Below are 54,191 nucleotides of genomic sequence, written 5' to 3'. Positions count from 1 at the left end.
CCTTCTTCTTAAAGCATCAGTATACACCTCCCTCAGTGAAATTTATGTACGTACATTGAACTTGATAGGTTTCTTTGTATAATAGAGAAGCAGCGAGCCAAATGGATTTTGATTCTCACAGAACTTTCACCATAAAAATAATGACCCATTTAATTCTCCTTCACGGCAAAACATAGTACCAAAACATTCAATTAAAATCAGCTCTTGGACTGGTGAATCACTGTTCAGTCATAGAAAGGGACTAAAGATTTTTCTCCTTACACAGGCTATTTTTTGTCAAGTGAAGAGATTAATTAAAATACAGCTGAATTAAAGCTATACTTTCCTGATATCTATATAAGCCAACATTATGCTAGTGTGTTAAATTTAGCACACTACAACAAATGGAAGGGGAGAAAGGACAGTCTCTCTGTCAAGATTCAATCCATACAGTGACAGTACATGAGTTATTTGATTACAGCCATCTGCATTTTGTAGCAGATGAACAAGGAATATATGGTATATGACTGATGAGGTTGCTATGTCCTTTCATGACCTCACAGCAAATAATGAAGCCTGACTGCTCATGCTTAGCATGGTCACAGACTACACTTTCCTTCTTTATGTCTTGGTACCACTGTAATATTTTGTCTGGAATCTGCTGCTCTTCAGCTAGGTGAAGGATTGTGCTTGATTCTGCCAACTATACAACTAATTAAGGACATTATTACTGCTTTCTACAAATCTTGTCTCTTTATCAAGTATTCTAACCTGGAACTTCACTCAGAGCTTACTAACAGGAAGAATTAATGCTTCTGCAGAGAATGTGTTTATGGTAAAACAGTATTAACAAAGTATGTGTGGAGACTGGCTCATGCAGAAGCTTTTTTTGTGTAGCTGTCATGCCACTTCATGGCAAAAGTAGGTTTAAATTCTGCACCTGCCTTAGGGAAGAAAAGGCTTCCCTTATCACTCATCAAGGTGACTGAATGACTGTACACACATATTTGCTTTTACAATTTTTTCATCTTCAAGATTTAATAATTGAAAACAATTGCCTCCATCGCTAGATAGCCACACCTCTTAAATAAACAGCACTCTGAATTATTAGATATGCTTAGAAGGACAGCCACTGCAGAGACTGCTTTTTATTTAATTAATATTTTCTGAAAAGAATATCTGTCTACTTCATCAAGTGTAAAAGCACCATTGATCTTCATAATTGTCTGTAAACTACTGTGCATAGACTAAACTGACTGAACACAGAACTTCATTTATAAAGAAACCGCTCCCTGTTGATTTGAGATTTCTTTGTAACAAAAAATGATTTACAGACAGCTTTGTCAATAGTTTCTACAAAAACCTAAAATTAAGGATTTCCACACTAAAGATCCATTTCTACTGATGGTACTGATGATGAATAACTATTATTTTAGAAAGTTTCACTATTTAAATGAGATCATTGATAGAAATAGTACAAACCCTGCAAAACAGTGAGTCCAGTAATTGAAAATGAGTGAAATTTATAATTTTGATCTTGGTTCCTCTGTAAGTTCCTGTGAAACTTTGCCAAAACAGTTATAACAGCAGATATGGACCACTTTATACCTTTACTACTTAAGGGGGAAAAAAAGAGAAAAGGTTACATTACACTTAAATTCAGAATTACTTTCTTTGTATACATACCTAATTTCCATAAACAGAGGGAAATTACTATATGAAAAGCATTCCATGTGGCAAAAATCTGGTGTTTGGAAATACAAACCTTGCAAATGTGGAGTTCGAGTTTGTGGCCTCCTATATTGCAAACAGTAACCATGGACTTGTGCTGAAGAAAAATAACACATTAAGCATCAATAGGTAGCATTATAATGGCCCTGCAGCTATTACACAGACTACAAGAAAGTAAGAGTAGACTACACTTAAGCTAGGAATGAATTTAAAGTCAGGAGAAGGCAAATACTACACATGTGTTGGAGAAGGAAAGCTGGAAATAAAAAAGCTTCTTTTTCTCAATGTCTGATGTTTGCCATGAGCCATCCGGGAAAGGCTCCTCATCCCTCCCCGCCGGGCCGAGTGTCGCAGCTGTCCCCGGGTGCAGCAGCAGCTCTGTGCGCGAGGCGGCGCTGCACAGCAACACCATCATTCTCTGAAAAATTAAAAGAAATCAGTAGTGATTGAATCTCTTTGACATAAAAATAAATCTATAAATCATGCAAGTTAACTTTCAGGCAAATATAATAACAGGAAAAACGAATGGTTGATTGTATTTGGGTATAGCTAGATCACTTAAAAGCTTCTCAAGGAAAAAGAGATGGAATCTGGTCAACACTCTGAAAGACCTCCAAGGAAATAATATATGAATTATTCTCCTAGTCAGGAAACTAAAATGTCTGAACATAAACAAACAGCTGCGGCAACCCCCACCCCCCCTCCTCACTGGGGATCTAATTATTCTGATTATACAGAAGATCAAAGCTTTGTTCATTCTGTTTAAAAACATCCCTTTGCATTCTTATAATATCGACTGGTAACATCCCAGTCAAATTCAAGTAGCTGCAACTAAACTCTTGGGTTACAATTCAAAGTTGTTTGGCCCACCCTAAAACGTACACTCATTCTTTTCTGGGCAAAGCATGTTCAGTACATCCATTTGTCTGGAAGTTTCAGCTTCCAGCTTCCCACTCCATACTTGTTTCTATTCTGCAAGTCACCTCTTTGGAATAAACAGCTGCCACCTGCCACTATTCACCTCACCTGCAATTAGCTATCATCAAGTTCCTTAGCACTGAGCTTCAGTGCTAAGTGTATCAGGAGTGAAGGAATGAGAGTGAATGAAGCCTTATTTAAACGTGTAATTTTTCTTGTAATGGTCTCTAATTTTGAGAGACTTGCAAAAAATGCCTAGCAAACAAGACAAAGAATAAATGACAGTAGGGTATATACATAGTCCCACAAGACCTGCAGCAACACAGAGAATTAGTGAAACAAGTGTGTCAGCATTGTCATTAAAACTAATTTATAATTCATGCAAATCACATGTGTACTGGGAAAAACTGGATGCCACCTGTCCTGTTTCATTTTAAAATGGAAGAGGCAAGAATGGGTGTTGCTCAGCATCTCTTTCTTGGGAACAAGCCCTGAAGAGTTATACATCAGTAAAAGCTTCTTTCTCATTTCCATATTATTCTCCTCACATATGCTATATAAATAATAGGTGGTTTTCTTAGAAAAATACATGTTTTAACTTGGGAAGTCTTCTGCTATTCTTTCTTTGCAATTAGACTGGTCAAATACTTCACAGACTTCATAGATGAGTAACTGATTGAATTGGTTAAATTCTTGGTACACACTTTTTTTCCTTGAAAGCAGATGTGCTAGGGATGCAGATGTCTAGGATCAGAGAGGCCATGATCTTAGTGAAAACAACTTCATATGCATCATTACTTTCAGTGTAAAGTTAACATATGTGAGTTATGTGTTTTATGCAAAAAGACAAATTTATTAGTTGAGAAGACTGAGGATCAAATTAAAAGTCATAAGTTACAATTAATTGAAAGTGACAAATATATATTTTCAAGGTGGAAATTTAAATTTCATAACCAAAATCAGAGTGCAAGTCTGATAGCTGCTGAGCTTGGTACTGGTACAGAAAAGAAACTGTGATGTAGTCAGTGCCATGATAGGCTAAATTCACACCCAAAGACTTCTGACTACAGAATCACAGAATGGCTGGAGTTGGAAGAGACTGCTGAAGGGCATCCGGTCCGACACCCCTGTTCAAGCAGGACTACCTTGAGTTTACTGCCCAGGACCATGCTGGGATGCTAAAGCCAACAGCAAGTGCATGTTTCCAGTTATATTTTTCATTGACAAACTGTGTTAAAAGTATATGACTGAATGTAAGATCACTCACTACCAGTAACATTTAATTAATTCTGTTCAGTTCAGTGAATTGCATGCTTCAGTTCAAAAATTTTGTAAATTACATACCACAAACTGGTTTGTGTGATAACTTCTCTCAACAGACTAAACAGATATTTAATGATACTATTAGTTCAAAAAGAACGGGCATATAAAAGAAAAGCCATTATTCTATGCCTAAGAAAATCTACATTTTAAATTACATGTGGTCATCACCAAAATCTAAACAGTAGTCTGCCTCTCCGATGTGCATTAAGGTTACTAGCACAGAAAAAAAATACATTACATTTTAAATTTGCTACTGGTCATGCCTACCAGATCCTCCTGAGAGTAAAGGCTGTTGACTCTGTCTCCTTTCAGGCCTTGGACTAGCAAGCAGTCTTGCCTGAACGGTTTTAATCACTGCAGAGCTGAAATTCACCTGTATTTCACTTTTGACCCTGTGAAGACCAGCAGCAGCAGTTTAAAAATGTTGACAACCAGAGCTGCCTGCTGCCAATCTCTCCTCCTGGGGAGTTTACACATTTCACTTCACCTTGGATACAATAAGATGTGTGCTCACAGCCAGCTGAAAGGAGGGGTCAGCAGCATCTGAAGCAGCCCTCACACATCTGCTTGCAATCATCTGCTCATACTGTTAATTGGTGTGAGGTACGTTATTCCCTCTGAAGGATTTACAGCAGGTTTTTATACTCCAGGCCAGATATAGAAAAGAACAAAATCTAAAGAAAATAACTACCATCCCTATTTTTTCAAGATGTAGTTTCTTTTAGAAGTGTCTATATTTATCCTTCTATAGACAGTGAGTAAAGATCACAGCATCAATCAGCTCCGAATGCTTAACATTTTCTCCTTCTTAAGGAACAGGGAGCCAAGTGTGGAGAAGCAGGTTACTGTACTATAAACAGCTGTGCAGCAATACACTCCTGACAGGACTGCAGTTCTACCCGCTGGCCAAACACAAACACACAGGAAAGCCTTACTCACAGGTGATGCCCTCCCAAGTTGCAAAAGAAACAGCTTCAAATACAGTAAAATAAAACCAGGAAATAATTGGTCATCTGTGGTAAATATCCTGGAACAAAGTGCAAAATGAGGAAGTTCAACAGGTGGAAGCAGAAACGGAAGGAATAAAACCAGTAGTGACACTACTGCCCTGCATAGCCAATATATGCTATGTACATATTAGTGTATACATACACATACATACAAAAATAGATATTTATAAAACATCATTAGTCAACAGGACTGCAAAAGTCACAACAGCTGTAAGTCTTCTACACTTCTCACAACATACACATTAGAACAACATAACATCTCTATATTACAATGAGCTCAATATGCTCAGCTCATAGAGTTAATAGTAATTGCAAGTAACATTTGCAAATATGTTAAAAGTATTTTATAAATGTCAGCAAGCTGAGTTCCAATGTGCCTGAGAACCAGACAGGCTCAGTGTGATGATGAAAATAAAATACCGTGGTGAAAACTACTGTTCCTAATTCACCTAAAAATGTCTCTGACATAGCCAGGGAAAGACTTTTGATCTCAGAATTTCAATTTCTGATATCAAAAACTGATGCAAAGCACAATGGTAGTCTGTTAAAAGGTTTTTATGTATTACAGAACCTGTTGGCCTACTCTCTCAAAAATAAGATCATGTTATCATTATGATGCCAGTGTATTATCAGTGTAGGAGAACAATGCTTGCCAAACATAGTGTTGCAAAAGCAATGATAAGCCAGTAAAACATGACAATTAAAATAAGCAGTGGAAAGTTGTACTTAGTAAGGAAAATTTCCACTTAAAACCACAGAAAAGAATATTTGAAGAAAATAAAATAAAAAACAAAGGAAACTTTTATAGTGAAGAGAATTCTAACTCAAATAAATCACTAGTTGTTATAAGAGTAATCTTCTAAGTTTACTTCTCACCAGAAAGTTAATCATGAAAAAACCCAGCAGCCAGTGGGAAGTATAAAGAAGGTCATAGCACAGTCCATATTGCCAAACCAATTTCTTAGTCTCAAGGAAGCTGAGAGAGCTTTCCAAATACTTACTGTAAATAGCACACTCCTTCCCTATCACAGAAATCTAAAGGTCAGTGGTCTCCCCAGGTCTAATCTCCATAAGTTTCCACAAAATAGTTCTGGCTGACTTCTTATTTTCTAAATTTCTTGCTATTACTGGGTGCTCTCTTTGCATTCCTAAGGCCTCAACTGCTTAGCAGGAGCAGAGGTGCAGCTTCAGAATAATACATGCTTCTTTTCCAAACCTAATCTAAAGGATTTGATGCTGAAAGAAAAAAAGGGTTTGTATAAGTTAATATTTGTGATAATGAACTCTTAATATTGCTGCAGGTTTTTAAGAAGCACAGAGTTGTTCACTGTGAAATGGATCATGGCCAGCAAGCATATTTCATAGAACCAAATACAAACCTGTAACTGGTAATTCTCACTGCTCTGTGGTTCTTTAGGACCAGTGGTCTAACAGTGAAAGGTTGATCACTCATGGTCAATCCATCAGCATCCAGCCCCCCACCCCATTTGCTAAACATAGATGACATCTGGAAAATTTAAGACATCTGTGTTTTAAGAAGGATTTGGCATTCTCTCTACATTTTCTACTTTTCCATCATACTTGACCCTGCAGTAAAACTAGCAGCAAAGCTCATTTTGCAAGCATGGAACACAGGATCACTGTAGGCTCAGCCAAATGAGAAAACAAAGGTTAAGGAGATACATTTCTCTTCAAATACACTTAGCTCCAGAATTAGCAGAGGCAACACAGGAAGTGCTTGGCTTAGTGCATCCATATAAAAAGGAATTTTTTAAAAAGCTCATTCTAGTGCTAATAAGAGTTTCTCAGCTAATGCTGGAATCATAAAATGGGGAGAGAAAACTTCCAAAATGTCATAGGTGAACTTCATTGGCCCAGCTATGTTCTACCCATTCTATAATTCTATGTTAAAATGGAAAGAATTTTTCTTTGCAGTGAAGTCTTTGAAGTTTATGAACCCTCAAACTGTTTGTTGGGAACATTAGGAAATGGCAGATTACTGTTACCTCTTATCTTAGATTCTAAGTTCTCTGGGAGAGGTATTGCCTCTTTATTGTGTGTCTTTAGCTGAAACTTGGCAGAACAGAGGCCTGCTCACTGCCTGGCCTTCATCTGTGACCATTGGATCAGTCAAAGGAAAATTTGGCACTGGCTTCAATGGGCAATAAATGAGACTCTTCAGTAATAGAGAATATGATCTTTAGGGAGTAATACCTGAAAAGAGGGTCTCAACAAGTCCCAAGTGTTTATTTGAAGGATAAAAATGATTGGAAGTGTCTCTCTTGTCAATTGGGATGCTAGAAAGATGGAGAAGTCAATCCAAAACCCATCTGTTTTGCACATGTGTATTTAAATTTTTGGAAGCAGAGGGCCATCAGTCTTCCCTTTCAAGTAGCATGGAAACTCATTTTTTTTCAGCAAGTGAAATGGCATAACTAAGCCATATTTTTAAAATGTACTTTTCTTGGACATATAAATTAAAATTAATACCATCCTGACTGTACATTTTGTGACCTTAAATGGAGAGAATTCCTCTTCAAGGAAGATCAGGAATTCATTCTGCCAAGTAGTATTAGAAATGGGATGGAAGGCAAGACACAGTCTTAAAAGCCTTCCTGGACAATGGGGTAAATTTGAACTAGCCTAATGTAGTCTCTCTGTGTATCTTCCTTAGGTAAGAGTAGGTGGACTGATGAAGAGAAGTATTTCCCAATCGATGTCTGTTCCAAGGTAGGTCAGAACAGTGATTAAACCTGTATGTTTCTAGCTCATCAGACAAATGCATCAGATGGCTCCTTACCAAAGACCCTGTGGACATCATAAATCCAGTTCTGTGAATTACAAATCAAAAGAGACTCCTTGTTTTTACCCTCTGCAACGAGGGGAGCAGCAGGTTCTCTCACTTGACTGAAAGCAGCCACGTGTGCTGAAATTGCCAAACCAATTTGAGAAGGCCTAATTGCCTTTGAATCATCTATAAGAGTATATAGGGCTACGTTACCTATAGGGCTATACTTACCTATAGGAATTGCTTTTGTTAGTCGATGACTCCCTAATAGCCGCTGTTTGTGCTTTCAGCTGTGTCAGTCCCTAGAGTGGTGTCGGTACCAGGCAACGCCATTCCCCACGTAAGACTGGAGCTGACAAGCACTTGCTGGGCCCACAGAGCCCAGAGCTGCCCAGCACCACCGCGGGGGGAGCCCTGGGGGAGCCCTGGGGTTCGGGAGCCTTTGGGGAGCCTTTGGGGAGCCCTGGGGTTCGGCAGCCCTGGGGGAGCCCTGGGGTTCGGGAGCCCTTGGGGAGCCCTTGGGGAGCCCTGGGGTTCGGCAGCCCTGGGGGAGCCCTGGGGGAGCCCTGGGGTTCGGCAGCCCTGCTGGGGCAGTGTTTTGTGGGCCAGCCCTGCTCCTGCCGCCTCAGACCAGCACCAGCCGCTTCCGATGCCGCTCTGGCCCCGCGCTCAGTTTAACAGAAAATAATGGTGTTAGAATAAATCAAACTCATCACTCTTGGTGTTTATTTCCCCCCTAAAAGAAAAGAACAGAACAGCCAAGGAGCTTGGGAACAACCTGTGAGCTGGCCCCGGAGTGTGTCGATGTACGAGCCCGGATGGAGCCGGAGCTGAGAAAGCAGATGGGCGGGTTTGCCCTTCTAACTAACCACAACAGGGCGGGGGAACTAAACCTGCCCTCAAACCTCCCGATTTACCCGAGGCCTGACACAGTTTTTCCGACAGTTCTCCACAGCAGCCACTGCGTGGCAGGAGAGATCAAGCGGAGGGTTTATTTTCTGCGGCGGGGGCGCGGGCGGAGCGCAGAGCGGGGCCGCCGGCCTGGGACGGGCGCCATCTTGTCCCCCTGTGGGGACCGGGGGCCGGGCACCGGCAGCCAGAGAACCACGGCCCGGGCCCGGCTGTGCCGCTGGCTGCTGTGGTTAGCGTTAGCGGGGCCAAAGGAGCCGGGGCAGGCAGCTCGGAGAGGCAGAGGCACAGGCCGGCACTGCCCAGGGCGCTGGCCCCGGCCCCGCTGCCCGCCTTCCCGGAGCGGGGTGGCGGGGGAGCCGTGCCCGGGCAGCTCCGCAGTGGCGGCGGCGGGCCCGGCCGAGCTGGCTGTGAGCAGGAGCTGCTGAGTATAAAATTAATGCCCTCAACAGAAGATAATAAATAAAACTCCAGGGAGTTTCTCTTTGGCACAGGGAGAAAAATTAAATGGGGTTCCCCTTTTTAAAATCCAGCATACTAGGGAGCTCTATTCGTAGCAAATAATAGATTTCCTGAGAAATGTTTCCTGAGAAACATGCTCGTAGAACATAGTAATTATTAACAAAGTCATATGCCACTTAATAAGAAATGTTTTCTGGATACCCAAAAACAATACAGAAAAGGACTATGCATGTTGTTGCTGCAAAATTGGGACGAAACTGTAGTTGTGAGTTTACATTTCCGTTTAAAAGTTGATTTTCCAGGTGATGCATAAAAAGAAATAAAAATAAACTCTTTTGTTTTGGGTTGACTAAAATGTTTTCCATTCTACCCAAACCAGAATTATTTTCCATTTGTTTAGTTTGGCCACTGAAGTGAGAAGCTTGTACGTCATTATCCACACACAACAGCAGGAAAGACATCTGAAGGACAGACAGGGTTTTAATTAACTGTAGTTCAGCATTTAAGATTGACTGAAAGGAATTAGAGTCATAATATGTATGTCCTGGCTAGGTATTTAAGTAAAAAAAAATAAATTATTTTCATCTTAATTTTGAATAAGATGCTAAAAGCTTCAGGAGTGAGTCAGTGCCTGTTTGAATTAATCACACACATAGAGAGGAAAGATGGCACCAGCTCAGTGTGCTTGTAGACAACAGATGTAAACATAGAGTTGGGTAATACAAAATAAGAGAAATATGATTGCTTATAATGCAGGGTGTGTAATAAGCTACAGTCTCAGCTATTTGCTTAAGTATTGACATACTGAAAGACAAAACCATACCAAAACAACCCGAACCTACATCACTTAAAAGAAGTCATTGTGCCAAAACACACTTGAGGCAATACCAGACTGTGTTTAGACAACGGTGTTTAACATTACCATGGGAACAATTGATGTTGAAATCCAAGACTACAAAAAAGCAAAAGCACAAAAGCACTCATATGGATTTGCAAAAGTTTCAAGAAACATGATCCAAATTTTAAGGGATTTTTAAAAGTATAAACCCATGATAATTAAAAATATGAAGGAATGCAAATACAATTATTCACTCCTTATTTGCTTGTGTGGAAGCTGTTTAGGAATTCTGTAATGGATCTGTGCCTTATACCTTGTTTGGAGAGCACATAATGTCTTGCAAACCAGTGCAACAAATGGCCAAAATGTTTGTATCCCATTTCTCCTGGTCTTACCAGAACTATGATATTAGTTCTGAAAGGCAATATGCAGATAGCCTACCTTTTATAAAACAGGTAGAATGTATATCCATGAACGTGGGAATTAATCTCAGTAGGGTCGTTTGCTAAAAACTTGGATTGAGCTGGCCTGCATAAGGCCCTTAAGTCCCCCACTTCTACAAACAACACCTGTGCACTGCTTACAGGTTAAACAGGTTTGCAACTAATCAGGAAAGAACTGTGAGAAAGTTTAATGTTGATCAACTGAAGACACTGTTGCTGCAAGAAATTACTATGACAACACTTATCCTACTTCTTGGACACCTGATTCTCTGGCTATACTTGGAGAGCTTTGGGTGTACATGGAATGAGGAAGCAAAATCCATGTCAGAAATGGCCAAATGGAACAAAGAGATGATCCTAGAATAAGGAAAAAAAAAACCTTAAATGTGATTAAAATTTACTGAATTCACAATGAGCTATTCATTCATGTGATCTTTATACAGAGGCCTCTTAAATTGGTAGTCTTTTGAGACTGGTTTTCATTGTGCACTGCAAAGTGAAAAACAGAGAAGCACTTAAACAGGCATCAGTCTGTACTGAGTTTCTGCTCATCTGTTCAGTTACAGGCTGATTTTAAAGCTGTAGAATTTGACAGCGAATCTAGATTTTTCCAGGTACCCTGGCTTCCCAAGTCTACGTGGTAGTTTGTCAACCTAAAGCGTGATACCAGCTTGGAATGCTATTTTCTTGTCAAGAAGTTGAAGGAGGAACTGTTCATTCCATCGTATCTGGATGTCCAAATATCTTCACTATTAGCTGATACAGCTTTGACTTGGGGGCACAGAAGAAAAAGTCTTTCAGTGCTCTTATGATCCCATGCCAAAAAATGTGCAAGAATGACAATTCCATGGGGAATCGTCTCTTTCCCAAGAGGTTGGAACACCCCCAAATGTAATTTCTTTGGCATATACCTTCAGACTCAGCATTTGTATTGTGATCTCATTCATCTGAGGGTGTTACAAAAGGTATCTTAATTATCTTAATGTTATTACATTCATTATGTGTTTATTATATATTGTATCACCCTATGCTGTATTATCTTATATTTATTATAAATATTTAATATATTTATTATGATATGTTTATTATATTTAGTAAAGATATAGTATGTATTTAGTAAATATATTTATATTATCTTAGTGTTATTATATTTAATAAAGTGATAAGATTGATGAAAAGCTTGGTTAGGCTTTTGCTCTTTCATTTGCCAAATGGTCCAGGACTTGCTATCTTGAGGCATAGCTGTGCATCCAACACCAGAAGTGGGCTGATGATTTCTGCTAGTCTTAGAATCCCATACCACTTGGGGAAGGGGTGCCTGGTTTTCTATCTCATCATCTCCTGCCTTGCCTGTGTTTTATCTTCAGAGTCCGTCTTTGCCTGCTGCTCTGTGTGAGCAGAACCTGGAAATTTCTGGCTCTAGGCACTACTAGTGGCCTTTGTATGTTTTTCTGGTGAGTGCAAGTTTGCATTTTAAACAGGATGATTGACTTAGTCATAAACCTCCCACGTCAGTGTGTTGATAGAACCTTAATCCTTTTCCATGTTTACAGGTCATGGCAGTACATCACCAGGCAGACTGCACATTGTGCTCAGTCTTCATACCACTCTATATATGAGTTACCTGAGCACTCTGCTGGGAGCATTTATTTGCAGACTCATGTCTATAAGACATGTTTCATTTTTCTAGAAGAAAAAGCACTGAGCATAGACGCACGCTAGCCTTGTAATTCTGAAGATATGTGTGGTTTTTTTCTTTTGGGTGCTCTGTAGATACATCCACAGTTACCACAGAGAAATAATTTCACTGCAGTGACCTATTTCACTGCCTAGGCAAAAGGCACTGTATGTATTTTGGTGATGTCACAAAAAGAAGAAAAACTTTTAAAAAGTTACAAGGAACCTCAGAAATCTCAAGGATCTCTGTCACCTCTGCACCTCATCTGACTTCCAAGCAAAATGTTTAGTACAGGCAGGCCCAGGTTTTCATCTGGGCCAGTAGGTTTTCAGGAGCCTTGTAGCACCCAGTGTAGGACTTGGTGATTCCATTACATTTGCGCTGTGAAATGTAAATTCCACTATTCAGAACTTTTGATGCACCACATTACAAAAGCAGCAAACCCAGGGCCATTGAGGTAGAGTTAAGATTCCATTTATCTCTTAAGTGCAAAGGATTGAGGTTAGCATCTCTGTTAAGTATCCAAACAACAGCATGTACATGTAAAATAAATGAAAAACTGAAATTGTTGAAGAGATGGGGAAGAACTGTAATTTCTTTTCCTATATACAATACTCAGTGCCTAAATATATAGCAAAAGTTAATATTTTAGACAGCAATTAAGCATTGACTAGGCATGGGAAATCTTCCTCAAACAGATGTCGTGTTACAAATTACGGCATTTATCAGCCTACTGATGATACCGTTTATTGTAAGTCTGCTCTTTCAAAGTGAAACCATATGTTGAACGGGAAAGAGTGGAAGCCTAATGTAAGATAAGACTGTTTATTACACTCTGCTGATGGATATTTTGTGGATGAACTTTCTTTACAATATAGTTTAGGGTTATATAAATTCTAATTGGTGTATGCAAACAAATGTGCAGACACCAGGTATAACATGATTTGAGTTAGCTGTCAGATGACACTTCTGGAAGATAGTGGGACCAGTACTATTGGTGCCAAACTCCCACAATATCAAAACCCTGTAAAGGTCCCATGTTCCAGTGTACGAATAATTTCAGTTTCAAAGGAGTAAGGAGAAAGACAAGTTGATAGTATTTTTTATTCCATTGCTCTTGGAAATTTTATTTTGCAGGAAAAGGTGTAGAATCTTGGAATACAAGAGGAAGCCAAATTCCCAGCTATTCCCTAGGAGTTCCAAAAGCTAGAGTCTAGAAAATGTCACCCTGCTGGTTCCTTGGAGCTGTACCCAAGGTTTCAGGTTTGGCTTGTGATTATGTCTGTCAGTCTCCTGTCGTGCTGATTGCCTGCAGCACTTCGTTGGAGTTGCAGTGTCCTTACAGAGAGCAACTCCTAATAGAGGACAATGAGTCATTTGAGCTACAGCTCCCATAGGAAGATATGGGAGTATTTCCAAACTGAGGCTTTTCAGTTTTTGGCTAAGAGACTATTTCTGAGTATTTAATTAGTTAATTTAAAAGAAAACAAGATTTTCCCCAGAAATCTAAAATGTGCATTTAATAAAGATCTAATTTTCTGCCAAAGCTGTTTTAACCAATGCTGGGAATTAGTCCCTGACAAAACTACTTGAAAATGAATTTCATAATGTAGAGTAAAATCCAGACAAATTTTTCCAGATGACCTTAGAGTGATGTTGTTATTACTCCTAAACTAAAAATGATAAACCAAGGAAACTTGTAATTAAGGTTAATGAAAAAGTGGCACATAAAAGATATGAAAAATACATCATTTGAGCTTGAAAATTACATCAATTTCTGCTTTTTCATGCTTTAACCTGATAGTTTTGAAAAAAAGGTTTATTTGGTTTGATTTACTCCGGAGCATCTTAAAACAGCCAGAGCACACTGAATAATCAAATAGTCTTTGGAAATAGTTGGTATTGCCAGAGCAGCACAAGTGTCTAGCCAGCTCAGCTCTATTGCTCATGTGTCAGCTGCCTGCTACCTTTTGGGCTTCTCTGTTCTTCTGGGGGCCTTAATCTGCACACAGCTATCTTGTGGTCCTTCTGCCAGTTTCTTCTACAGTTCCTTCTTCATATTCCTCTGTAGATACACACAAACCAGATGCATGAAGTTACACAGAGAAGCTCACATAATTCTTTCTGCTACCCCACAGTCATTTGGGCATGGCTTATTTTTATGTCTTCTGCTTCTTTCTTATTCTGTCTTTGTGGAATATACCTGAGGTAATGAATAGTCTATCAAGAAAATGAATAAAATTCATGATGATTTCTTGTTAACAGACATATTCTCCTTAGGAAAAGAGCAACGTTAGATATTATTTTTTAAAAGTAACTCCATTGGTTTCTAAGGGCCTAAGACCTTACCTTGAGACCTAAATTTTTACAAAAAAAATCAGTGGAGCTAAATAATAATAACATTTTGTTTTGTCTGTTCCACAAGAAAACATCTTATGAAGCGAACACGACAATAAGTACTCAATTAACTTCTCTTAACTCTTAATTTGTTAGCGTCACGTAAAAATCTTGGAACCATTTATAGCCATTGTTTTTTTATTGAAATTAATTCTCATTCCAAGGAAGAAAGTCTAAGTAATTAGAAAATAAACTAGATGATTTGCATATTTATTTTCATCTGAAAAAAATATCTATTTATGATTTCTGTTGTGATTTTTTATTGCTGTAACACAACCTATGAATTTTAAAATCTTTCTATTCCTAGAGGAAAACTCACAAAATCGGCTGAGCAGAGGTTGTATCACAGGTGTTATAAGAGCACTTAGCAACGCTGCATAACAAATAAGGATGGGAAATTGATAACCACATGAAACAGCTTTGGAAATTAATTTGACACTTCCTAAGGCCAAGTATGGTTATCTTAGTTGGCCTTTGTCCAGAGGATACATTTATAGTAGTTAGGTATTTTGTACCAGCTAAAATTTGTTTATGAAAAAGAACAAAACTTTTACTTGAGCTAGGAACTAAAGACAGAAAGGACATTTGGGGTTTTATAGCAGAATTTTTGCTGAAATTCTATTCTGTTCTGCATCTCTGAGAGTATCCGGGGTTATTTGTGAAGCAGGTACTCCAATGATGTCACAGCTAATGCTTAGCATCATTTTCTCATAGACCAAATCCTTTCACACCCTTTTTAAACAAAAAGTTGGCATTAGAGCACACGATACTACAAAAGGAGTCAAGACTATATGCCATCCACACAGTGGCACGTTGCCAACAGGAAGCACTGTAGAAAAAAAAGAAATTGTTTCAATGTATAAATGAAGTGTAATAAAATATCATAATCAGAAAATCAACATGAGACATGGTAGGCCCCGTCCTGTTATACCTGAACTTGTTCAGGAAACAGCAAAGGTGCTTGTGCGTCAAACTCTTAACAAATATGACTGGACACAGAAGGGCTTTGAAATTCAGGATATGTTTAATCAATTTCATCTGGACTATGCTACAGACTATACTATAAATGTGGATAGGTTGGGACTGAAATGCAAATAAATTAGTTTTAAAAGTCTCTGGTGGTGCTGCTTGGGTTTCCAGCTATGCATAACAGATACGTAAGCAAAAGTTACCTTCTTAAACTTTTCCCCATGCATGTGCCCCATTAACACAGAATGTGGGAGTTTTTAAATTACCTTTTACTTGTTACCAAGTCAAAACATATTCAAGTTCAAAGCAGCCAACAGTTCACCAAGTTAAGGCAAATTCAGCTTAAAACCAAGAACAGACTGTATTTTCTTGCTGCTAGTGTTCTGTTCCACATTATTAGCGTAGCTGTTCTCTCTGATGAAATCCTTGCCATCCCCATAGACAGAGACATCAGATTACAGCTCCTAAGTGAAAAAAAAACTGATGGTACCGTGGAATGATGCTTAAAAAGAAAAAAAACTCTCAAATTTAAAGCATTTTGACTGATCTCAATATGGTGTCATTTGTTTCAGGAGAGGGAACTGGAACAAATTCCACCCTGGTTGAATACCACCATTATTTTATTGCAAGCATCTTCATTTTGTTTAATTTAAAGTCACTGTTAATAACTATACTGATGAAAGTGGGCTTGGGCAGTGAAAATCACTAAAAGAGCTTCCAAAATGAGTGAGATCTGAAAACAAGACTTACTAAACTTTTTCAATAATACTTTATAAAGTCATATTTCTGGCTGGTGGCCTGACAAGGAACCCCGTGCATACTTGACACACCCTTTTCAATGAAAGGTGCCCAAAGAAGGCGTGATGAGGCCCCTGACTGAGGAAGTCAATGAACCTTTGTTTTAGCTTTTTGTTCATACCTGATGTAATGGAAAGGTTTTACAGAGCAATGTTTGTGGGACAGAACAGACAATAGGGAATTAGTGGATTAAACAAAAGTGAAGGAGCTGTGTTTGCTAAAAGTTGTGCTTTATGGTAATACTAACATTATATTTACCATGTGGACCATTACTGTATCAGAAATAAATATCTGCCCAGTGGGTGAATTGCATAAGGCTATTTTCTCATCAGCAGTGAGGTGGGTGCATCACACTCTCTTAGCAAAATTAACTTTTGGTCAGTCTTATTTATGAATACTGCCAAACTTTTGTGATAGGATTAAAAAGCCAGTCAAAAATCAATATAATTTTTATATCACTAAATCGTCCCATATATAATTTTTAAACTTCTGATAAGAACTGTTTTTTAAAGACTCTTCTGCAGGACAGCATTCTAAAGAAGTAAAGTAAACAACTTTCTCATTCATCTTCAGTAATAATCAAGCTTTTAAGATACTCAGGTTGTACCTGAGAACATTCTTTTTGCTTCAGTATTTAATAGAGATGGTAAAATATTGCTGGGCCATTTAAAAAATCAAAGCAGATATTTTCTAGCTGAAACTTATCTGTGATGACGTGTATTCAGTTCATCCTTAGTGACATGAGAACAGTCAATCTTTGTCTTCCTTTTCCACAAATATTTGCATATTAGAATATTAGAATTTTATCTCAATGCTTTCTCTTTCCCATCTTCAACCACCAAGTACCTTACTCCTTGCTCACAGGTCAGATTTTCTTGTTTTTGATATCATAATTTCTTTTAAACTCTCTCTGTTTTGTCTTGAAAGATGATGACTGCTGCTCAACACTATTCTGCAGCTGGGGCTTTCCCAGTAGAAAGTGAAGCAATGCATAACTCTGTCATCCATGCAAAACTCAACAATGTGGGTTTTTTGTTTTGTGGGTTTGTTTGTTTGTTTGTTTTTAACATTAATACATTGCCAGTTCAAGAATCTTCATTCTGAAACACAGAATACCGGTTTCACCTGCTGAAAATGTGTGCTGGGCCCATTTGTGCTTTCAGTATCAACCCCCAGAAATTACTGTGCTCTAGTTTTGTCCTTACCATCTCCTTCCTGTAAATTACAAGAGCCAGCTAATTTATTACAACTGTCAGGAGATGTTTCAATATTGTAAGGGTGTATGTAATTTGAGGCCTGCAATCAGCTTGGATAAACATAAATTAAACAATTAACCTCAGCACACTGGAATATTATCCCTGACATGATTGCACACTCCAAATTGAATGGACTATAAAGAATCAGTGCAATCATATCATACCCTAATGGCTGTGTGGTACCAAAACGTGCCTTTCTTTCTTTTGGATAGTTGGCTGAATCTCCATACAAATGTGATACTGCACTATGCTCCCTTTGCACTTCAGACTGTTTTGTAGACCTTCTGTCTACACTTACCAAAAACGTCTGCTGTCAAATTGCTAAACAGCCTTTTCCTGTGGAAATGCTCAGCACAGGCTTGTGAGGACTGTATGTCTGGAAGTGAATGACTGCCAGGTTCATAGATGTAGAGAAAGATGTCAACTTCACTGGAGGAGATCATAGAAATTCTCTCTCCCTAAGCAAAATGTGCTCTTTGGTGGTATGGCATTTGAAGAAAGTTGGGATTTATTTTTTTTGGCTGGTTTACTTCTACTCACAGTAACAAACTCACTCAGCAGCAGGACCACCTTCCTATGAGACTGCTGCCTAAATCATTTGTCCCTCAGTCTCTGGGTGTGTGTGTCTCTGTGTGTGTATATGTGTGTGTGTGTGTGTGTGTGTGTGTGTGTGTGTGTGTGTGATGCCAAGCAAATGACAAGTCCCAAAACTCCAGAATATCAGGATTCTTATCTTTGCCATCTCTGGCTCTAACTGACACCAAGGCAGTTGGATGCCAGTTTCCAAAATAAACACAGTCCCATTAGTTCTTAGCTTTCACTCTGTGACCCTGTCTAATAGCAATCAGTAGCTTGTGTGCTTTACCTATCACAGCATGGTCCCCTGACCCTCTCACCATGAAGAATTCCTTTGGTGTAGCAGTGTCACTGCTCCATCTCTGCCCAGGGGAAAGGGGTGGGGGGTGGTGATGGCGGGGAAAAGAGTTCTGGCCTAGGGTTAGGGGTTAGGGTTAGGGTTTCTGTTAAAGTGGCTCCCTACTTGCAGCTCAGAAGACTGGTTCAGAGAAATAGTCAAGCAGCTTAGAGGAGTGTCAACAAGGATCACAGTAAATATTCTTCCCTTCCACCTTCCTCTATCCCTGCCATATCAAGAAATCCTGTTTAGTAAGACGGATACAAATGGACAAGGCTTCTTGATCATGAAGCTGTATTTCAGTCAGGAAGCACTAAAACTGAGAAAGTAAATCATGGATCTCTAGAGTAACTCTGCATCAGTCCAGACTATAGGTGAGGGTTCTTTCCCATTTTCATGTGAGCTGCTGAAAATGTATTTCCAGCCCTGAACACTTCTGAAACCTTGATACAGCTTACTGAAGCTTTCCATGAGATGAACAGCAATAGTCACAATTGTCTTACTTTTTCAGTGGAACATTGTAGTTTCTGTGACTTGCATTCCAGATGCCCAGATAAGATGAGCTGGCTTGGATCTACCAATGCACAATCCAGTTTACACTGCACCACCTGAGGGCCTACACCTGAATACTGGATTCGTGGCTTGTACTGCCAAAATTCGTGCTGAAGTGTTGATGCAGTTGGCATAGCTCATATGCTCACACTTTGATCTGTTCATACAGAGGGACATGATTCAAGAAAATGTCCCTGCTTTAAGAAATGCATCTTTAGAGAGACTGCTTGAGCTGCCTTGTGAACTGGTATTGCTGGAATCATGATCAGTGCTGATCTGAAAAGCTTCTCTGGCCTGTGGCAGAACAGAGGAAAGCACAGCTAAGGGCCAGGGTCCTGAAGCAGCAGAGCTTGCTTTCACTCATTTCTATTCCAAGGTCCACAATAATTTTTGAGCCCATTAGTTACTACAGCCAAATGTGACTGATGGCAGAGATATCACAGATAATTCTGTCTTCAGAGGATTTAAGAAAACCCAAGAACATTCAGGTAGAAAATGGAGAGCCAGTTCCCAGTTTCCCAGAAGAAAGAATAACTGCCATAGGCTCACCTCTTATTAGAAAGGAGAGAATCCATCAGAGCCAGAAACTCTGTAATTATCTGATGTGTAGCAAAAAGATGGCAGAAGTCTACCCTGATTTGCACATGAAAGTCAATCAGCCATGAGGGACAAATTCATAGGAAGTCAGGCATAATTAGGTCTAGAGCTCAAAGGTCAATGAAAACAGCAGAATGAAGGGTTGTATAGAGAGGATGAATCCAGTCTCATGCCAGGAAGTATTGGCAGAACTGAGCAAATACCTAAGTGCGTAAGCATCTATCTTTAGTTATGTCAAATAAAAGCTTTGTCAATAGTTACAGGCATGTTACATTGCTTTGAAAAGCAATGTGTTTCAAAACAAAGTACTGCTTTTATTTTACCTCCTTCACTACCTCCCTTTCAACAATTCCCAACCCAACTTGCCCTTACTGCAGAAAAAGACAGTTAAGCATATATAGTTCCACCTCCATGTTGAAAGGACTAATGATACCAATGCAGAGGAAAGCCAGCCCTGTTTTGGGGTGTACATGCCCTTTTCTTTTGCTGTGACACTCTTAAAACAAGTGAAAAAACTTGGCTATATTAAAGTTAAGAAGTACATTCCTATGACTGCTTTTTTCAAAGACTTCCAAGATCTTCTAGTTAGTTCTCTGCTTCACAGGAATATGTGACCTGTATCATTCCTCCTATGGAAAATGTTGTTATTTAGCCACTTCATAGCTCCAGAAAGTTTTGCAAAATAAGGATAAAAAATACAATATAAAATACAAATACAAAAATTTCTGACAAGGGATCCCAGTCCTCAGGCTAATGAGGGTTTCTCAGATCATACATGAAGGGGGTTCAGGCCTCCCTCCAGCGGGAGGAGCAGCTTTTTATGACTCTTCCTTGAGCCTTCCTCTGTCTCAAAGCACTGCAGTGGTAGTTGAACAACAGTCCTACTGTCCTCAAAGGTCAGAAGCACAAACAGTTTGCTCCTTCTCATCACACAAGATGATTTCCTAAGGTAATTTTTGAAGGAGGAAAAAGGCAAGTGAAGATTTGTATGCGATACCCAGGTACACATAAAAAATGACAACTAATTTGTCCCATTGTTGTACTCAATGGAGGTAGACAACACAGAAATTTGGGGAGCACAAAAAATACCATAACACTGAAGCTGTGAACAAAGGTAGCATACCCATGTAGAGCATCAGACAGAAGCCAAGCCCTAAGATGTAAGCCTTCTGCCTGTTGCTAGGTCTTTAAACAGCAAATTACACATGTATAATGCTGGTCCCAATACTAGGTAAAGAAGCGGGAAACATTTCTAGAAACACAGAAAGGTAATTGCAAAAAGCAGACTTGTTTACAGACTTGTTTATGCTGAGAGAGAAGAGCAGCCTACAGTCAAATCAAAGGAAGGAAAAAACTGCACACTCAAATATGAGGGAAGAATAAGCACAGAGGATTTGTTTTAAAGACAAATCTATGAGAAGAATTGTGTTACATTAAGATATGCAGATCCACTTTCATGAAATTCAGTTTCTACAGAAACATCAGTGTGAAGAGATGTTCATCTATTTTAAAAACAGAGTAAAAAAAAAAGTAAAAAAAAAAGTAGCTGTGTGTAACCTTTTGTTAGATAACCAGCTCTGAAGACTGGCTGCTTCTGCTGAATACAGTGGGAGTTCTGCCCTGTACTGAAAGACAAGGGCCTGTTCCTCAGTGCAAGCTAGAGAAAAGAATATACATGTGCAGGAGCAGTGTTTGTGAAGCATGGTGCTGATTTTAGTGACAGCTTTTTCCATGCACCAAGCATGAGATCATGTACAGGGCTCTATTTACACGGTGATGTAATTTTGCAGCAGAAGCTGGAAAAACAAGGAGGGTATATATTGTCCAGAGTGATATATGCCAGGCTTTCCACAACTATGCAGCCATGTCATATATATGTTGGCAGGATGAAAATAAGATGTGGGACAACTCTGCCCCAAACTTCTAGACAAGCTTATGTTTTGGCTGCAAAATCAACTCATAACTCTAAAGGGAACTTTCATCAGGCAAACAATTTTTGAGTCAAACAGCATATGTACTTAACTGAATGCTTACAAAATCACCTTTTGTTTTATACAGATGTTCTGCCAATAAAAGGAAAACCAGAGATGCCTAATGGATTTAACAACATGGCTCTATTTATGTTGTGATCACATAAGATCAGATGCTCAAATACAATTATTTTCCAAGTAACATTGTATGATAATGTGGTTTACAAACAGTTACACCCACTCATCTTCTGTGGTAGAATCCTACATTTTTTTCTTTAAAAAGAATACCATGGTGTGTCACTGAGACATAAAAAATTTGAAAAAAAATTTTTGACCTTATTTACATATAGAATGCTGTTAGTCATAAATAAGTAAAACAGGATTGTTTGATTAACCAGTGAAATTATACACACACTTTTTGGAAAATCTGATCAATTTTAGTCTATGGTTGGTTTCTAACTATGCAGGCACAGATCTCTGTATGAAAAACATTTAATATAAGATCATAATTGTTCTTCCAGTTCATCCATATCCATTTGGGAGCTGACAAGAATAAAAGTGGTGCAGCTCTGAATCTCTGTTGCCTTCATCAGAATTGTTTTAGGTTAGGAAATTGGGTGAGCCACTTACTAGAAGCAAGAGCAAATCCAACTATAAATCATATGTGCCTTTTATCTACAAATAAAGTGAACTGACAAAATAGTTTTTAACAGTATTTTCAATGACAGTAAACTTGGATGTAACAATCAAAATAGTGGTTGAGGATGCTTTACAGGGACAACATACAGCTATGACCATTAGAAGAGTGTCCCAGGACACCTGTTTTCCTTCTTGCATGTCAACAGTTAACTCACTGAATTCTTGCATGAATGCATGCCAAAGCCTGGAAATGAGCACAGGATGAAGCAGTGCCTCAGAGCAGTTCTTCAGAATGCTGCAGTACCTGTGTGCATCTTGCGTGGAGAAGCCTGAGGGATCTCCTCCATGTGTCAGCCATTAACTCCCCTACAGACAGCACTACATGAAACAGTGTTTGTTAGCTGGCATTTTCTCAGAGAAAAAAGTAGGAGTTGAAATTCACTTTGATATGCTGCTAAACATTAGAATAAACAATTGGGAAAAAAGAGGAATATTTGCTGTTCATAGCTTTTAATCTAAACATATAGATTAAATATTAACATAGCAAAAAAAAAAAAAAAAAAAAGATACTGGTTAGGCCATTAGAAGGGTAAGTGTCCTAAAACAGCCCCAGAAATCCATTTTATACAGCATCCATGGAGTTGGCAAACACTGTAGAACCACTGCTGTGGTAATTGAAGTCTACAAAACACTGGGATAGTCCCTGTCCTCTCTTTTAAACAGAACAGCATTCTGCATCAGGAAACAGTTAGTTTGCACTTTTTTTTTATTGCCACAATGAATAAAATGTTCAGCCACATTGAATAAAAAGGATCCATGTATTCAAGTAAAGATACTCCAGAAATATCAGTTCACCTCACTTCCTTTTTTCATTTTACCCAGCAGTCCAGGCTTCTCCTGACTGTTTTAACTGGCTGAAAATTATCAGTGTCAGTCAAGATCCTCTGAGCCTACTGGGAGCTTTGCAAAGAGTAAGAGGTAGAACCAATGTTTGTTCTCCAAGTAAGATGCAAAGCCTTTTTCCAGTTCTTTTATAATGACTGGTCAAAAAAGCAGAATATGTACGAGTCTGTGAAAATCCTTCTGTTTTCAAAATATTAAATTTCAACAACAATCTGGATGCTTGAAATTTTGTAAGTTTCATTTATCAACTGATGAAAAAAATAATTCTAAGTGATTCCATTTTCCCCTGACACTCAGAGACAAAAAAACTTGAAATAAAGAGGCACTGAGCTATATGCTTGAAGAGGATGTGCTTTCCTGTTACACTGTTTTCTCTGCTCCCCATGTTCCTTTGCCTTTCAGCAGCAAGTGCTCTCACTGCCACTCTAGTTCCTGTCAGACGGTGGAACTGGATCCAGGCTATGAACAAAGGTAGATTTATTCAGCATCTATACAAACATACATATTTGTACAGTTCAGACAGCCAACAGTAAATATGTAAGCAGTGGAATTAATGAAATATGTATGTAGTTTTTAATCAGGTAGTTGAAGTAGTGCAAATAGGTCTGTGCTTTTAGATTTATATATTATCAGTTATATACTTGGTATTTTCTCCCCTTAAAAATAACTGCGAATAAACACCTGAAAATATGGGAACCAACAGAAAATATAATATGTTGGAAAAATACAATTTGCAATAAAAAATATGGTAATTTCTTCTTACTAGAAACAAGTAATAAAAAATATACTCCCACACATAATTTTTCAGCATCCTAGACATGTAACAAATACTTCAGCAGTAGCAGCCCATCCTTTAAACAAAGTCTGAATCCCTTACAGTGCTGCATTTTAATTAATATCAAAAAGCATGTAAGTCAGTAAATCTTTGCTTACTCCTTTGTACATGTTAGCCTGTGTTTTGGCAATGTAAGCAAATGCTAGAGCATGTTGACTAGATCGGAAGTGGTTTACATGTAAGTATTCTATATAAGAAAGCAATCTAAAAATACTGGCTCTGATATCCTAGGCACGGTCATTGCCTCTTTGTACTATTCCACTGATTCCAGCCAGAATTTACCCAAACAGAGCAAGTCTAGAGGGCCCCTCTTGTAAGGATCACTAAATCAGACGAACTTTTATCTTTCCATCTCTCTGTTTTGAGTAAAGGATGGGGGCAACCCTTCTGAACAACCCTGCATCTAAAATGGAGATTGGAAAAGTCTGTGAGTACTGCCTTATTGTGTACTTCCCTTTATGCCCTCTCCTGCTGCCACAGCTTCCCCACTTGCTCAGGCACATGTTATTCTGATCAAATGGTGTCAACAACCTCAGAGGCTCACAGGTACCCAGAATCAAGCCACTGACACAACCCATACCCTGGACTTTGGAGTCTGTCAAAGACAACAATGCAGATGAGCATGATGTGAAACAGAGTTGATTCAAGCTGCTTTTCTCTGAAATTGAATTTCCGTGCTTTTATGAAGTCCAAAAGGGGCAAACATCTTTTTTCCAAGATGGATTTTGTGAAATCAAATGGGTGCTTTTCCCAGTTCCTACCTCTTCTTTTAAATAGTATTTAGCCAGCATTTCTCTTGGTGAAACTGAATTTTCCCTGTTTCCACAGAGGCATGATGCAGTGGAGAACTTCTGAAGAACTTGTATAGACAATATCTTTCTTTTTATTTATACTATTTTAGACAGCATATTAATTTCTGTAAGAAAGTCAGTTCTGAATTTCATCTCCAGTCTTCAAGATGGACCAATGCTGTACCATTTAACAACAACTTTTTCAGGGTTTGCAATGGTATCTTTCCACTGTTCTGCTGCTTCACTGTTGCTGCTATCAGAACTTAACCAGATCTGCATTAAGAGAAAAAAAAAAGTTTACATGATATAACAAACCCCAGCATTTACTAGTTCCAAGTAAATATAATGGAAGTGTAGAACAAGATAAAACATATAGACTGTGACCAAAGCGTAACAGCAACAAATACAGTTCTGCTAGTCCTAACATTTTGGCTTTCGGAAGGGAACACAGGGAGTCTGTGTTTAAATTTAGCCTCTAAAATAGTTTAGAGAACCCACTACATAATAATGTTTCTATAGTTAATAAGATGTTTCAAGTGAAGCATTCCTTGCTGTATTCAAATGCACATGCTGGGGTCAGGGGCGGCTCTGTGTGTTCAGACACAGTTGGCTCCAAGCCACACAGCATCCGGCACGAGCTGTCCAGCATTTTCATGAGCATTTAAAACTGCACACTCCCACAGCCAGGGCCAAACTTGCATTCCACAGAGGTTACTAACATGCCCATACCACACATAGTCACGTAGTAAGAGCCCGTTTCTTCTCAGTACTCAGTTAGTGGATAGTGGCCATTAAATGAGGAAATGAAGTACAAGTAGGAAATTTTCCCCCTTAACATTATCACCAGCCTCCATTGCCAAAAGAATTCTGCTTATGTAAGTAGGTAGTGTTATTTACAGGACTCTATTTCCTCAAGTCTTCCAAGAATGAGTCCTTTTAAGACTTCTCAGAAACCTTGACCATGAAGTACATTTAGCCTATACTGCTAGGGCATGAGTCCTCAAGAAGTGAGAATTATGTCTTCCAGAATACCACAGACAGCTGATGTTTCATCCACAGAGATTCAATGTACATCTTGCACATGATTAAAGACATGCCTGTAAAAGCAGCCTAATCTAAGTATTGTCTGCTTAGAACAACATCCAATTAAACACCATTCTCTGAAGAACAAAGTTAATAGATCCAGCTATATTCATTTTTTTCCAGCTACCCAGCCAATTGCTCAAAGTACATTTTTCTTGAGCCATATTTTATGTCTTCATGTGTTATGTGGCAATATCTGCCTTCATGAGCTCAAAAAACCTTTTCCAAATAACCTCTGAGGAGCACAAGTTTTCTTCCCCCTAAAAATAAGGACAATTAAATGTAACTCATCAGATTGAGATTACCTCACATATTGCTAGATGACTGCAAAATCATATTCAGTTATTTCCCCTCCCCCAAGGCAGTACAGCTAAGAACTATTTTTTACTTTTCCTATTTTTCTAATTCCACCAACAGGAAGATGGGACGAGCAACATGAGGCTACAAAAAATGGAAGAACCTCACATAACTCTTGCTGGCAGATCATTTCTATATCTTATAGCACATGAGCATCTCCTGTAGCCACATGTCTTCAGCAGGCACAAAAAACCTCACCAGAACAGGACAGTATAATTTTTTTGTACCTGAGGACAGCATCCATCTGACATGGGACGTTACATATGGGGCCTCAAAATCAAGTCTACATTATTAATTTATGCATCTATTAAAATTCTGTTACTGCATCTAACTGGGTCAGGAAAAGCAGAGAGCATTAAGAACAGCTATGGCTCACTATACCAAGAAGAAGAGAGAGAGAAAGGACAGGATGATGGTAAATTAGAACAAGCAGGGAAAGAGGATGGAGAGAATAATGAGACCAGACTACTGAGTTTTATGGTGGTTAAATAGGTATCTATCACACAAATGTTTTCAAAGAGATACTAAAGTCGTGTCTGTCAACTAAAAAAGAAGCTAAAAATATTTTGTGTTTGGACTTCTACTATTACTTGATCATACATAGACTATTGTACTGATTTCAGCATTGTTTTACCCAGGAAAGGAGTCTCATGGTAGCTGTTGATACTTCCTTTTACACACCCCTGTTGTGAGTGTATTGCTATGGTAAGCTAAACCCCCCCTTGCTGTACAGGACATCCTGTGGGCGCTATGTTTTTCTTTAGAAAGCTAAAGGCAACCAGCAGATCCTATATCTCTTGGAAGGAATCTGTCACAAAGTAATACACCACACAAAACTGACTTTAGGATTTCTTTTTAAAAGAAAAATCAAGTGTCACCTCCCATTTTCATGCTGGTGCACATTTAAGAGCCCAATACCATTTTTGTTTGGATTACACACAGAAGAGTTTAGTAGAATTTACTATTGTGTTATATAGAACCTCATTTAAAGTATTTTAAAATTCATACCAAGAAACCTGTGGAACTGGATTTTAAGTAAAGGGTATCAGGCTATTTAGCAGAAACCAACCTGTCCTAGGAAGTGTTTTCTTCTCACTGAGCTTTTGCTGTAGAGCTTGATGAGAAAGCTAATTCCTTGTTCTGCTTGGCTGACTGGGAAAGCCATCATTTCTCCCCACTTCACTTGGCCATTAGTGGACTTCAGAAGGCGGGTCTTCTTTTTATAGATGATCCCTTCTGTACAAAACATTCCAACTTTCACATAGAAATCTAGCACAAAAAGGAAGGAAAAAGACATAGCACACAAAGGGTTACTCATAACACACCCAAAAAGGAACCAACAAGATCCATATGTATGCTTCGAATTGCATCAGTTTCTCAAAAGTCTGGCCAAAAAACTCTACAATAGCTTTCCTGACTAGTCACACAAACAGAATATATTCAGTAATACTGGAATGATTAACACAGTATCCAAACAGCAAGTGCAAGCTAATGCTCTTGTATGTCGGGATTAATACTGGAATAAAAATCTTCCAAAATACATAAACACATATCTTTGAACCAAACAAAATATAATCAAGTAAGACATCTGGGGAAACAAGCCTTGGCAATGGAAATCTACCACAAAATATGTTAGTCTGAGGGTTGTAAAGAATGTTTTGAATTGACAACTCATTTGAGCAGCATTTTACCTGTTACAAATGCTTTCAGACAGGAGGCATGAAAGCTGATGTAACTTACTTGAAGACAGTGGTGTAGATGAAACAGGAAGGTTTTGTGCTTCAAGAATCTGTAACTGTATCCTCCTGTTTATTGCTTGAAAACAAGTTCCTATTTGAAGGTCTGCACGGCACACCTACAAGCAGAAGAATGTTGCCATAACATCTGGATTAAGTTGCTTATAAACTCAGGAACCACAGGAATTTTGTCATTTGTTGGGCTCCCACATTTCTATCTGGGATTTCCTGGACAGAAATATAAGCATGTGTTGTATACAGAACCTGCAGATGCACAGTAAGTGCATCTTGCACTTGTCATAGCTGCAGTACATGTGCTCCACTGATGAGCTGCTTATGTGAGGTGCACATATGGCCCTCGTGGGCTGCAGCCAGGGATACTGGCCCAATCACCTAGTCCTCAGTTTTTACCTGGTACAGATTCTGCAGTGGTAAGAGCAGACACATACAGAGGAAACCAGATGTGCCATTGCAACTTTACTAAATCAGGGTGTGAAAGCGAGAGAGCACATAAGCTCCATTCACACAAAAACCTTTGGAGTTCCTCTCCCACACTTTTGAATTTTGCAACATGGAGATATAAGCAATGTTTTCCATAGATCCAAGCCCCTGTCACTTAATGTCATGAATGCTTAGGGTGACTGCATACTGTGTAGTTTCCTGTGTTATTAAAGTACCCGTGTTTTACATGCCTACACACACATACACCACTGCCACACAGAGGGTATGTATCAAGATCTCCAGTCTGATTCTTGAGGGTTTTTTTTAGAATTTTTGCCAGTGGAAAAGTTGCACTGAGTCATCCTCTTTGCTCTCCTGTCACACTCTAATGTCCTCAGAACACCATAAGAGCAGCAGAAAAAGGCCAATGGAGATCCACCCTTCCTGACAGCCTTCGTTTAAATGGACTCTGCTAGTCTTTGTTGCCTTCAAGTGTCAATGCACTTCAATGAACCAGAATGCACTAAGCAGGAGATCAACAGGTTAGATAAAGAAAGGTCAGGCCGCAGTTCGTCAAAGAGACCCAAATTCTCTTTGTAGCTCAGCCACCAAATTTCTGTGTAACTTTGAGAAGAAGCTGCTTAGTCAACTCTGAGCTTTGCCTTTCTATTGGCAGAGAGGGTAGGACTTGCTGCCTCACAGGGTACTACAGGGATGAATCCCAGAGTGTCTGGAGGACTCTTGGATATAATGATGATGAAAGCCAACACAGACTGAGAAGCCATGAGATGATTCAGAAATTTACACTGAGATGAAATGCTTTCTAAATCAGATTTCTCTGTGACTTTATCTCACAGCTTTTGAAGCAATATGGTTATTCACATTACAGCTAAAAAATGTCAAGTGTAACTTATGTTAGAAATCAAGAGTATCATTCATATTACTCAGACAACTTAAATAAAATTTGCTTTTGAATTGCTAATTCAAGTATAATTTGTTGAAAACACAAATGTCTAGACACAATCTATAAAAGAAACAAACAAAGTGAGGGTAGGGGGAAAGGAAATCCCACTGCGAAAACCACCTGCTTCTTATTACACTAATGGAAATGAACTGTCTGAATTATTACTTCACAGCATGCAATCTGAACATTAAATATATGGCTGTCTCTGCAGTTTCAGGCCACTGAAGATCTTAGCACTTTTCTTCCATAACAAAAGCAGATTCCATTTGCTCTGAGCTCTTGCTGTGAGTCCTAGGGATGTTCTGATGATTTTTTGGTCAGAAAAGACAATTACCGGTTGTTCTTTTCTGAACATTTCCCCAGAATGTCCCTCCCTCAAGCTGTGAGCCATGGTGTGGAAGAGCTTGCTCTAGCCCTTTTCCTAGAAACATCTGCAGTTTATGACCAGAACAGCTATGTGCAGAGTTCAAAAGTCTGCATTTTTTCTCCATCAAAATGCCTTTCTCCAAGGAAGCAGGGTAAAGGAAAAAAATAATAATAATAAAAAATAACTTCTCTAGTTATTACTACTGAATTATTTTACTTTCACTTCCAGCAACCCTTTCCAGGTGAGATAAGAACATACTTTCACAGTATTGGCACTTACAGGTGCTTTGGAAGGAGGAGATATATCCAGCCAATGATTTGACTCCTGTGAGCTCAGCTCCCGCAGTGCCAAGGAACATTCTCCAATAGTTTTTTTCCTGGGAGTCTGTGTCTGGATTTTAAATACCAATCTGACAGCCTGCAGGCTTTGCAGTTTAATAGCAAAAACAAAAGTTTCCATAAATTCAATGTCCTAGAAAGAAAAACAGATGAGTAACATCATCATTTTAAGAGAAAGAAAACCTAGAAACCAAAGCATCCTGGTTCTATAGCCACTGCTCCTGACTACCACTTTAGGTTGCTGTGGAGAAGTGTGCTTTTATAGTGCAAAGTCTTACCCCTGAGTTGTCACACTCTGGCAGGGCCAAATTTCTGGATTATTTTTCACTACCATAACAAGTTGTGGCCATTTCTTCTGGAGCTTTACAACAGCACACACACATTGTCATAACAGGTTCTCTAACCTTTTGCTACAGTCTCTCTAGCTAATTTTATTTTCTTTCACCTTTGGCTCACATTATGGGAGATTTATGTTGCTTTACCTTCCATCCCCTTAATATTCCTTTACTATCACTATCAGGAATCTCATCCCATGTGACCAATTTTTACTATTTTCTGAGAGACAAAGCGTGAATATTGTCTCCTGCCAGATGAGAGACAGTACCTCAGCTACCTTCCCTGGGATGAGTGTGCACCCACAGGTATGCCCAGTCTTCCTCTGGTCCCCCACCATGGAGGTGCCAAGGCCAAAAGCTCATGGTTCAGTCCCCTGTGAGCATATCTGTCCTGCCAGCTTGTGAGAGAAGCAGGCCAAGAGAACAATGCAAGACAGGATAGAGGTGGACAAAGTGGAATAAGGCTTTTAATAGGAGTTTGAGAAGTTGGGGGAAGTAAAACACACCTGGGCAGTTAGCACAGCAAATACGGTACAGGAGTGGATGTTTGGTCCATTTTAAAAATCCATTTACATGTCACATTTATTTTTTGTGGGGAAAAATATTTCTCAGTATTTTTGCACGCCTCTACTTACATTGCAGCCCTCCTTGGCAGAAGATTTGAAATGCACTGGCTTGGGCAGTGTGAGAATTCCCTTGATACAGATACGAGGATTTTCCCCACAGCTAGAAGGCCAGGTCAGGTCTTTGCACTGCAACATTGAAAACAGTCAGTTTAGACAATGCAAGACTTACCATTTGATGAAGCTACAAGTTTTTTGTCTACTTAAAGTTCCATTGCCTGAAAATTACTCACAGTTTTTGGAAGCATATAAAACAACCAGCATAACAATATCATATTTGCTGATGAAAAAGCCTCAAGAAGCTAGGTGTCCTCAAAGTTCTACCAGGGTTCTGCCCTGAAGGAACTTAGATTTAAAGTCATAGAATCACAGAAATCACTTAAATGATGCCTCCACAGCTGCTCCCATTTACTGCCTTCAAATTTCCACAGGAAGATGTCCATAGCAGAACCAACCTAGGACCAGCTCTGCTGTCTAATCTGTGCTGAATAGTTCCTCACTTCACAACTGGAACATATGTTAACAAACGTATAATAACATAAGGAGATATATATTATTTCTTCTTACTGACTGCAGTAGAACAGAGATTGCAACAGAAAAAAAATTAAAGGAGAGGGAGATGCTTTGAAGCCTAGTATTACATTTGACTGAATTTTGTTTATATTAACACTTAGAAATAATTTTAGTTTTTCCAAAAAGTATTCATTGAAGTAACACAGAGACAAATTTTATGATAATTACCACTGAGTATAGCAGAATAGTCATTGGTTATTAAATAGTCATTCTTTGAATAAATAACCAGCTTATTTATATTTGCTTACATGTAAAACTGTGATCCAAATCTGTTCTACAGAAGAAACATAACACAACTTCACATTCAGTCTTCCAAAGTCTCGTTCATCACCTGACAATGTAATAGTATCTATGGGAGAAAACCAATTAATATTTTTAGAAGTAATGCAGTATTTTAAAAGTTCACTCCAGAAATAAAGGAACTTCTTAGTAGGTGGACTGCTTATCTTTGCAAACTTCTCTCAAAGTAAGTTTGAAATATTTTAACACCTACATTTCAAGGACAAAATATCCACCAAGTCCAGTAACCTGACCTTCTGCTGGCTAAAAACCTTCATATTTAATGGAATAGAATCATGTAATCATAGAATATCCTGAGTTAGAACAGACCTTTAAGGATCATAAGAAGTCCAATTTCTGGCCCTGCACAGGAGACCACACCAAGAATCACACTATGTGCCTGGGTTATCTCTACTGAATTTAATGTAACTTGTGTTATACTCAAACAACTTTTAGAAAGAAAAAAAAACATGTTCCTGAGACACCCAGAAGACATTTATATCCTATCACTTCCCTTAATCTCTTTCACTGTTAAGTTTATAGATTGGCCTCTTCTTTATATTTCTCAAATTTCAATTCCAGTCTAGTAAACATTTTACTATTATGCTGTCTCCAACTCAGAAGAGCCATTAATATCCAGCAGTCATGACTGGAACCAGGTCATTGCCTCAGTCTTCTTTTACAACAAGACTGGGTCAAACTTTGACTTATAGCAGGGTACTTTTGTGGGGACTTGATTAAATCTTGAGGGTTTATTTTGCCGTATTTCCACATCTTCAGCATTCTTTCATAAATAAGGATATTGGGTTTGCATGCAATATTCTTGTCTAATTACCAGTGTAATATGGATATTGGATTTCAGACACTTCACACAGAAAAATACTGATACATGAAAAAGGACTGGACCTGGAACCTAGCACTGCATTGTATCCTAACACTCTGTTCACTTGGGTAGTAAATCCAAGTATGAATTTCTGAAAAGCATGAGAACTTCTCAAAGTCTCATTTGCTCAGACAACAGGACAGTGCAAGTCCAAAACTCTTAATTTCAAATTGCCAAGTCATCTCTAGCTGACCTGCTCGTCAGATTCATCTCAAAAAAACCCCACACCAAACAAAAAAATCAATGGCGGAGTAGAAACAGCTTAATGTTTCATGTGCAGAGGGAAATATTTCATTACAAGGTAAACAAACAAAACATTACCCAGACTCCTGTTACTGCCTTGTGAATCCTTCCTGGAAGAGGTACTGCTAGGTACACTGGAGACTGAATCATATCTCTGTGGACAGGAAAAAAGTAATCACTTAATTCACAGCAACACATGCAAAACCCAGAGATTATACCATCAGACAAGATATGATGAAAACTAAATACTTAATTTCAAATAATTGCCTAATTCCTTAGTAGTTTCTTGATCCAGCAGCATGCAATTACTATTTTGATGCAATGAGCTAAAAGAGGATCCATTTTACCAGCAGAGATTTTTTTTTGCTCATGAATATATACACAACTTCATTGCTTTGTAAGACATGATTATAGAATAAATAAATAAACATGGTGTTTTGTGTCAGTGGAAACTTCCAGTGTTCCACTGTTCTGGAACTGATGGGAGAAACCACAAAATGATGAACCATGACATGCTGTCTGTCCTGTCCTGCCTAACCCTGCTTGGGTTTCTCAACAGCCCTGCTGGACCAGAACAGCAAATGTCAGACACCAGGAAAAAGCCTCTTAAAGCTGGTCAAGATGTTGAAATTTTCCCTCTAGTCCTCCCAGTGTACAGTGCAATGCCCTCCAGTGTTTACTTTGGAAACATAATGCAATGGGAACAGATACAGTGAGTAAGCTGAGTTTTCAGTATAACCTTGGTTACAGGGGGAACTCACCTTCATGAATCGGTGAGGTGGGCTCCTGAGATCAAACATCGAACGGCTTACGTCAAGGGATCCGGGCAGAGCACTGGGTCTCAAATCACTAACTAAAAAGACAAAGAGAACAATAAAAAACACATTAGCATAATTTCTAGGGAAAAAAACCCAACAACTTTCACAAACTGCTGAAAATTATCTGCTCAATCCCATAGATTACAGATTACCAAAATGGTTTAAAGGCAGCATGATCTGCTGTTTCTAGTAACATTTTCCAGGAACATGGGGATGGGGCAGGGGTGAAGAGATGGTGTCTTATTCAAAAAATTAATTTTTTAGTGAAAAAAAGTCAATTTTTATACAGAAAGCTTCTGTAAAATATAAAAGAAAATATTTTAATAATAAAAAGAAAGATTTTAATTAAAAAATATGTTTATTGTTACCAATAATAAGTAGAACTTCAGAAAAACATTAATGAATGTACTTTTCAGTTTGTTGGTGTGGAGAGTTTTTTTTAAGATGAAGAGAAGAGGCTTCACATTAAAATTCAAGAATTTAATTTTGTACCTTCCAAATAGACACATTCTGTAGTTCTAAATCCACACACATGAAAAATATCATAGCACTTGCTGTGACAAACTAGGCTTAGAGTTTTGCTTTAATAGTCTATAGATGCACATGAAGTTCTAAGTTCTGAAATAGCTGTCAAAAAACTCTGGAGGAAAAAAGACTTTTAGAACTGTACTCTAGACACACTAGAATAACCTTTCTTCTGTTTAAACTTACTAAGAAAAAAATAGGAAAGTGTTCACTTTGTTTGAAGAAAAATGGAAAAAGAGATGAAGAGCTGAAGGGAAGATGTTCAAGAGAGTTCAATAAAACCCATTTGGCTCCCACAACAGGTGCTTACAAAAGCCTGGTAAAACCATATATGTTAAAAGCTGCTAAAATTCTACGTGTGTTTTGTTCTCTTAAAAAAGTATGGAATAGTCTTTTCATGTTGTCTCTATGGTGATTCAGAATTATTTTAAAACAAGACACAGACTGACACATTTTCCCCCAGCTGAAAATAAGAATGCTATACCATTCTAAATAAAACATCTTTAAAAATGTGAGCTGTTGCCAGCTTCTGATTTCATGGAGAGTGTGTACCTTTCCTGGAGTGTTTGAGTTTTCTGAATGCACTTGCCTTAGCAATCACAACCAACAACTAGTCATTTACTTCAGTCTGAATAGCATTCATTATAGGATACATACACCAACAAACAGTACAGAAGACAATTTTTACCTCAGCAGCCAAACACTTTCTAAACTTTTAATATCTTGTACCCCTCCCTCATTCTTACACACACCAAGAAGTGGAGACATTGCTTTAGCTTTAAAAGCAAATTACAAAAAAAGTTGGCATGTAGCATTGTGCCCCATTTTGCACCTGTTCTTATCATCTGCTCCTGAATGTTTTTTGGTGCTCGTTCCTCTCCCCATATATGTACTCCTTAGGCACTCCTCCTACTCAACATACTGCCTGCTTCCTTTTTCCATCTCCCTCACTCCTCTTACTGGTAGCTGAAATCTCCAGTACCATCCTGGTCTGGATCAGAGGCAGCTACAATACGTCTCTTTGGCAATTTCTCTACCTTTGTGTAATGCATGCAAGCCTTGTTAACCCCCTAGAAGACAAAAAGTAACAGTGCAGCTGAAAATTAAGCAGAGCTGGCTCTGCAGGTTGATTCACTAACCAAGAAATGTCCGTATCATGCTGACTGCCTTGAGAACTGCTATAACCAAACAAGTCTTCTGTAGACTAATGGCTTTTATTCCTCTTACCTATGAATCCTGAAAAAGGGAGGAAGACAGAAAAGCAAGGGTGTGGCCCTTCTCACCTGATCCATATAATTTCCTACTATCTGGTTTTGCTTGGAAGCGCCTGCCGAGGTCTGGGGAGACGCGGTGCTCCAGATAGAAGGGGTTGTAGACGTCATAGCGGGGCCACTGGTACACGCCGTGCAGCTCTGCCTTCCGCTCGCCAAACGAGGCCCTGGCTGACTCTGTGGGGCACAAGTGAGCATCAAATGCAAGAGTTCCAGACATAACACATGCTGCCTGGCTTCATAAGGCAGGCAGAGTGCCTTCAGGGCAAAGGACAAAATATTTCAATATTATCTACTTTGGGTAAAGGGAAGAAAAAAAAAAAAAAGAAAAAGAAAACACATATTCACATTATGTCAGGTTTCCACAGTGTGTGAGCAAACACTGGAATTAAATTGGCCATAAAAAACTATGCATACCCTCTCTTGGGGTTTTACAGTAAATGCCTAAGCAGTTAAATAGAGAAGGTTCCAAAGACAGATAGCAAGACAGAAATTAACAGGAAAAGTAGGACTCTGTGTACAGAAAACCTCCAAATTATTTAGTTACCTACCCCAGCATATTCTTACTGAACTAATGGACCCCCAGACCTTCGGGAAGATCTTGTATTGAAAGATAATGCAGTTTGTGACTGCGGTCTCCTTATCTATTTTCCATGGTAAGTCTGTCAATGATAAAATCACTGGTCCAAAATTACTTGAATTGTTGGCTGAGGCATAAATAGACTTATCTGAGACTGCTTGAATCCCAGCCCTTTGCTCAGCTCATAATAATTTCAGAGAAAACATGTATGCCTTGGTCAGCAAAACAGTGGAGAACACTGCTGTAGTTCTTTACTGTCTGGACTGAAAAGAAGCCATATGTAACAGCACATTAAAGATTGGGGTGATCTGGATTCTGCCAAACTCTGATATTTGCTTCCTTCACTTCACCTCCCTGGACTTCAACCAATCTCTTAAAAAAAGTTCTTTACCACACAATAAAGTACCTTCAGTTCTTCAAGTGTCTTGCACTATAAGAGCCAAACTACCACTGCTCAAGAGTCCTCTCCTGCAGGTGTTAGTAAAGAACTAAAACACTGAGATGGAACATGGGCACTGATAAAGCAAGAACTAAAGCTCAATGGGCTTGAGCATGACGTAAATCAGGATGAACACTAAAAGTGAGGCCACAAAGAATTGCTACACAGCAAATGATGGAAAATCCAGTGTTCCAGACCAGGAGCACACTTCTTCCTGCTAGCTTACTTCTGTGAGAGCGTGAGACACACTGCAGTGAGCACTGAAGAGAAAGGCTGCCAGAATTTAACTGCTTTCAGAAGGGTTGCCAAGAGCTAACACTGAGCATGTCCTGTTTCACTAAAGGAAAATGGCCAGACATACATAGAAAATGGTGAGGAACTGAGAGCAGGACTTGGACTTCTACAGATATTTAACAACAGTCTAAGGAAAAAGTACTCTGAATACATTTTTTGAGAATGTTGGCGCTTTGGCTAATGTGAAAAAAGAACGACAGCACACTTCACTCTATTTAGTAAATCTCCCTAAAAAGTAAACATTGCATTTTTAAACACTACTTTATGCAGCTTAAAGCTGTACTTAAAAAAAAATAGTATTTATATTTGGAAAGAGAAATGAAAGTTGTCTACTTGACATAAGAGCCACTTTTCAAATATTTGTTCAAAAATTTAAAATATTTGCTCAAGAGAGTCAATTATGAAGAGTCAGGTCATCCTGCCAGGACATCTAACAGCTTGTAACCTAAAGGGCCACTCTGCACACCAGGGCCCTCAGAAATTATCAGGAAGCAGAATTCTCAATGTAGACAAGTCACTGACTGTTTCAACACGAACAAGGAAAACATTAATCTAAAGGCTGTTAGACACATCTTCCTTCTCTCTGGAGAACAGCCATACCTCAGAGTTCTTGATTAACTTCTTTGTACAGTATCTTGAGGACAAGGTAAGACTAAGCAAGGCAGAGCCTAAATGTAGACCCAGTAAGAGAGGGGATTATCAGGAGCATGTCCTGCTTTTCCATAGCATATCCACCTACAGACTTACAAGAACTAGCTACTGAAACAGCAGGCAATTGGGGAGATCAGGCTCAGAGATGAGGAGGCCTCACATGTTCTACCTCCAGCTCTTCAGTTGCCTGTTAATGGTTGCTGAGATGCAAAATAAAGCCCACTAGAAGATGGTGCACAGAATGGCCAGGCTGTACTGAACAGCTCTGCTGGGCTGCTTAGCTTGGCTACGGCCAGTGGTACATGCAGCAGTGCCTGGGGAAGAAGTTTGGTAATAGCCCTGCAGGAGCAGGAAAGAAGCAACAGCAGGGGCCTAGGGATGAGGGAAGGGTGGGAGCAAAACGTCACAAACACAAAAAAGTTAGGTAGTATTGCATTAGTTGTTATGAAACATAGGGTTGACTTCTTTCAGTTATTAGGCTTTTCACCTTCAGAAAGGAAATAAAGTCACATGGGACTAAGAAAATACTACCAGCTCATCACATCCTTGAGGCAAAGCAATCCTAGAGAAAACAACTATTCAGGTGTGTCTCTGTGCCAAAATTTTCCCTTACCTAATTCTATGCATCTGCTGGCAAGACTAAGAGCCTAACAGTAGCACATGCTCTGTAACTCATGTTACTGGGACAGGATCCTATTCTTTTAAATGCCATTGTGTCTAAATTGCATATACCTCACTTTGGCAGTTTGAGTATGGGAGTAACAGAGGATGAAGCACAATATTGTTGTGAAGCAGAAAAAAACAGTATCATATGAAACCTTGTAAAAAGGGATCTATGCCCCCTGACCTCCCAAAAAACAGCAAAGAGAGCAGGAAATAGTAGGGACAGAAAATTATGCCAGATAGTAGCACGTGCCACCTATTGGCAAAATTTGAAAAGGAAGAGGTGTTAGTATGTTAAAACATACCAGAATATTAACCATGAAAGCCAGAACACCCTCCTCCTTTTACCTGAGTGATAAGTGATGAGTGATACTGGGGATACGTTAGGTCTTTCCTTGTCTCCAATAAATTCAATAAATTCTTTCTAAAGATTCCATTTCCTTTAAGTCTCTTCCATTACTTTTGAGTATGAGCACTGGTGTGCAATCATCCTATCCAGTTTTATTCATACAATGTCACAGAAATTCATAGTGGGATGACATACTTCCCAAAACCTCTCTGGGTGTCCCGAGAAAAAAGAAACAAGCTCCCCAGGCTCCCCAGGGAAATGGTCACAGCAGCAGCCTGACAGAGTTCAGGTGTTTGGACAATGCCCTCAGGGACATGGTGTGACTCATGGGGTGTCCTGTGCAGGGCCAGGAGTTGGGCTTGATGATCCTTGTGTGTCCCTTCCAGTTTAGCATAATCTATGATTCCTTGAAACAAGACCAGGCTTCTAGAAAAGTTCTGCAAACATATGTTTTCAATAGGAACACTTGACAAGGGGCAGCAGAAGCTAAACAACTATTTCAGTAACACTGTCTGTACTTTACCTTTAATCCCTCCAGCATGTGAGATGCTAGGAAGGTTCTTGGGCTGTACATAAGCCAGTTTGAATGGAGGGACTACGAATGGCACCTCATGACCATCCAGGGGCAGTTTAGAAAGCAAATAATCCTCGGAACAGCCAACTTGACGCTTCACTGACACAGAAGACAATGGAGGCTGCTCTACAATAGTTGGCTTGCTTGCAGCTACTGCTTCAGATTCCTGCACCATGGCAACTGCTAAAAATAAAGCAAGACAGACAGTACACATGTGCATTAATTTTTGAACAATACTATGAACAGATCTCTTTTATTTAATAGTATCTCTCCTTGATACATTACTTAACAGCTGCTAGTATTCAGTTTTACAGCATTCAGGACTAGCACCAGGAAAAGATATTCATGGTCCTGACACTTGTACTGATCTTTGTTGCACAAGCTTCTATATTTATAGCTACCTTCTTCTTAAGTGAATTTTCACAAGAGCTACACTTGTATTATAGAGGAGTTCTCCAAACAAATAAGACACCAAAAAAAATCCTAACAGAGTTAAAAAAAAATAATTTTAAAAGCATTCAAATTCTGAGAGTTTGAAGGATGTAAGGTCTTTACACAACCTTAGGTAAAAAAGCTGGCTTTTTTTTCAGTATTCTAGACTGCAAAGAGCAGACTTCAGACAAGTGTTATTTCTCAGTTCCAATTCATAATACTAACAAGCATGTGTTCAGTCTCCAAGTGGAGGTATGGAAAGAATTTTGGATGTCAGAGAAATCAAGTTTATCAGGGGTAACAGGGTCATTTTATTCATGGGAGATCTCATGATTAATGAAACAGAAAAACTTTTATAAAACCCTCGTTATGTCAGAACTCACGATCATTTTTTTCCTTGTCCACGCAGAAACACAATTTACAGCAGGTTTTTATACATTCTGTTGCCATTGTTTTCAATGTTATAATTTAGAGGGGACCTCAATCAGTGATCCAATGCAGCTATCAAACCTGAAAAACACAATAAAACAAACCATAGTAGATGGGAGTAAGTGAAATCAGAATGCAGTATTATCAGCTATTTAATATGCAATTGCTTTTTCTACACAGCCCCAGGATCAATTAGAAAGCTACTTCAGTCATAAAATGATCAGAGCCATCAGACTTCTCTCACTGAGAAAAATCACTTTTATATAAAAGCACAAGGAAAGAGATAATTTTAACACATGGCATTCAAATACTTTCAGTGATCCACTCAGACAGGTCCCTGTCTTTTGGGAACACTAAAATTCTCCTCATACTTGTGTGTGCCACTGGGCTTTGGAGTTTACTCAGCCTTACGGCTGTTTTGACATGGTATTGTCAAGCCATTTGCAAGATGTGTTTTTAATTCTGTTTCCCTTGTTCATGTTTCTCCTATCCTCTTACACTCCTCTACTATTTTCACATACATCTATATATGTTTACATTTTTCTCTCGACATACTCCATACTTTTAACTTGAAAACAGGCTTTATGAATGATGCCAAAACTGCCTTCTTTGAGAAACTACTGCTTTCTCATAATTGTATACACATGAAATTGAAGACCTGGTTTATTATATAATTGTTTGCTGTGCACACAGAAATGAAGCACGCTGACTTTCAGCAAAATAAGGGGCATGTAATCTACAAAAGAATGAGAACAAATCTCTAACAGCTGGTTAACATTATAAGAACTTTATGACAATGCTAACTGGCCTCATTTAACTGTCTTTATTCATATCCTTATGTTCTCTTTTCAGAGAGACACAGACAGCTGTGCTGCCTCCTGTTCAAAACTTTAGCTGTCTAAGTCTGATCCTTTTACATTCACCTAAAGCACACAAGGTTCTTGGGAGAACATACCCAAGACACAATTCTAACTCAATGAAGATTAGAAGACACCAAACAGAACACGAACATAGGTTGAAGGGATGGGGAAGACAGCAAGTAAGATAGAAGGGGAAAGAACAGAGAAAGTATGCAATTTTACCAAAAAATGAAAAATGGACATGTTTGCTTAGTTATTTCAAGTGCAAGAAATTGAAATGAAAGCATCTGTGCACCAACACAGAAACCATTCCCACTGTAGCTTCAATAGCGCCATAATTTTCTTTGTATAGTCAAAGACAGCTAGAGAATTACACAAAGTCTATGGAAAGAACTATAATATCCCCCAAATTTTTCTTGCATTAAAAGCCCCTCAATTTCAGTAAATGTCAAATCTATTGAAAAAAAGTTATGGACACTTCCTCTAAGTCAAACACCATTGCTTTGAACAGAATCCCTCTCTCAGTACTTGCCTTCATCTTAAAATTGCCCATGAGTGTAAGTACAGCATGAGATCTGCATCAAAAAATCTTCAGAGGCAATGCCACCAGCTCCAGCACCTGCTCTGCATCTTTACAGAAGCACAAAAGAAAGCATGAGAATTTCTCATTAAATTCTCCGTGGTTCCAATGATCAGATTTTCACTGCTGCTCCTCCCTTGGAGGCATACTCATGATAGCTAAGGCTGCTAATTTACTTTGGGTTCTCTTGCAGGGATTTTCCTTCCCAGCTGTTATCAGTCCACAGCTGGAGTTGATATGCTTCACTCTTGTTCACCATGTTTAAACTGGACTGAAACAGCTGCTCTGTTTGCTCTAAGCTTTGCAACAGTGGTATCTAAGCCTCAGTGGCAGTTTGCACAAGCAAAACAGACTTTTATCTCAAAACGTCCAGATTGAATTTATTCTCTGCTGCTGGTGAAGAAACCAAAATGTTAGTACTGCCCTACTTTCTAGCTACATAAAATAGAAAAATTCATTTTTCTGCATCAGAGAAAATTCAGTTCCTGGTAGGGAATTGTTTAGCTGGAACAATTAATGTGAGCAAATAAACAAATGGAAATCATCTGTCACATGCAGCTGCCCTTCTTTCACAGGGGTGAGTGTCTTACCTAGAAAGAAAGGGCTTCATATAGGTATTGAGGATTTAACAGTCATAAAGCAGTTCTACCCCTCCTGTTCTTCTGTCATTAAAATAGACCATGTTTTTCACAGTAATGCCAAGTCAGCTATGATAGTGTTTAACCATTATCGTTTTTTCCCGTTTATCAATATGCAAATGTTCATACATTTTTCTTCTATCTAAAGACAAATATAAAGCAATTCTTTACTGCCTACTGTAAAGAAGAGTTAGGATTACAGATTGCTCTTTAGCAATAGGCAAGGCATTATCAATAGCGAATGCCTAAGTATATAGACACACATCTTAGGGCCTCCATTTTAGTTTTAGCTTAATTATAGGAGTTTGAGAATGAAGTGCCATGACTAAGAGACTAGAGCACTGTTTACACTTCTTTAAGCCTAAAAATATAATGGTTTCAGTGACAAACCTTGCACTTGGGTCCCTAGACTTACACCACAGCCACATTATGAAAAAAAGGACAGCATTTGCTGAGGGACAGACCATTTGGACACATTCTGCTCCCTCATTCTGCTTAGAGCACTCTGCTTTGTTCATGGAATCACAACACGGATGGTCTCAATTACTTTTAAAAGCTTTAATTCACTTAATTAAGCTACCATGATAAATATTGTTGGTTTTTTGGTTTGAACAATCCTGGAAGTAAATTAGATGGCTTGGCTCCCAGTTAATATATATTCTTGTATCTGTATTTTCCAAGCTGCCTACATTATTTATAAAACTTTCACTGCATGCAAAAGTTTTCTCTTAACCATGTGGGAGAGAAAGAAATCTAGCACATTCTGTTGTATATTTTATTAACTGAAAATAAACAAAAACATTGTAGAAGACTAAGCAAGTATTTAATGATCTTGACAGAAGTTGACATTTCTCTCAAAGGTTAAACTTATCCCACATGCCAGATCCTTTTGCGGGTGTTGGCTACCCAAAAATCCTCAGTATATAATTTAATGGTTGTTAAAAGGTTGTACTAACATGAATTTATCTGGGAATATATTTATGAAGTAAACATGACCCTTAGAGACATTTGTTAGGTGCACCACCAAATCCCAAAGAAGTACTGACTTCCCAGGAATGTCATCCATTGTAACAAGAAGTTAAGACTCCTTGACACTATCTCTACTTCTGGGGGTGAGTTTTTGTTAGGCAACATGAACGTAACAAAGACATCCTCCATTTTTGAGATTCTAGACTGACAAAAGGATGGAGAAAAAGAGAATTTGCCTTCATTTTCAGACAAACAAACAAAGAGAAACTAGTTTGCAGAAGAGGGAACTGAATCCAGATCCTGTCACTCTTGTGTCAAATTCTCCCTTCCCTGGTGTTTTTCACCAAATTCAGTAAGCCATTTTTCTCTTCCCAGTATCAAACCAAAGTAAGATAAGCAAATGTAACTCAGCAAGAGTACTTCCACACTAAAGCAAAAAGAGAGCCAATCTTATTAGAACATCCTGGAAACAGCAGTTTAAAACCTAACCACACACATACACTGAGCCTAGAGAATTATAATAACTATTATTTTAATGGGTTTAGATGGAAAACATAAATTATCTTAATGATTTCCAGATTCCTCTGATAGAAATTTTGACTGAGCTAAAATCAGATAAACAGAGTATCAAAGACTTTAGCTCCAAATGCCTCCAGAACGATTACAAGACAGAGATGTTTGGAGAAGAAAGTAAATATTTTCAACAACTCATTAAATAAAAAGAACATGATAGAAAACGGATGATGGCAATATTAAATATTAAAAGCTGAAAGCAGTCTGAAAAGAAATGTCAGGTCTTTACTGCCTTATGAGGAAAGGGTGTTTAGCAACAAAACTGCAGGTTGCCAATAAATTTTACTGCATTTAGTCACAGCTCTGCTCCATAGGAGTTGAACAGGTAACAACACATTTATAACTATGCAATAGAAACAAAGGTGAAATATCTGTTCTCAAACAGGGAAAGCTGGCTAGACCAGTGGTTTCAAACATTTTGAGATTTATTGCCAGTCATAAATGTACACGACGCATTCTCAGTCTGCATTTTAGAAACATACCACAGCAAAATTGTAGTAGCAGTAAGTTCTCACACAGCAGGATGTGTAAAACAGAATATGAGGAAATAGGGATCATCAGTTGTTGTAAAGCATTTGGGAGAGATCTTTGAATGACATAAGCGTCTACAACTCCACGAGCCCCGGTGGAGCCAGGACACTTTGCAACACATGAGGATCTGTCCTCTGGAGAAGGTGAGCTCAAGCTTGCTGGTTCACACCTCAGCCAAACACCCTGTTTATGGTAACTCCTATGCTACCTGTTTATGCTGCCCTGTGACCTTCTGCCTTTAGGATCCAGAAGATGCAGTCAGCAGCCCCAGTCATATAAATCCTTCAGAGAGCATAACAGCACCAGCTCAGGTCTCCAGATGTTTAACAGAAGCACAGCCCAGCCAAAGCTGCTTCTGATGCAGGTCAGGTGGACTGTCTTTTGATGATGCAGATGCTGCTGAAGGCTTAACTTCCACAGCCAGCTGTTTTGTGGTTTTGCTTCTGAGGGAGAGTGTCTGGGAGCTGTGCACACCCTTCAGCACAGCTCTTCAGCTGAAGAGGGGTGGCTGACGACCACCATGTCTCAAAACCAGCCAACACTAGTGAAACAGCCTAAATGGTTTGGAGACATTTGCCTCCAGGTGCTTTGCTACTGCAGCAGCAAGGACAGCATATGTACCCATATACACTTACCAAAGACATGAAGCCTACAGTTTTAAAAAAAACCAAACTGTTTTTTTGGGGGACTGCAGGCAGGTCTGACTTGTACTGCCCACACGGAGACACAGGGGCTTCAAGTGGGTCTGAGCATGTGAAAAGAGAGGACATAACGTTCATTCCTATTCATTATAAACCCAGAGAAAGGACACAAGAGAAAGGACACAGAAAGACATTCTTGTGAGAGACATCTTACAAACAGTTCAACAGAAACATAATGAAGAGATGCAAAATTCTCCCAGTCCAGCAAATGAAAAAAAGAGTGCAATTTAAAACTGAAGAGAAGACCATGCATCATTAACCTAGTTTAGCTGATGGAGATTTTATGACAGACCATTGCACAGCCAGCCTTGGGCAAGGAGGCTTCCAGTATTGTTTAAGCAGTTATGCAGTTGAATCAGGTAACAGAAATAGATGGTAAAGTCACACTCCATGATGCAAACAAACCACCAACTGCCTGGGCTCAGGAAGCACCTTCCCACACTGGTAAATGATGACACGGCAGCCCATCATGGGAAGGGTTATGTGTTCCGCTCACTGATCACAAAAACAGGAAACTGAGTGGAACAGATCATGGGTCTGAACTGTCACAGTCCTGTGCTGCAACCTCCTCTCATTCACTTAACACTAAAGCAGAACTTTTCTTTTGAAGACCAGAAGGCCCATTATGAGCCGTTGTCCCACTCCCCTCAGCTTCTGACACCACTGGATTTCAACAAGTTACGCTGGCACTGCACTCAGCAACTTCAGCAGAAACACATGCTTTTATTTCAGAAAATATTACAGTAACTAATTTTCTTCACTACTATAGTAACTCTATCTCCAGGAACTGTCCACCTCAGACAAAACAACATCACAGGGTAATCCAAGGTGAGAAAATATTTCATTTAATAACACTGGTAAGGACAAGACTGCTCTCACTCTCACAGCACTGTAGTGACATTCCAAGCTGTTACCAGTCCACTATTGGCTCTGCATCCTTCTAACTGTATTTTGAGCAAGTGAAGAAGATAAGGAAGGTGGGAGCCTGCAGGCAGCATCTCCACACTCCCTTTGGTGACTGCCATAGCACTCAGGTATAATAGTGTTTCCTGGGCTCTCCTACAGGTAACAGTTGCAGACAAAGTTTAAAATTCTTGTAATCAGCAGGAGTGCTTAATATATTACTGCTATCAGTCAGGATGTGACAACTGTACAAAAATATTATTAACTTTGGCAAACTTCTTTTGAGGGAAAGAAAAACACCTCAGCTATCAGTTCTTAGCTTAGGTGTTGTCATAGCCATAAAAGCAAAACTCACTGTGAGCCCAAGAGCTGCTCTGCATGTTCTCCTGCCAGTGAGGTCCAGCTCTAATTGTGCCAGGGCAGAAACTTCTCCTGGAGCAGCCACATCTTCCCACATGCACTTTTGAGAGAACACGCTGCGTCCCACTCCAGCTCTGCCTTCTCCTTCCAGCTTCTCTGCCCAGACAAAGATGATCTAATGTATGTCTCTCTTTGTGCAGGCCCTGAGCTGAACCCTAAAGATCACTTGTGCAATCTAGCTGTGGTCTCATTCAGCTCAGCAGCTGCTGCTTCCCAGGGCTCCAGCCTGGAGGAAGCCAAATGGCTTTCAGCACATCTGCACACGCAGCCCAGGCACAGAGCACCAGAGTACTTCACAAAGAAGAACTAATTGCTCCTGCCTACTTCCCTGAAGAAAAATAAAGCTGAGCAGGTGTGTGTGCTTGAGCTATTGTGCTACAGGAACAACTGCTTCTGCTTTTCAGGCACCCCTTGGAGAAGGGGAACAAACCCTGGCATGAGTACAGGATCCAAAGCTGTCCTTCTGACAGAGGCCCCAGGGACACCCTGACTCTGGTTTAGCACTACAGCCTTGCACCTGCAGCCCTTAAATGCAGACTTAATACAATCCTACCCCAGTATGCAAAACATTAATAATATAATTTACAAGGGCCAAAAGAAAAAAAAATCCATAAATCTGAACCAGTTTTTCTTTTGTGAGATTTATATTTGAATTAAGAAGGAAACATTATAAATCTATCCCATGATAAAGCTTAAAACTTGGGATTTTAATATGCTGAATCCCCTATGCCCTGGGCTGTAAAAGTTGATATAGTGTTTCTTCCTAATGTTGCATTAGGCAAGTAACCAATTCATGCAATTACTGATCTGACAACACTGTTCCTGTGAACTGAAGATGAATTCACTGACTTGGACAAGAATGTACAATATTGTATGTATTGGGGCAGTAAACACAAAATAATAAATCCATTATGTTGGACTGCAGACCTTTCTGGATTCAGATGGAAAACGGCAAAGCAAGAGTTGAAGTCAGGACACCAGAAAAGAAAGCTGAAGAGACTAAAATATCTGTAAAAAGAACTTGGCTTTTGATGAGAACATGGAAAGAATTCAACATAAGATAAGTCCTTTGCTCTAAGCAGATTATGCACAAATCACAACAATCACCAATTGTTACTTTATAACCTAACTTAAGACTTTCTTTATGTATTCTGCGTCAGGTTTTAATCCAAATTTTTTCTCTTTCTGCCATTAATGCCAAGAAGCCCCGAAAATAGAACTGTCAGCAGTCCTTCTATAGTTCTGATACCAAAGAAAACTGGAAACATCTGGATTCATTTTTCAACAGGACAGCCAAGAAGAAGGTATTTTAGGCAAGAGCATCTGCCTGTGGAGTTCCCTAACATGGCTAAACGTGTCTAGTTTTGAAAAGATGGCCTTTGGAAACCAACTCAATGCAACACTGCAAAAGAGCATTAAATGGCATTCAGGACTCCTCAGCCACTGCCATGACCACAGAGCCTTACAGGAAACACATGGATGCACAAATAACATCCAGACAGCTAATGTAAATAGCTCTTCTGTATATTTGGGGAAAAAAAGAAGAGAGAAAAAAAAAAAAAAAAAAAAAAAAGAGAAGAAAGAAGGAAACCCAAGCAGTTTTGCTTGGAAAAATAGTTTCCTTACCAGTGGAGATGGACAATTTCTTCACATTTACATGGGCACACACATCTACTGCTTTGTTTTACGTGAAGCAGATAGGAGAGACACGAAGACTATTAAAAACCACATAATTATTATCCTGTTTCATAATGAAAACAAGAAACCCATCAATTATGGAGTTTCCAATGGGTGAGGATTCTCTGTTCAGCAGTTCTGCTCCATACTGCCACTGCAGAACCAGTTATACAGTGCTGGGAGGAAGCAAACATGTAGGTTGTATAGATGAAAGCTAAAAGACTATGTTTGAGATTAGAAATGAAAGATGACTCAAGTACATTTCATATATGAAAACAGGTTAAATGAATGAATCAAGAACAGGAAATGGGAACTGATCTTAAATATACTGAAAATAATTCAAATCCAAACCAGATTGGGAGTATGGCTCTTCAGGGCATGTGAACTGAGCTCAGGAAGCTGCCTAAACACAGACTGAAATAAAAGTCCAGAAGGATACTGTCCTTATAAAGTACAACTATTTATTACTTTTTGCATTAAATTCACCCAGACCAGGAGCCCAGAACCACTTTAACAGCCCCAGCAGTGCCTCTCAGAGAGCTGTACTGGCTGGAGTTGTTGGCAGCTGCCCAGCCAGATGAGTGGTAACCAGGCATTGTGTAACAGAGGCATTTTTCAAGGAGTTGCACAGACACAGGGAGAAACAGCAGAAATCAAAACTGTCTCAATTTAATGGCAGTATTCAAGATCCCAATCATTATTGGCCAAATGCTGCTACAACTCTGGGACACGGTGGTGGGGCTCTGCTCCCTTTTGAGAAGACAGAGGTCCTGTGAGCAGAAGTTGGCAGCACGAAGCTACCATTCCCTGTTCTCCCTTAGGACAGAACTGTTTAACAACACAGTGAACAATAGCTACACCATAAATGTATGGGTTTGGGGGTTTTTTTTAATCCTATTGAGTTTAAATCAACACTCTTCTTAAGAGATTTTGGACCCACAATTTCACACACTGATGAAACTAGATCTGGAAGTACATGTAGCACTGAATGGAATGAAAGCCAGAGTAATTTAGGCAGATGTTCTGTCTTTTATTAAGGCTTCATGGAAGAATTTTTTTTGCAGCTCTGGTCACTGCTGAGAAGACAAAGAACCTGAATGGGAAAGTCGGAGAGAGTTCCCAGTCTAGAGGCCAACAAACTAAATCATGGAGGAAAAAAACCCATCGAAACCAACAGAGAATTAAAAGTTTAAGTTTTAGAATTAAAGGATTAAAATAATTCAGTTTTAGAATTTAGAATTTTAGAAATTACAAAATCAAACTGGTTTTGAGAATGTTTTGTTATCACTTAGGAGCGCTAAACAGCAGAATTTCTTCCAGAAACAGGAGACACAACTTGCTTTTTTATCAGTTCACCACCAACCACAAAGGCACTGCTCAAGTGACTTTTAAACCTTATCCTGACTAACCCTCCTCTCTGCATGGCAGGGTGCTTTCCTTGTTGGAAGTTGGCTTTATAAAGAGAATTCTACCACAGCTTTGCATTTCTCTGCCCCCTCCAGCCCCAGTCAAGTCCTGGTCAAGGGCTGGGCCATCTCTGGCCACAGTAACCACCTGACTCAGCTTCAACAAGCAGGGTGGGCAAAGCCACATCCAGCCCCCTCTGCCCAGAGAGGAGCTGCATTTCTGCAGGGAGAAGGGCCCCCAGCACAGCTCTGATGGTGAGGCTGTCCCACAAAGGCCAGGCAGCCTTAGGCTCTCTATGCTGCAGCCAGAGCTGAGGCCTGACACGTGTGCATTCCTGCACTCCCAGCACGCTCTGGGATGAGGCTGCACGACCCATCTGGGTCCAGGGCTGTGCCCAGAGCCAGGCACCCCCTGCCCACCCTGCACCAGCTAAAATCCAGGCTCCAGGCTCCAAAGCATAGGTGCTAAATTAATGGAGTGCCATGGAGTGCCAAAGTCATTGGGACATGGTCTTTCTAGACTGCTTTTTTCTGGATTTCAATGCTGGTTTAATTGCCAAAGGAGCATCTCCAGAACTCGCTTTTCAGGCCATTGCAGTGACGACAAGGATCCCCCAAACATCAACACCCTTCTTTTGGGACCTAATTATCTGTTCTCTCCGGTTTAAGTCTGGCTATTAGATCACTCAAAAACAAAGACTCAAAACAAAATCACCAGGGTACAATTTACAGGAAAGATAAGCACCAGATTGACGACATAATTTTTTTTTGGCACTGAATTAGTGCAAACTTCAGCTGCAATGACAGGCAAACAAATACTCATACTAAGCTTAAGACAAGTATCCTCACTAATTCCGCATGATTTGATGTATTAAGATCATTAAAGAATATAATGGAACACAGAGAAGCTCAAGCAAGCCCAGGTTCTGAACCTCTTCCCACATGAGGCTTCTCAGTTCAGATGTGAAGATCCATCCTGGCTGCAAGAGCCTACCAGCATAACTTCTCCCTGCATAAGCAATTGTTCTGATGGAGCCTGAGCAGCATTACTAACTAGAATGACAACATGGCTTAACTCAAACAGAGACTGTTCTACTTGAAGTCAGACCTTCTCTGCCTTTCACTTTAAAGAGATGAGATCTTAAGTTCTCTGCTGACAGAGATTGGGTGTTGTCCTACTTAGATTAGAGAGCATATTTACCAGATTTAAGGTATCTGGGGAGATAGCAATTCAGAGTAAACAAAGCCATTCTTTTATAAAATTAAACAAGAGTCCAAAGAGGGAAGCAATAGGTGAGGATATGCATCACATAAAATTCATTAAATGAAGCAAGTAACAGCTTAATCAAGGAAAAACGTTCAATAAACGTTTCTCCAAAGTCAAAGTGTACTTCTGGTATAAGCCACAGCAGATAGGAGAGACACAAAGACAGGAGGCCTAAGCTAGCCAAAGCCTGGATTCCTGGTTGAGGCTGTCCTGATAAGGCAGGTCCTCTAGCTCTGCCCACCACACATGGGGGCTGCATCTGCCTGTCCCGAACTTGCTTAAAGGACTGGCTGCTACTGGGGGGGCTGTTCAGCTCTGCCTTGCCAACAGCCATTCCTGCAGGACCCAGTAAACATGCAGCTGCACAGTGATCTGGCCCAGCTCAGCCATTAGATACAAAATTAAATGACCAAAATAAACAACTCTTTTTTTTTTCTTTTTCTTAAAAAAAAAAAAAAAAAAAAATAATTTAAAAAAAAATTCCAACTCTCCCTATGGTTGACTGCACAAGGTGGGGTCAGAATGCAGCAAGGAAAACAAGGGGCCAGAGCAGGCCCATATCACAGCCAAGCCACAGCCCTGGAGAATGCATTTAGAGTAACTTACAACTGAAACTAAACCACCCACAAATAGCATGAAGGGAGGCTGAGTGAAAAGCAAACCCGCTGATACTAAAAAAGTGACAGATAAACAAGGGAAACAACTAAGCCTGAGGTTTAGGACAAAAAAAGAGACCAGCACCTAAACTTTTTCCAACATTGTAAATTAATAGCCTACACACACATGACTGAACAATCCTGCCCACATTCATTTTTTCCACAGCATAAGAAGAGAGAGGAATTAATCACCTGGGGATCCATCATCTAAATTAAATGCAGGGGTGGGCAGTGGAATTCATGTGACATCTGTGAAGTCCAACATACCCTCTGGGTGCAACGTTTTTAGTAGGTGTCATTTTTATGAGAATTGGCAAGAATTGAGGGACACTTTAGTAATAAATGTATTCTCTTGAAATTAAGTATTGCTTAACCACATGTATTCTACAAATATATATTCTAATATTCAGCATACAGTTGGAAAAAGGACAAAAAAATTAAACTTCTCCACTCCTGGATTCATGCCCTAGCCACTGAGTTGTAAGATCACAGCTCACCTAATGAATATTTCTGTACTGAAAGCAAGGTGAAACAGTTTCATAAGTAAGAAGTCAGAGACCACCAGCCCAGAACAGCACAAAGGTTTATGGGTCTAGCACTCTCTTGAGAAATGAGTTGCAAAATCAGAACTCGATTCTTCACATGTGTCTAACAGCTACAGACAAAACCTAGAAAGAACAGGAAGGGGGAAAAAAAGGCATGACAATGTATTCCCTTGCATGGTTTTTAAGTAATCTTGATCCCCTGATATGTAACCTAAAGACACTTGGGACTCTCCAAGAAGAACTTATCAAGGTACACCTTGCTTCTGGATACCTTGGGACACCCAACTAATCAACACTGTAAAGACTAAAGGCACACAAAGCATCAAACCTCAATGCATTCAGAAATCATCACTGGGAAAAACCTGAGCCTGCACAGACCAGAGACTGAGGGTCAGGACTGCAGGGGTCCAGCCCCAAGGTGCGGGTGCTCTCAGGCTCTTTTAGCTGGTTGGGCACTTGACAGCCCCATGTGGCCCCGTGGACACGCCGAGATCTCATTTCCCGGCACAATTACCTGGCCGTGCGCACTGCAGGAACAGGCACGATAGCGATCTTTGCATTCTCCTCTAGAGAAACGCAGCACATGAAACACCGGGCATGTTCCACAGCAAAGGACAGTTACAAGACCAGCTTAATTAACAATGGTATTTATTTCGGATTTCTGTTTAACAATCAGAATGATCCGAAACACCCAGGAATTCAGCTCCATGGTATGCATTCCAGAGCTGTGAACAGGACAGCCTGAAAGAGCTTACACCTGTACCTGCTGCTTTAGCAGTGCTCTTGGGTACAGCAGGGCATGACTTCAGTAACTGTTTTCTGACGCTAATTTCATCCCATACAGAAGGGAACTCTCTAGCCATATCCACAGCTGCCTTTGGAGTTTTGGCTAAACCACATCTCTAATTACGTGAAGCGCTCCTAGAGAAGATGATCTAATTAGCTGCTGCTGGCCTGTGACAACACTTAGCTGTTAACCCACAGAGAATACCTGAATTTTAGATAGAAGGCCATTTCCATACAGCAATACCACGCTGAAACTGTTCTAAGTACAGATGAACCTCGGACATAATTTATATGACTCAATTCCCCAGTACTCCAAAGCAGTTACTCCATTCCTACCTGCCTGCAAGTCCCACAGCCGACAGGCAGCACAGGCACCCTCCTGCTCCCCCGCCCTGCCCTCCCCGCTGTGCCCGCCCGGGGGTCCTGCCCCGGCCCCTGCCCCGCTGTGCCCGGCCCGGTACCTGCTGGGGGAGGCCGTGCCCGCCGGAGCTGCCGTGGGACGGAGCCGCCCTGCACTCCCCGCTCTCCTCTCCCCGCCGGCCGCCGCTCCTCCCGCGCCTCCCGCGCCCGCCCGGCCCGGCAGGTGCGCCCTGCGCTGACTGACTGACTCACCCATCGCTGTCACCGGGGGAGTTCCCGCGGCCGCCCGGGGCTCTCCCGCCCCGCCACAGCCGCTCGCCGGGGCAAACTCACCTCCAAACTCACCTCCAAACTCACCTCACTCTTCCCTGGCGCTTGCTGGACCGTGACACCTGTAAAGTCTATGCCAGAGCTGCCCCTCTCTTTCCTAGAAGCGCAGCCAGGCTTCTGTTTTAGAGAGAAAAAGCGATTTTTTTTTAATGTTTAACGGTGTGCTTAGAGAACGGCATATCCAGCTCCGCAGCCAGACGTGAGAAGGCCCCCGCCGCTAGAGTGCATCGTGTGTAGGGTGATTTAGGGATCACACGCAGTTTATTGGTTCAGAATTTTCAGCAGAAAATTCTGGTTCGGGAATTTCCTTGCAGGAAGGAAAAGTTCTGTAAGTCTCAAGGTGGTTTCCCCTTGATTCCAGTTTTTGGTAACTGGAAGTGCTAAAAATACCCCAAGAGGCAAATATGAGGAAAAGGTGGGGCTGGATTAGCAGGGAAAAGTGTGTGTTTCCCCAGAGAAATGCTGTTTACACTCTGAGAGCATTAACATTTCCAGTCATCGAAGTTTTGCACTAATAGCTTTTGATTTGCAGTCTTCAGTGGATTCCCCATCCACCAAGACTGTATTCTTTCTGTTACAAGAATTTTCATTTTAAATTTAATAGCACCACAGATCTGCTGCTAACTAAGAATTTCATGCCTGTCATCACGCAGTGTAACACAGCTACTTCCAGCCCCAGAGTCACTGTCAGGGGAGAGAGACCCTCTGCCAAAAGCATAGACTTAGAAATTTCCATCTAACAAAGAGTCTCTGTTCCTGTCTGCACAGAGCCAGTTCCAGTGCTGGGTATCACAGAGCAGAGAGGCTCTGATTCCTGTGCATGGAACTCATGAGATTACACATGGTCACTCTTTTAAAGAAATACCAGTAACCTGGCATGCTTCCAGAATTATCTGAGTCCTCCTCAGCTGCACATCAATCACACATTTCAAGGCATCTCACTGAATTAATTTACATGACTGAACAGCTTTATTTTCACTGTTCACCGAAGTGTGTTGTTTAACTACTGATAAGGCCCCGTATGCAGCTTGCTGCTATCAAGT

General features: G+C 39.8%; 1 protein-coding gene across 13 annotated transcripts; it reads right to left on the bottom strand.

Annotated features, from left to right (window-relative positions):
• Nucleotides 1–23,535: 23,535 nt before the first annotated feature.
• TC2N (tandem C2 domains, nuclear) lies at nt 23,536–53,404 on the bottom strand. 13 transcript variants are annotated; one of them, XM_083863153.1, is made up of 13 exons: nt 53,164–53,404; nt 41,339–41,436; nt 39,901–40,027; nt 39,035–39,268; nt 35,548–35,712; nt 33,683–33,774; nt 33,000–33,075; nt 31,765–31,865; nt 30,956–31,072; nt 29,927–30,118; nt 27,880–27,994; nt 27,209–27,408; nt 23,536–24,972 (listed from the first exon to the last, which is right to left on the bottom strand). In XM_083863153.1, the coding sequence occupies exons 3-13, from the start codon at nt 39,965–39,967 to the stop codon at nt 24,862–24,864; spliced, it is 1,470 nt and encodes a 489-aa protein (XP_083719279.1). In that variant the 5' UTR covers nt 39,968–40,027; nt 41,339–41,436; nt 53,164–53,404; the 3' UTR covers nt 23,536–24,861. The 13 variants fall into 13 exon arrangements, with proteins under 13 accessions (XP_083719279.1, XP_083719276.1, XP_083719274.1 ...); XM_083863150.1 differs by having other exon boundaries at nt 53,176–53,404; XM_083863148.1 differs by lacking the exon at nt 53,164–53,404 and adding an exon at nt 53,071–53,161 and having other exon boundaries at nt 39,035–39,265.
• Between the last annotated feature and the right edge of the window lie 787 nt (nt 53,405–54,191).

This window comes from Zosterops lateralis (genome assembly GCF_965231275.1).
Source record: "Zosterops lateralis genome assembly, chromosome: 6".
In the NCBI taxonomy this organism is placed as follows: domain Eukaryota; kingdom Metazoa; phylum Chordata; class Aves; order Passeriformes; family Zosteropidae; genus Zosterops; species Zosterops lateralis.
This window is presented reverse-complemented; position numbering and strand designations above follow the sequence as displayed.

What these genes read in the sequence shown, in the direction of transcription:
- TC2N (XM_083863153.1), bottom strand. Translation starts at nt 39,967, where the DNA reads ATGGCAACAGAATGTATAAAAACCTGCTGTAAATTGTGTTTCTGCGTG. An exon ending in TAGGAAATTATATGGATCAG is followed by an intron (nt 33,775 to 35,547) that starts GTGAGAAGGGCC and finishes TTGTCTTTTTAG; the next exon opens with TTAGTGATTTGAGACCCAGT. An exon ending in GAAAACACTTCCTAGGACAG is followed by an intron (nt 24,973 to 27,208) that starts GTTGGTTTCTGC and finishes CTCTTAATGCAG; the next exon opens with ATCTGGTTAAGTTCTGATAG.